General features: G+C 42.1%; 3 protein-coding genes and 1 long non-coding RNA gene across 5 annotated transcripts in view; 2 read left to right on the top strand and 2 right to left on the bottom strand.

Annotated features, from left to right (window-relative positions):
• Nucleotides 1-6,675, bottom strand: part of cux1b (cut-like homeobox 1b) — a 25,737-nt gene extending 19,062 nt beyond the window's left edge. For both annotated transcript variants that reach the window (XM_082178947.1, XM_082178948.1), the window contains exons 1-5: nucleotides 6,517-6,675; nucleotides 3,873-3,983; nucleotides 1,518-1,565; nucleotides 1,365-1,443; nucleotides 771-908 (exon numbers count right to left, since the gene is read on the bottom strand). In XM_082178947.1, the coding sequence (XP_082035073.1) occupies nucleotides 771-908; nucleotides 1,365-1,443; nucleotides 1,518-1,565; nucleotides 3,873-3,983; nucleotides 6,517-6,585 (445 nt within the window). In that variant the 5' untranslated portion in view covers nucleotides 6,586-6,675. The remainder of the gene's footprint in view (nucleotides 1-770; nucleotides 909-1,364; nucleotides 1,444-1,517; nucleotides 1,566-3,872; nucleotides 3,984-6,516) is intronic.
• Nucleotides 2,712-3,611, top strand: LOC309505583. The gene is made up of 2 exons (XR_014208497.1): nucleotides 2,712-2,754; nucleotides 2,785-3,611. It is a non-coding gene; the product is annotated as an uncharacterized lncRNA (long non-coding RNA).
• A 909-nt stretch (nucleotides 6,676-7,584) lies between the features above and the next one.
• On the top strand, nucleotides 7,585-16,241 carry srprb (SRP receptor subunit beta). Its single transcript, XM_082178988.1, has 7 exons — nucleotides 7,585-7,787; nucleotides 10,199-10,293; nucleotides 10,597-10,674; nucleotides 10,796-10,878; nucleotides 12,840-12,976; nucleotides 13,115-13,169; nucleotides 15,723-16,241. The coding sequence occupies exons 1-7, from the start codon at nucleotides 7,646-7,648 to the stop codon at nucleotides 15,934-15,936; spliced, it is 804 nt and encodes a 267-aa protein (XP_082035114.1). The 5' UTR covers nucleotides 7,585-7,645; the 3' UTR covers nucleotides 15,937-16,241.
• Nucleotides 16,242-39,330: 23,089 nt separating this feature from the next.
• LOC309505449 (zinc finger MYM-type protein 1-like) lies at nucleotides 39,331-43,249 on the bottom strand. The gene is made up of 2 exons (XM_082178830.1): nucleotides 41,849-43,249; nucleotides 39,331-41,806 (listed from the first exon to the last, which is right to left on the bottom strand). Exons 1-2 carry the CDS (start codon nucleotides 41,954-41,956, stop codon nucleotides 39,449-39,451), a joined length of 2,466 nt encoding a protein of 821 aa, XP_082034956.1. The 5' UTR covers nucleotides 41,957-43,249; the 3' UTR covers nucleotides 39,331-39,448.
• Nucleotides 43,250-61,581: the final 18,332 nt, after the last annotated feature.

The raw sequence follows: 61,581 nt of genomic DNA, 5'->3' as shown, positions 1-61,581 counted from the left end.
TTATCGCTGCACATCATTGTTGTGTTGAGTTCATGTTGCTGGTGGTGATGTTGAACAGAGTCAGCGATGAGGGAACAGTTCCTTTAGCAGAAACTGAGTTTGTGTAAGTGTGTTTGTTTCTGTGGCGAATGGAGCTCGCCTGTTTTCAGAAAGAACCGGTACAGCGTATCTGTCTTTTATAAATCTGATAAAACTAAAGACTCTTCGGAGATATGAAGGGTGCAATACTACTCTATAGGTACTCAAGATTAACATGAGATCACCAGAAACTGTGTGTGTGTGTGTGTGTGTTATGTGCCCTTTAATCATTTAGGGAAGCACTCGTTATACAGAAATCAAGTAACAGTTAAAGGGACAGTTCACCCAACAATGAAGATCATTCACTCACTCTCATGTTGTGCCAAACCTGTGTGAGTTACTGAACACATAGGAAGATATTTTGAAGAATGTCAGAAATCAAACAGTTGATGGGGCACTGTGACTTCCATAGTATGAAAAATATCTTCCTATGTGTTCAGAAACTCACACAGGTTTGGCACAACATGAGAGTGAGTGAATGATCTTCATGTTTGGGTGAACTGTCCCTCCTCTCATGTTTTTACACTGTAATGAGTGCAGAATCAGGCCTGAGAGCGATACTCAGCCGAACACGAGCCGTCAGTGGCAGAACCGACGACAGGCCGTCTCCAGTGGTGTGTGTGTGTCCGATGAGCCCTCAGGTCCTGAACCCTGTGTGTGTGTGTGTGTGTGTGTGTGTGTGTGTGTCTCACCCTGGTTCTTGACCTCAGCGAACTCTTTGTTGTATTCCTCGAGTGTCTCACGCAGCTTCTGGTTCTCCGTGTCGATGTCATGCATCCTCTGAACCTTCAGATGCAGCTGCTGAGACAGCTCCAACACCGGCACCGGGTCTACACACACGGACACAGAGAGACACAGACACACACAGAGAGACACAGACACACACACAGAGAGAGACACAGACACACACACAGAGAGAGACACAGACACACGCACAAAGAGAGAGCGAGAGACACAGACACACACACACGCAGTTTTTAGTTTTTTCCTCACACTATAGGGCGGCCCAGAGAGAAAAGAGTTTGTGTTGAATAACATGTCAGACACAGTTTATTGTGTCACTAAAACACTTTTATGATGACCAGAAAAGAAGGATTTAATCCATAATGTGGGCCTTTAATCTTCTGCTCATGAAGCAGCCTGAAACGCACTGGGACTCTTATTCTGAAATGTCTTTGCTTTCCTGTTGCTAAACAGCAACTACTGTGCTACTACTAAAAGTACTTTAACTGTGACTGCATTATGAAGGGGGATATCTGAGATTGTGGTGTTTTGATCAGACGTACCCGGCACATCGATCAGCCGTTTGTAGACGTTCAGGAAGGCCGTCTCCGACTCTTTACTCCTCTTACTCAGCGCATCGATCTAGAGGAGACAGAGAGAGTCTAACACACACCGACTGCATCGCACACACACACTCATGACGTGACGACGCTCACCTCGGCCTGGAAGCTCTTCAGCAGCGGAGACACCAGCTTCCTCAGATCCTGCAGCACACACACACACACACACACACACACACACACACACAAAGAAGAAGAAGATTCAGTACCAAACACTTCAACAAGAGCTAGGCCTGCATTTCACACTAAACACTCACGTTTGCTTTTACACCACACAAATAGCCCAAGATGTCCATATTCCTGTAGAGCGAACACTAGGCCTAGGTGTGTGTGTGTGTGTGTGTGTGTGTGTCCTCAATCCCTCTGCTGACCTCTATATTGCCCACTGCATTTACAGATGAGCGCTAGTTGAACTACTGTAGTAGTAACTAGAGGTGCACGATATGATCAACAGACGGCGCTCTAGGCTAGTTTTTAACAGCAGTTATTACATGGCTTGGTTGAATCCCAATGTAGAATGCGGTGTGTTATTTCTTGATAAGAGACGCTGCGCGAACTATAACACACCGTTGCCATGAAAAACAGAGCGTTGCTATGGACGCAGAACGGACTATTTTCTTTAGCGGAAGCAATACAATCGTTTTTAAATCAATAAACTCCTTTTTAAATCAATAATTTGTGTCAAATTATTTATTTATTTTGTAGGTAGCCATGTAATAAGCGGGATAATGTAGAGCGAGGCGGTTGTTATAGCGAATAACGTTACAACCCCTTCAGGCTGATTCAAGACCCCTCCGTTCAGTCCCGTTCAGCCTGTCGGGGCTGTTATTCGCTATAACAACCGCCTCGCAATACATTATCCCTTACATAGCGCTCTAGGCTAGTTTTTAACCGCAGATGGCGCTCTAGGCTAGTTTTTAACCGCAGATGGCGCTCTAGGCTAGTTTTTAACCGCAGATGGCGCTCTAGGCTAGTTTTTAACAGTAGATGGCGCTCTAGGCTAGTTTTTAACAGTAGATGGCGCTCTAGGCTAGTTTTTAACAGTAGATGGCGCTCTAGGCTAGTTTTTAACCGCAGATGGCGCTCTAGGCTAGTTTTTAACCGCAGATGGCGCTCTAGGCTAGTTTTTAACAGTAGATGGCGCTCTAGGCTAGTTTTTAACCGCAGATGGCGCTCTAGGCTAGTTTTTAACAGTAGATGGCGCTCTAGGCTAGTTTTTAACCGCAGATGGCGCTCTAGGCTAGTTTTTAACCGCAGATGGCGCTCTAGGCTAGTTTTTAACCGCAGATGGCGCTCTAGGCTAGTTTTTAACAGTAGATGGCGCTCTAGGCTAGTTTTAACCGCAGATGGCGCTCTAGGCTAGTTTTTAACCGCAGATGGCGCTCTAGGCTAGTTTTTAACAGTAGATGGCGCTCTAGGCTAGTTTTAACCGCAGATGGCGCTCTAGGCTAGTTTTTAACAGTAGATGGCGCTCTAGGCTAGTTTTAACCGCAGATGGCGCTCTAGGCTAGTTTTAACCGCAGATGGCGCTCTAGGCTAGTTTTTAACAGTAGATGGCGCTCTAGGCTAGTTTTTAACAGTAGATGGCGCTCTAGGCTAGTTTTTAACCGCAAACTCAAATGCTCACGAAGAAGAGCGCTTGTGCATTCGGCTGAGTCTGAGAATGTACTCGCACCTCAGAATGGTTTTATGACGCAAGATTAATGTAAACAGCCCACGGCAAACACCTTTGAAATTCACTTCAACCTTTTCGAACTTTATGAATGATTATTTTACAGAAGATTTGAGTGGTGTGTGTTTCTAAAGCACGCAGTGCCATCCGCTGTTAAAAAATAAGCTCAGAATCATCATTCGGCAAATCTCAGAATCGATACAGAATCATTTCTCGATTTATTGTCCCAGCCCTATTTTTAATATGCTTTAAGTCAAACCATGTGTAAATTCATAAGTCGACAGCATTGCTGAGTATTTTCTCCTTAAAACTGCAGTGAACCAAAGACAGTCTCAAACACACGCTTTGAAATCGCTGGTGTTTCTGACGTCACAAACTACCTTGTAACCAATCAGATCAACATGTGATCGTCAACCAGTGGATCTCTGAGCTGAGTGAGTGAGTGGAGGCGGGGCTCATTTGCATATTCATAGAACCGCGCATACTAAATGAGGCAAGGGTGTCGAGTTACATTCAAGATATTTACAGATCCCGGGTCCTCGGGTCTCGGGTCCTCCATGTAGACGTCTAGCATGAAGACATTTTTTTCCAAGGAAAAAAGTTTAAATGTGTAGTTTTGATGATCAAAGATGAGCTTTAAGGGATACAATGATTGACTACAGGGGGTTAGTCAGCAGTTGGCGCGGACCCTAGTGTTTGGCTAAACATGACGTGGTCTGTGAATAATCCTTTAATCTCGTCTGACGACAGACAGCTGAATGACTGCGTCACATGCACACCTCAGGCGTGTTCTTCTTGAACTCGCGGCTCTGCTCGATGAGCTTCTTCCTGGACTGCTCGCTGTCATCCTGTCGGCTGGCCAGGAGTGTGGCGCTGCCGTCCAGCTCTCGCTGAAACACAGCAAAACACACGTGATTACAGTCACATCCGCTGATAACACTGCTCTCACACTCACTGATCTATAAAACACACGTCTCTTATGCTGGCTCTAGTATTGTCAAGTCAAGTCAAGTGCATGTTTATTGTCATTCCTCTATATAACATGTACATTGGAATGAATGAGATGGTGTTTCTTCAACATGGAACATTACGCAAGACTACATAGTGCAAATACACAATAACAAAACACAAAACAAAAAAACAAGTAAATTACAGTAAATTACATGAGTGTTCTCATTTCCAAATGCACTAAAAACATACCATTTGACATACAGTAGATAAAAGTACACAAATCTCACTGACTAACAGGTGTAGGCTGAGTAACTGTTGCGTTACTTAGTTGCTTTTTATGGAATGTAAAAAAAATTGGTAAAAAACCTGTTATGTTTTTTTAAAGGGTAACTAAACCCTAAACCAACTTTTTTTAGTTAATGATCTGTATGAATGGGGCTTTATTAGTGCTGTTCATTGATTCAAGTAGTTTTTTTGACATTTGTGTTTAAAGTGTTTTAATTTTACAAAATATGGTGTAAAAACATCTGAGTGTTGCCCTCTTCAGGTTGAACAGTGGCTACTGCAGTTTAATTTTTCTATTGGAAGTTGTGGTACCCTCTGACGTCAGAGAGTACCAGTTAACCACGCCCTTGCATACAGAGAGATACATCACAGATGCACGCCCCCTCTCCACTGGGCTCTGCCTACTTTTCCAGCATTTTTCAAATATTGCCAGTGGGTGGAGTCAGGCTCTGACCAGGGGTTTAGTTACCCTTTAATAACAAAAACAAAAGTTCTATTTCTGGCAAATGTAAAGGCCCTTTCACAGCAAAAGTGAATGAAATGAAGCATCAGGCTGAAGGAAACGCAGATTCCCTCCTGTACAGTAGAGGGCGCCACTCAAACAAACCTTTCTGGATCACAGAAGAACAGCACGCAGGAGAAGGAACTTCAACACTCTTATCTCAGCAATAAAAACCAAAAATGAAATGCAAATGTGATGTTTAACTAAAGTCATTTTTGCTTATTTAGTATGGTTGAGCTGGATCATTCAAGGTCAGCAGCAAAGCCATTGTTTAATAAAGTGAGATTAAATACATAAAGTCATACATATGTATTTAAGATATTTAATAGAACATTATGATTAATTGTTAAAAGATCACGATCTTGATTCGAACACACATGCGATCTAATTCCGACATGACAGCGGTTTAGCCATGTCTATTAGGCTTTTGAGTTTGACAAATATCACGTATAAGTACTGAAATAAACATTTATAGTTCGGATATAAACACTGATAGACCAAAATAGAGCAAATCATATTTTGAAAGTAACTTGGCGCTTCAAATAACGATTGTATTGATGACATAGTTACACAAGTGACTGTTAAAAAATGTTTTGCCATTGAATCGTTTATTCAAGAGATTTGTTCAAAAATGCTGATTCATCCAGAAATTAAATAAGTGAAGTCTTTAAGCGCGAGTCATTGAATCATTCATTCAAACCGATTTTTTCTAAAATAATTCATTATTAATTTTTGGATTTATTAAACATTTTAAATAATCTGAAGCAATTCCCATTTGTCAGAACCTCTAGTAAATAACATGTTAACATCATGATCTCTATTTGAAACAAAAGAATTGTGATTCTCAATTTATCCAGAATCATGCAGCTCTAATATTTAGGATAATTATTGCAGGTTTGCTGTTGAAAACATGTTTTTATTTGTATTGAGTAATACTGAATCTGTTTAAGAGCAAGTGAGATAAGTAAATGCCTTATCACATTTATTCTAGAACTACAATAACTATCATGTATTTATCTCAAGATATCCCTCAACATGGAGACAGAAGAGCTGTCAGTCACAACATAGGAAAACAAAGTAGCCTCCGTTACTTGATTTTTGTTGTACATTTAAAAGTAATGTATTACTTTACTAGTTACCTGGAAAAGTAATCTGATTACATGACTCACGTTACTTGTAATGTGTAACGTTACTGCCAACACTGCAGCTTCAAAACACACAACACACTTGCCTATGATTTGATTTTCATACCATATCTAATCCAATCACAATTTGAATAAAAGTTTTATTTTTGATCATTCTAAGTGGACCGACTACACGTACACACATATACTGCAAGTGTGTTAGGAGTGAAACAGAATTTAAATATGACTAAATTATAGTTCCGTGTGTGACTGACTTTCAGCTCAGTCGGAAGAACTATTGGTTATTGATCTGGCCTGGTAAAATACTGAGATGTGACAACAGAACAGACAGCATCTTTAGACCAAATGAGTCACACTGTTAAAAAACTAAAGTCCAGCATTAAAGGACCGTTGATATCTGTTCATGTTTCTATAAGTGAGTACTACTTTTGAGGATGTTGTTTACATCCCAGCCGCTGATCGATGAATGATGATCGATAACAGATCAGCAGCCGATCACACATGAAGATGAACGTGTAACAGGGCTCGAGATCCACTGACCTGCAGCTGCTGCAAGTCGAAGCGCTTCCAGAACTGACACATCGACGATGCTGCGCTGCTGGCCGCCATCTTGGCCTCTTCACCACATCACAACACATCACAACATGATGACACGCGGCACGCACAAGTGGCACGCGCACGCACGGCTGTTTCTGCGGGACGCGCGCCGCGGCTCAAACAACTGTGATTGGCTCATCCTGCTAAACGCTGAGAAAAGTAACATTTGTCATGAATCACGATCTTCTACCTAAATAATACTACTAATAAAATACTTGTATAATACTAATACTAATATATATTCAATTAAAAGTACACAATTAGGTGATCATTTATCTACTTTGTAATTGACAAATTTATTAAGACACATTTCACGCTACTCCAACAGCTGGTGAACGAATGCTACTATGGTAAAGGACCAGCTCATTAATATTAATTAGACAATCCGGGCAGATTAGACAATCACGGCAGCGTATGCTTATTTATTATTATTATTATTTTTAAACTGTTTACATTTTTAAACTTTATTATTCATTTTAAAGCATTACAAACATAACCTAAAATCGAACAAGAGAACAACACAGAAAAAAAAAAAATGTATATATATATATATATATATAGCCTATATATTTATTTATTTATTATGGCTCACCACTCCAGTAAATCAATCTGAAAAAAAGGTGAAAGAAAGGTAAAAAAATTTAATTATTGTACAAACAATATGACTTCCATACACTTGAATATACCATACAAACCTCATTAAACAAACCCTCTAAGAATAGAGGATATATTTAAACCCATATCAAGACTGGATCCCACCTCCTGTGAAACATGACATCTTTGATAAGAAGCGGGTTAAGTAATCTAAAGATACATATTTAAGTATAACATTGTGCCATCGAAGAGGCTTTATCCAATAACCAGTTCAGAAGAATACATTTTCTTGCGCAGAATGTTAGAAACTTGCAAAGTGTCTTTTTGTTTGTTTTTTGTATAGCGTATACTTATTAATATTCATGAGGAAAGCCGTCGCCATAGTAGTTATTTCTCAGCAGCTGAGCTCGCTGAAGTTAGTACACGTGTCATTCACTTCCGCTGTCTTCTGTTCGCTTCCCATGTGTGCACAAACATCATGGACGAGAAGATTCATCAGGATTTAGAGGATTTCTCCGCGGAGCCGCTTCTGGAGAGCTTCATCAAGGAGATCCAGAAGGAAGAGGTGGTTTTCCTCATCGGGATCTGTGTGGCTTTAGCGCTCGTGATCCTCACTGTCGGTAAGAAGCAGGAGAGCCAAGTCAGACATTATTATTAATATTCTTTATTATGACTTCAGCACCCTTGTGTCTTTTTGCACAAGCACATTAGATGTTTCACAGATGTATTGGATTTAGGACAGTTCAAATAACCATAAACCAGTGAGATTTTGTATGAGTATGGAGTCTTCCAGATGGTTTGATCATGTTCAGTCAGTGTGGGATTACATGAGAAGCTTAAATCACACCAGAACAGCATGATGAAACTACACACCTGCAGAAAGCAGTGTGTTCCTGGAAACACACCAACACACAGGCACTTGATGCGTTAACATGAGGATCCTGTGGAAGGTGATGCTGATGATGATGATGGTGCTGATGATGCTCTCAGTGGGCGGGGCTTTCTTTTAAATGCCAGTCACATTACTAACAGTGGGCCTCATTCACCAATATCTTCCTAAGAATTTTCTTAACTTTGTACTTAATAAACATCCTAAGAAAAGTCTACGTCGGATTCATGACATGCTCTTAAACAACAGAATTGTTCGCACCTTTGTTCTTAGGATTGATGAATCCCACGTCTTCGTAATTGAAAGCGCGTGCCAGTTGTTCCTAATTAGCATAAGAACATGTCCCATATAAGGACATGACACTTCAGGGCCGTGTGCAAGAGAAGTTTGAGGATGTCCAGAAGACGCACAGTGGTGGTCAACCGATCACCAAACCAAAGAACACCTTCAGTAACTCTGAAATAGAAATTCTACTGCAACAGGTAAATGCCAAACGAGGCATAATATTTGATTTAATCAGCTTAATTGCTGATGTAAATTGCAGTGTTAGTGTTTCTTTGCATACTATGATAGTTATTTATTTATTTTTCAACAAATGATCAGAAATACATTACAGTAAAATACTATCATTGTAAACGACTGTAGAATTAAATAAAATGCAGTAACCAATTATTTGGTGCAAACTGTCATCACTCAAATGTGCGTAAGACTAAGGGCGTTTTTCCACTGGGTTCGTTTGCTGCGGTCCGAACCCGAGTGCGCTAGTTCCCGGCGCCCCCCGCAGCGTTGGTCTGGTTTCACACTCAATTAGTTGTATCGTACCCAGGTGCGTTTGCAGTGATCTTACGTCATCGCAAACGCAATCAAACAATGATATCGACAGTGATACGCATGCGCGGGATACTATACTTCCTGAACAAGCGCGCACCCGAGTCCGTGTTGCTTGCACATTAACGCGAACCGCACCACGGTTCGGGAGCAACCGAGCTCAGACCACCTCCTCCTGCTAGTCTCGGGTTCGGTACTCTAGTGCGCACCCGGGTCCGATGACAGCGTTCACATTAACGATTTTTCATGCGAACCGTGCCCCGGTCCGCACTAAACTGCCAGTGTGAAAGCGCCCTAAGAGTGCTCATGAGTGTGCGCAGATTCTTAGCTAAGAACAAATCCAAGATAAGAAAACATGGATAAGAATTGCATAAGTGGGGTTTAAGAACAGATTTCTTCGTAAGAACGGTTGGTGAATGAGGCCCAATGAACATCACAATATGTTGGAAGCTTGTTTCTGCCATAGAATAAAACTTAAAAAAGGTAATTGTGACTTTATCTCACAATTGCGAGTTTACATCTCGCAATTCTGACTTTTCATTCTGCAATTCGGAATTGCGTGATAAAGTCACAATTGTGAGATATTAAGTCAGAACTGTGTGTTATAAAGTCAGAATTGCGAGTTATAAAGTCAGAATTTTGAGATATTAAGTCACAATTGCGTGATATAAAGTCACAATTGCGTGATATAAAGTCACAATTGCGTGATATTAAGTCACAATTGTGAGATATAAAGTCAGAATTGCGTGATATAAAGTCACAATTGCGTGATATTAAGTCAGAACTGTGTGTTATAAAGTCAGAATTTTGAGATATTTAGTCACAATTGCGTGATATAAAGTCACAATTGCGTGATATTAAGTCACAATTGTGAGATATAAAGTCAGAATTGCGTGATATTAAGTCAGAATTGTGAGATATAAAGTCAGAATTTTGAGATATAAACTCGCAGTTGTGAGAAATAAACACTCAATTCTGACTTTTTCTCAGAATTGCATGTTTATATCTCGCAACTCTGACTTTATAACACACAATTGTGTAAAGCCTGAAGTCAGAATTGCGAGATATAAAGTCAGAATTTAACTATACATGCAATTACGACTTTATATCACGCAATTCTGACTATATCTTGCAATTCAGAGAAATAAACTCAGAATTGTGAGATAAAAAGTCGCAATTCTCTTTTTAAATGTTTTATTCTGTGGCAGAAACGAGCTTCCATACAATAGTCATTTCCAGCAGGTAGTGTAAAACATGTTGAACTGTCAAACTGATCCAGTGTAGGCTTGAGCTGATGGGTATTCATCATTTCAGTTTTCTTTGGGAATTTTTGGGGCTCCAGTAAAGCGAGGAACGCCGTGCTGCTGCTGGGACTGTGTGACTCCGGGAAAACTCTTCTGTTCACTCGAGTGAGTAACACTCAGAACATCATACATCCGTCCACAACACAAACATCATACATCCGTCCACAACATCATACATCCGTCCACAACATCATACATCCGTCCACAACACAAACATCACACATCCACTCCACAACACAAACATCATACATCCACTCCACAACACAAACATCATACATCCGTCCACAACACAAACATCATACATCCGTCCACAACGCAAACATCACACATCCACTCCACAACACAAACATCATACATCCGTCCACAACACAAACATCAGCTTGGAAATGATTCGCCGTGTTTTTCCAGTTGCTACTAGGGAAGTTTGCAAGAACTCAGACGTCCATCACAGAGAGCAGTGCCACATACAAGAGCAAGAATGACCGAGTAAGTTATGATCTAATATATAAAACTTTACACGCATGCTGTGTGCATGGGATGTCATACTCATAGGACACTACAGATGAGATGAGTACAATATATTTTAACCGTGTTTTTGATATTGCAGGGCAGCAGTTGGACTCTTATAGATGTTCCTGGTCATGAAAGTTTAAGAGTCTCTATTTTGGAGAAGTACAAGGCCGTGGCTCGGTGAGTGATGAAGATGAAGATGAGCATTATGGCCTGTTATTACACGGCTCTGTGGAATACTTGATTCTGATTGGTCAATCGCTCCATCCAGCGGTACATTATTCCCAGATAACAACCTCTGAAAATAGAAACACCGGCTCATCCTGGTCACTGGAGTCAGCAGCGCTATACACTCGCTAGGAACGGGTTTTCTTCCTGGAAGTTTTGAGGTAGAGCGAGGCGGTTGTTATAGCGAATACAACCCCAACAGGTTTGCGGAGGGGTCTTGAATCAGCCTGAAGGCCTGAAAACTTTCACAGTTTTTGCTCAAATAGGCTTTTAAACCAACAAATATTAAGGATTGGCATATCAAGTAAAATAATATTCAATGATTGTTTGAAAATCGTCTCCCCCACATGCTCACCGATAAGACGGCGTTCGCTCAAATCCCGCTCCAACATTACATTTCTCTGTAGGCTACTGCAGGCTATAGGCTTAAGTGTTGTAGCCAATCATTAAAGAAAACGATTTAGTTTCATATTTATGTTTAAATAAAATATTTATATATTTTTTCATCTATGTTGATTATATGAAAAGTGAAAACCTTGAGTAAGATCATAAGATGTGCAGTAAATCGGGAGACGAGAGGGCAGACATGATTTTGACCACTTCATTTAGTTTGTATTTGTAGAAAACCTTTCTTTAAAGTGAATTTCGTTTTGTATTAATTGTATCTTCATTTTAATCAATGTTTCATCAACCAATTTCCTGCATTTAATAAATAAGAAAAAAAATATAGCAGGCAATATAATCAGGACACGGAGGCGCCGGCGCGTGAACTGGAGCTTGTCACTTAAATGAACCGAAACTCAGCGTATAAGCTTCTTGCCTCACAGAACTGAGACATATATCTATAGAAAGCATAAAATGTGTAATTTTAAACAGAACAATTCAAAACAAAAGAAAACAGACTTCTCTCTGCTTATGTAATCCGTATGAAATGTGCATTTCTCTCTGGCGCGTTCACTACTGCGAAGATGGTGAGTCTGCATCGTCAACTTCATCTTTGACACAGAAAACACTTGATTAATAAACAATTGAAATGTCTCCTTGATATATTTGACATTCATAATCATTACTTTTGCCAGTTCTTTGTGACAGCTTTTAGGTGCGCTTTAGGTCCCTCACATGTTACATGAACGCGTCACCACCACCGCTCAATAGTTAATATTGTTCTTTGGTGTTCAGTTTTATACAGCTTTTTCAAATTTTATTTAATAAAAATATATTTTTTCTCTCTCAAAATATCCCTCCCCCCCCCAAAAAAAAAGCGGTTTGTATCGAATCATGGGTCAAAAATCGTGTTGCGAACCGAATCGTGGGTTTCGGTGTATCGTTACAGCCCTAGCTCATATACATTGAGCGTGTGTTGCTTAGGTGTTGCTTTTTGTCCCTTAAAACTATGCATTTACAAGGACTCGTTGTAAAGTGTACACAGTTAACTCTAACCCTTAAAAGTTAGAAATGTTATTAATTTTGCTGAACACCTTTTCGTTACTTTATTGAATCAGTAATGGTTTATTGAATCCTGCTGACTGATCCTCTCGCCCACTGGCTGTTTGTGCTGTTAAAAATGCGATCAAAATGGAAAAGAGGTCTTAAGTTGAAGTTCTTTACATGGCTTTATAAAAAATGCAGCGCAAGAATTTGAAAAAGCAGAAGAGGTGCAACGGTTTATCAACAGAGTTTGATATTAAATAGTGCTCCGGTATGATCACCTCCCCTCATAGGCACATTAAAACACACACACATGACTGTCCTGTCCATGTGCGGTTCATTCAGTCCCACACCACTGTGTGAAAGGGTCTTTCAAGGCTCTCGATCTCTCGATCGGCGTGAATGGTTGTTCAATGGTGTGTGTGATCATCTACTGTAGCTGTGCTTCATCCCAGTGTCTGAAGGCTCTTTGATGGATGTTTTAGAGCCGTGGTATTTGTGGTGGACAGCAGCGTCTTCCAGAAGGACGTCAGAGATGTGGCCGAGTTCCTCTACTCCATCCTCACCGACGGCACCGTGGCCAAAAACAGCCCCGCGCTCGTGGTGGCCTGCAACAAACAAGGTCACTGGTGAAGTCAACAACCATTATGTGGAAGGAAAATAATGCCTATTGTATTTTTATAATGAAAATGTGTTAAATGTATGAATGGATTTCAGAAGTGTGGAATACATGATTGTTTTCTTTCTTTTTTTTCTGCAGATATCTCTATGGCGAAATCAGCCAAATTAATCCAGCAGCAGCTGGAGAAGGAGCTGTGAGTATCTGCTTATTTCTGGCTCTGTTATGATAGTGTGAAATGTTAGGGTCCGTAAGATGAAAATAAATGTGAAGTATCCTGTAAAGTACATGTCCAATGTGGCGCTTCAGACGCTAATGTGTGTGTGTAATCTATGGTTGATTTTAATACATGATTACAGTCAGAAAGAGGCCAGCTTTATTTTCAATTAAAGTGCCCCATTATGCCTGATCAGATATGATCCTTCGTGCAGTGTGTAATAGGGCTGGCGATTTGGCAAAACAAATTTATTTTAGTTTTTTCAGAATGATCAACCGATTCACAATTTTGATGTGTTGTTTGATTGTTTAACTAGTCAACTTAAAAAGTTAACTACAATATCATTCAAGTAACATACTCTTTAAAAAAAGTTATATTCCAAGTGCAGCTGAAGTGATCAACATGGTGTAAATGTGAAACAAATGACTTATTTCTTAAAGTCCGCCTGTAGTCAATCATTTCAACCCTTAAAGCTCATCTTTGATCATCAAAATGACATATTTAAACGGTTATCCTTGGAAAAAAAACGTCTTCATACCTTAAAATATCTTGTATTTTTTACTCGACACCCTTGCCTCATTTAGTATGCGTGGCTCGATGAATATGCAAATGGGCCCCGCCTCCACTCACTCACTCAGCTCAGAGATCCACTCGTTGATGATCACACGTTGATCTGATTGGTTACAAGGTAGTTTGTGACGTCAGAAACACCAGCGATTTCAAAGCGTGTGTTTGAGACTGTCTTTGGTTCACTGCAGTTTTAAGGAGAAAATACTCAGCAAATTTACACATGGTTTGTCTTAAAGCACATTAAAAACACCACATAGACACATAAACAACATTAAAAGCTGGATTTTCACCACAGGGGGACTTTAAGAAACCTTTTAGGAACCTTTAAAGGGGCATAATAGGGACACTTTACAGATAAATAGACTTTAAATCCGAGTGAAATGTATGTAATATGTAAACAATATGATTTACACACTAAATCTAGCACAATCAGTTGTCAAATGTTGAAACGCTCATGAGATGCTTTGTGTGTCGCCAGGTGTTTTTTCACTTGACATTTCCATTAACTTTTAGACTTGGATCCCAATTAATCCCACAATCCCCTTCAAGAGTATGTCGCTCAGCTCTCATAGAGATGAACAGAAAACACGTGCTCAGCTCCACTCACTCCACACACTAGTTTCACACTATTTTCACTATTTCAACGTCTTGAGTTATTTTTTTGTTTTGTTATTTTTTTTATGGGTATCTGTCCCTAAAACCAGACAGGTCGTGACAAGGGGGCGTTGTCCCACTGGAGACCAATCAATCTTTCAACATGCGTCAAACTCAGGACTGCTTCATAGTAGAACCCGTCCAGTCCGGGAAAACCTGGAGCGGCTGATCAAGGAACCTTTAAATCCTGGAGTGGAAATCCAGTCATCCAGACCAGGGCCCTCGTTTATAACCGCTGCGTTGCACAAAACAGGCCCTGAAAGAGGCGTACGCAACTTCCGACACATAAGTTGTGATTTATAAAATCAATCTTGATGGAACATTTGCGAGCTGTACACAAACACGAACAGTCAGGTGACAGAGCAGTTCGGCGACACCGATGGTGAGCTGAGGGACTGATGAAGGAAAACCACTTTAAATCCTCATTATGAGTCATAATCATAAATACAGTGCATGTTCACAATAACAGGTTAAACAAAATAATGATTTAAACTATGTTTTACATCTGATACACATTTCGATTAAATATGCCATTCTCATTAATGGGAGTTAAGCACTTAAACTACATGAAATCATTACCGAGATGTTACAAAAAAAATTATATTGTAATAAATAGAAATATTTTTAGTGGAAGCAATGCTTTTGAACACTTTTCCTGTGGCAGGCTGTGTTTTAGCTACAGCGAGGATTGCTTAGCGCATGATAATAGCAGAACTCATGGTCTGAGGAAATATTATAATACTATTTGGCCAGTGGAAAAGATTGAGAGAAACTTCTCTGAAATGTATTTTAAACTATTTTGATTGGTTTATTCAAAAACAACCAACAAATTTTAGAAACGCAATGTGACGACACATCCGTATCTCATATTTTCCAATTGTCTTGTACCGTTAAACATGGTATCATGTGGATGAATATGCAAATGATATGCAAATGAGCATATGCATAGTAAAACGAGGCGTTGTAAGCTCCATATATGGTTATATTACGCATGTGTGCACAATCTTCCGCTGACTGGGATTTGTAAAGGGAATTTCGCGCAGGTTCTGGTGAAGCACGCTTTTATAAATCTGAATATTGTTTGGGCGTACGCCATTTTTGGCTTTCGGCACACGTACGCTTTTAGTAAGGAACCTACGCAGTGCCCTGTTTTCAGTCAGTGTTGATTAGTGACACACAAGCGCTTGAGGAATGAATCATTATAGCCGGTGGAGGGAAAACTCCATGAGCTAACAGATTTAGTCTGTGTTCAGGGTTGACGGGGTCAGATGTGGTGTTGTTGGAGGCCTGATTGTGTGTCCTCCACAGGAACACGCTGAGGTTGACGCGATCCGCTGCGCTCTCCTCTCAGGACGGGTCGGTCGGGGGCTCTGTGTATCTGGGCAAGAGAGGCAAAGACTTCGAGTTCTCTCAGCTGCCGGGCCGCGTGGAGTTCATCGAGTGCAGTGCTCGAGGGAGCAAAGCGGAAGACGGAGACATCGCTGGCATCGACACGCTGGAGAAGAGCCTGGCCAGACTCTGAACATCTCAAACTCCTCCTCTGAAATCATGAACTTACTGTGTCTGTTATTGCTGTGCTAATCCAGCGGCGTACATCATGTCTAAACTGATGCGGCACATCGTGTGATCGAGCAGAATCAGTGTGTAATGCATGAATGCAAACACTGGCACGTCCATATGCTTTTCCTTGTGTTCAGTTTTCACTCCAGGGCTCTTCTAACACTGGGGTCAGGTCCAGATTCAACTCCTTTTTTCAGATCTATTGTATTATGTTCTGCTAGAGGCAAGTGAATGATAATAAAGATGGCTTATGCCTACTTGTTTTCATGCTGCTTCTCCGAAGGCTTCAGTTTAATAAGTGGCTAAACGGTTTAAATGTTTAGGCAATACTCTATTTTAAGGGAGCAATCCAGGTGCAAAATAAGTTCAGCTCTGTTAACAGCATAAAGGGATTAGACAAGTCCTTGTAGTCAGTGCTAAAACAGGACTGATTCAGTGTTTTAGCTGGAGTCCAGCCTCCGGTGGATATCCCAGAATGCAGGTCAAGCAAGTTTCCCGGGTCAATGTACTCAAACCTCAACTTTTATTTCCTATAACCGAATTTTCATTTTATTACTTGGCAAACAATATAATTATTGTCACTAAAACCATCAAATTGGTGACAATGACAACATGGTGAATGTAGTCCAGATTACATTTATACCTTATAGAACGTACTCAAATGTAGTAGCAGTAGCGTGGGAAGGTGGGCCCCTCGTCATAGCATCTGCACCCCCAAGTGGGGGGCTGTGGACTAACATAATATTGTACTTTAAAAACGTGAAATAAAAATAAATAAATGGACAGCGTTAACTGACTCTCTTATGCCTAATGTAGTGAGTGTTCAAGCTACGGAGAAAATGAAATAAAGTTTGAATTTGTCATGCTTTGTTCCGATCAGAGCTCGTGAGTGGAGAGCGCATTTCTGAATATTCCGCTCCCTCGCTCATTACGCAGGGTCGCTCACTCAACCCAGAATGGCCTGCTGGTTCCAAAATATGAGGAATAAGGGCTGCCTCCGACTAAAGTTTTTTTTCTAGTCGACTAGTAGTTGTTCATTTAAGCCATTAGTGGACAAATCGCTCCTTTATATTAATTGTATTACTTAAATAGGCTATATACAGGCTATACAGATTCCCCCCTTCTATGTAAAGCGCTTTGAGTGCTGAGAAAAGCGCTATATAAATGTAATGAATTATTATTATTATTATATACAGGATAATGAGCGTGTACATAATATAGCCGCACTCAAGCGCACGGTCGCTCGCATAAAGCTTGCCACAAAGAACCGGTAAAAGTATTAATGTGTCAAAAATAGCAAGGAGACATTAAATTGTTTATTAATAAACTGGTGTTTTCTGTGTCGCTGCAACGATGAAGTTGGCGATGCTGACTCACCATGAACGCCAGAGAGAAATGCACATTTCATATGGATTTCATATAATCAGAGAGTAGCCTATTTCTTTTCGTTTTGAATAGTTTCGTTTAAAAGTAGACATTTCAAGCTTTCTATAATAGATAGCCTATACTTCTCAAATCTGTGATGCACAAGCTGAGTTTCGGCGCCCTCCAGTTCACGTGCAATGCAAGTGATCGTGCCGGCGCCTTATTACATTGTCTGCTATATATTTGCTTCTTATTTATTAAATACAGGCAATTGGTTGATAAAACATGGATCAAAATTAAGATACAATTTATACAAAACGAAAATCTTTTAAAAAGAGTCTTTCTACAAAACAAAACTCAATGAAGTGTTCAAAATCATGTCTTACCCACTCCATGTCTCCAGTCATATTTCGCATCTCATGATGTATGTTTATCTTTCTCATGCTGCATATGCTCACTTTCATAATCAACATTGATTACATTAAAAAATAACATTAGCCTATAATATTTAAACATAAATATGAACCTAAATGTTTTCTTTAATGGCTACAACACATATACAGTACAGAGAAATTGTATGTCTTCTTGTCAGCCACAACATAATGACGTCACATATTTTCCAACCCAGCCCCAGCCCCCCTCGCATGAAACAGCTTCCAGCGCGCCTGTGTAGCGTCTGTGACAGTATGTGATTTCGGACACAGCGATGGGATAGTAAAGAGTCCATCACATGCACACTTCAGAATCTGGCCGGAAGATGTAGGTCATCCGGGGACATTTCGACTACTGGTTTATGAATACTATGATTTTGGACATACTGTTGTTTTCGCCCACTATAGAGAAGCATGCATATTCAGGTGCAGTCTAAAGTCTTATTTCGGGAAGATACAACAAAAAAACAAAACAAAAAAAAACTGCATTTGTTCACATTCCACACACATAAGAAACAATCAATAATATATAAAAATATGAAGAAATGAAGAAAAAAAATGATTAAAATAAAATAAAAATGATATATCTCCAGGGCCCAGTTGTTCAAAGGTAAACTGATCGGATTTTGGTTATCGGATTGGATTAAATCTTGAAAATGGGATGTTCAAAAGGGAAAGAAGGAATCTGAAATCAGATTAGATCACGGAATCCAATCCTAGTTTTAATCTGGATCAAACCTTCAGTTTGTGTTGTTCAAAACTTGTCAGTAGGATTTGGAATACTTTGATCCAAAAAAAAAGGATGATCCTGATCCCAACAGGGGGTAGGATTTCATGGTGGATTCCAGGAAGAAAATGTAGTAAAACTTAAAAATTGGTCAAAAAAACAACATTTGTATCATGTAATATACACACACACACACTCATATTTTTATTTTGTTTTTGATTAGCTTAACTGTTAAAGTAATACATTAGAAGTAGACATTAGGCTACATATTAAGCCTTTCGGTAGCCTACTGTAAAGTAAAAAAGAGATTTTGGCGCCATTAAATAATCCCCAAACAGGGGATTTTGGTGAATGCTATACAAAACTTTGAGAGAACGCAAAAGCATTGAAATATTTTTTTTTTCCCTATCTCATATTTTTTACACGACCATGTCCCTTTGGGGGTTCCGTAGAACACCAGTAATCCAGATTTGGTAATTGGAAAAAGTTTACATCCAGATCAGGGTGATCCAATCCAATTTTGCTTTGAAAAACTGGCATAAAAGTAAAATGGAATTACCTGATCCTGGATAGCAAGACATTGGATTTACAAATCCAGATCATTCTGATCCAGATTCAACTTTTTGAACAACTGGCCCCAGATGGCAGTAGTGCAAACAGATCATGAAAGGGGTCAGTACTATCCTTAATGATGGTACAGGCTCTTCTGTGACAGTGATTCCTGTAAATGTCCTCAAGGGGGGGCAATAAGTTGATGATCTCTGCAGTGCAGCTCTTTCAACCCTTGAACAGTTTCCATACCAGACTGTAATGCAATATGTGCTTTCTACCATGCAGTCTGGCAGAGAGATGGGCCTTCCTCAGTTCTGGGGAAGTAAAGTCTCTGTTGGACCTTTTTTAACCAGGGCAGCAGTGTTAACTTTTCTTTCTTTATTGTATTTCTTTATTGTATTTATATATAACAATTTATTGCAACCACCGTTGCCCAAATGTGCTGTACAGAGATAATAAATGTAATATCAAAATACAAAGACAACACAAAATGGCATGAAACAACAACAGAAAAATTTACATTTATTCATTTAGCAGATGCTTTCATTCAAAGCGTCCAAAGCGACTTACAAAGGAGAACAATAGAAGCAGTTAAACTAACAACAGGACAACAATGCAAGTGTTATGACCCTTCCCAGTTTAATCTAATGCAGTACATGTACTTTTTATATTTTTCATAAATAGATATCTATTTGAAACCAAGATGACGCCAGTGTTTGTGGCCGGCCGTCTGGTGCTGAGCAAATTGTTCGTGATTTTACTGCTTGTGTCACTGTTTATGCAATGTATTGACTCTCTGCTGGTTTACGATCGTCAAACGCTGATCGATTTCCGTCTCGCGTTGGAAAAGTCGCCTAAGTGTGACTGGGATGGTCAGAAAACTTTTCTCCCTCCCCTCTTGCTAAACATACCTGCTCATCTTGTACGCAATCCGGCTTCCCTTGTCCGGAGAGGACGCTCGAGACGCCGTGGGAAGCGCAGCGGCCAGCTGGTGAGGTTGAAAGCTTACCTAGCGGACTATTCTGCCTGTGGAGCCCGGCGTCATTTTGGTTCGCCTTTGGTTCACTATGTATCCTGGCGTGCTATGGATCCTGCCGGGACCTGGTTGATACCGATTGTCGGCTCAGATATGGAGTATTCTCGCCAACACTCACCTCGCCCTAGGAAAGGCGGTGTTAACCATGGAAACCTTCGGTCTTTGAGTTATGTAACTCGTATGGCCAGTTCCCCTGCTCCTGTCAGAGCTGCCCTGGTCAACGCTAGATCGCTGGTGAATAAGACCTTCATTTTAAAGGAGCTTTTTTCCCAGCATAACTTGGATTTTCTATTTGTGACTGAAACTTGGTTAAATGTTGGTGAGTCGAGCCCTTTATCTGAACTTCTACCACTGGATTGCACATATTTTAACTCCCCGAGGACTACTGGTCGAGGAGGAGGACTTGCCGTTATTTTTAAGGATAAATACAATTGCAGGCAGTTGTCAATGATAACATTTTTGAGTTTTGAGTTAACAATGTTTGAATTGGGCAAATTTCAGCCCGTTTTGTGTGCTCTTATCTATCGACCTCCTAAATAACAAGCATTTTATCAGAGACTTTACTGAATTATTGTCTGAAATTATGCCAAAATATGATCGGATCTTAATTTTAGGAGATATGAATATTCATGTATGTTGTCCCACAAATCTGTTGGCTAAAGATTTTTTAGAACTAATTGATTCATTTAACCTTATACAGTTTGTAAGTGGTCCAACACAGATTCATGGCCACACATTAGATCTTGTCTTGTCATGCAGTTTGCCTATTTTAAATATTGAGATACAAAAGGCTGTTTTTTCTGATCATGCACCAATTTTATTTGATGTTTCCCTTCCAAACAATACTGTTAAGCAATGTGCTCCACCTCGTATCCGTAGGATGATTAAACCTGCCACTGCTGCACAATTTTCCGAAGCATTTAGTAATGTTGTAGACACTATAGAGCCGTCTGCTTTCCTATGTACAGATGAGCTTGTTTCCTGTTTTTCATCCACCTGTATAAATATTCTAGATAAAATCGCACCACTAAAGCCCAGGCGCTCCAAACCTAATTTTGAACCGTGGATTAATGATTTAACTCGAGCGGCTAGGCAAAAGTGTAGGAAAGCTGAACGCCAATGGAAAAAACATAAATTGCAGGTTTTTTATGATATCCTAAAGGATTGTTGGCATAATTATCAGAGAATTGTTAAAACTGAAAAGGCTAAATACCTCTCTGATGTTATTGATAAAAATGGCCATAAACCTCATGTTCTTTTTAGAACAATTAATTCTGTTCTTCATAACCCCCAATCTATAATGCAGGAAGAATCTACTGCGGCCTGTGAAAAATTCCTCCACTTCTTTGTGGAAAAGATTACCACTATTAGAGCTAGCATTTCACCTTCAGCCTTTGATCCTTCCATTTCCATAGAGTGTGCTGCAGTCCTCATTGAGTTTGAGCCTGTTTCCATCTTGGCCCTTAATGATATTGTTACACATTTAAAACCTTCAATCTGTCCCACTGATATCATCCCACCACGTATTTTTAAAGAGGTATGGAAAACTATTGGACCAAACATTCAAGCTATCATAAACAGTAGTCTGACTTCTGGTTATGTGCCACTTTGTTTTAAAGAGGCTGTGGTGCAGCCCCTTATCAAAAAACAAAATCTGGACACTTCAGTTCTTTCAAATTATCGTCCGATTTCTAAACTTCCTTTTGTGTCCAAGATTTTAGAGAAGGCAGTCCTAGTGCAGTTACAAGCTTATTTAGATCTGCATGGTATTCTTGAGGTGTTCCAGTCTGGTTTTAAAGCATTTCATAGCACAGAGACTGCACTTATAAAAGTTTTTAACGATCTTTTGATTTCAACAGATTCTGGAGATACTACAATCTTGATGCTTTTAGATCTTACAGCAGCATTTGATACGGTTGACCACAGTGTTCTTATCTCGCGTCTCGAGCACAACGTGGGGATTAAAGGCACTGTATTAAAATGGTTTAGATCATATCTCTCAGCGAGAGTGTTTAAAGTTGGGTATGGGGGCTCTACTTCACCAGCAGCACCAGTGACATGTGGAGTACCGCAGGGCTCTATTTTGGGACCGATTCTCTTCTCCCTTTACTTGCTTCCTTTAGGTTCCATCTTAAAGAAGCATAACATTAGTTTCCATCTGTACGCAGATGATTTACAAATCTACCTGCCTATAAAAAGTAAGGGTGAGGATTCGATAAAAAGGCTGTTAGATTGTGTTTATGACATTAAAGCATGGATGGCTTTAAACGTTTTACATTTTAATGAAAGTAAAACTGAAATTATGATTTTTAGACCTAGCAGTTTTACTAGTACCTCCAAATTGGACCTGGGACCCCTGACGCCCTACGTCAAGTCTATAGTAACGAACCTTGGGGTAAAGATGGATAGTGATCTTCACCTAGAGAAACAGATAAATTCTGTTGTAAAAGCTAGTTTCTTTCAACTTAGGCTACTTACCAAATTGAAGCCATTTTTATCTTTCAAAGATTTGGAGAGGGTTATACATGCTTTTATCACCACTCGCCTGGATTATTGTAATGCTTTATATATAGGAGTTAACCAGGCCTCTCTCTCTAGATTGCAAATAGTTCAGAATGCTGCCGCTCGACTCCTTACAGGAACCCGTAAACGAGAGCACATTATGCCTGTTCTTGCCTCTCTTCATTGGCTACCAGTTTGTTTTAGAATACAGTTTAAGATTTTATTGTTTGTTTTTAAATCTCTTCATGGTCAAGCCCCAGCTTACATAGATGATCTACTGAAGATGCATGCTCCTCTGAGGTCATTGAGGTCCGCTGACCAACTACTTTTATCTGTTCCCAGAACAAGACTTAAAAATAGGGGAGATCGAGCATTTTCAGTCGTGGCCCCTAGGCTGTGGAATGATCTGCCTATGCGTGTCAGAGTGGCTCCCAGCCTTGACAGTTTTAAATCAAGACTTAAAACTCACTTTTATTCATTGGCCTTTAAACCAGCCTGAGAGTTTATTTCTGCATTTTATTCTTTTAGTTTGTCACTTGATTAACTGTGTTTTGTGCTAATGTTATGTGTTTATAATTTGTCTGAAATTATGTCAGTGTCCAGCACTTTGGCTAACTTCGGTTGTTTTAAATGTGCTTTACAAATAAAATTGTATTGTATTGTATTGTATATCTAACTCTATAGAGGTAGAGTTGTGTGTCACCAGCGTAGCAGTGAATAGGAAAAGCCATGTTTCTGAATCACAGATCCTAGTGATGTCATGAAGATGGAGAAGAGAAGTGGTCCAAGCACTGAGCCCTGAGGCACTCCAGTAACTAGATGTTGGGTCTTAGACACCACACCCCTCCACGATACCCTAAAGGACCTACCTGAGAGGTAAGACTTGAACCATTGGAGTCCGGTTCCCGAGATGCCCTTCATCTTTAGGATTGACAGGAGGATCTGGTGGTTAACTGTGTCAAAGGCAGCAGACAGATCCAGCAGGATAAGAACTGAGGATTTGGAGGCTGCTCTTGCCAGTCTCAGAGCTTCAATTAACGAGAACAGGGCAGTCTCAAAAATATGACTCAACACCCAGAGGAATTAAAATCTTGAGTTAATAGATGAGTTTTTATCAATAATTTAAAACTCGAAATAGTCGGAGCCATCTGTGAACGGGTGACAAATTGCACAGTTTTAGGCCAGCGATCGAGAAGGCGCGGTCAACCTCTAATGCCGAGTTCACACTGAACGATTATAGGCCCGATTTTCGTTCGTTGACAGTATTTATGAGATCGCTGACAAATGCCCAAAATCATAGGCAAATCGGTGCTCGTTCACGTGAGTGATAATCAAGCAGTGTGAATTATCGAAGACTCGATCTGAGAAAATATCCATGAGATATTTAGCAGCTAAATATCTGGAGCTGTCGGCGATTCAAAATCCTGCTGTGTGAATGTGTTCTGACTGAAACCCCAACTGTCTTTGCAGAACACACAATCTTTGCTCCCCTCGTCTCCCCAACCATTTCCTCCTGCATAAGCTGATTTTGTTTCTCCTTTTCGCTGCAAATCAGTGCACAGACAAAAATCACAAATTTTCTTGCTGGCTATCATTTTTAATAACAGAACGGAAACGAATTGGCAACCATTACAGCGAAGACAAAATCGGTGTAATGTTCTCACGCTTTCGTGTACCTGTCGATAGCCTAGCGGCCGCATTTTGGACTGCCTGCAGACGCGCCAACGCTGTCTGGCTAACTCCTGTGTTTTCAATAATCGAGTAGTGAAAAAATAAATGTGTGAATAACTTTCTCAAGGTCATTAAAAGAAAGAAAGGTCTTTGCCTTGGCTATAAGGTTCAGATTAAAAAAGGAGGATTTGAACAACATTATTTGTTTGCTTATCAAATTTTTAGTTCTTTGTCATATAATACGCCTTAGTTCTTCACAGATGATTTATTGTACACAGCCAGGGGACCAAGATTAGAACTGAGAGAAACAGAATTTTTAATTGGTACAAATAACGGTCCACTTGAGGTCCTCACTGACATGGACACCCAGGAACTTAAAGCTGGGCACTTTCTCTACCACTTATCTCTGAAGCTCCTTCATCTTCTTGATGTTGAGAGACAAGTTATCTGCACACCACTCAACCAATCTACATACCTCATCTCTATAGCCGCCCCACCACTGCTGTATCATCAGTGAATGTGATTATTGTGTTAGTGGGGTAAACTGATGTACAGTCATGTGTGTAGAGGGAGTAGAGGAGGGTCAGGGTTGAGGAGACTTGTGTGCCTAGTCTGTGAGCGGTCCCTGAGAAAGTCCTTGATCCACAAACACAGTTGGTTTAACCACATGTTGGTTTACGCACCTTAAGTTGTATTAATTTAATTCTAAAGAGGTGTTATTAGGTCACACAGGTTGGACTCTCTTTTCATAAATGGTAGGCAGGAAACATGGGTAAAGTATAACAAATAAAAAGTATAAAAATGCAAAGATTTTATCGGTACAAAAGTTCATTTAAAAAGGAGGAAGAAATCACTTTAAAAAGTGTCCTCGGTGATACTGTATAGCATCTCTCACAGATTTAGGCATGGGCGGCATCTTGAAGGGGCATCTCCCCAGAAAAAAAAGAAAAGGAATGCGCGATCGGGGTTTTACCACTTATTTGCACATCACGTCAATGATATCATTTCACCGTGTGTCAATTAACCTGGATGGGACTTGGATTGTGCAACTGGAGAAGTACTCTCACCTGAGCAGGGTTTGGTTTATCGGTTCCGGGCTTCCACTGGGGAGACCTGAGGTGACTTCTGTAGTTCTAAATCAACAAAAACTAAAATTATGGCTAAGAAAAAGGTCTAACAATGTGTCTACACCCGACACGAGCGGCGCAACAAAAGACAATAGAACCAGTTATAATCAGTGATGTTGTCTACACTGGATGTGCGACGCGAGCGACAAATCTCTGACAAGAAATTGACCTCGTTTTATTGATGACGTACTGACATGAAGGACAAAATGCTTTGCAACGGGCGCTTTGGTGCGTCCAGTGTAGACAGCTTTTAGCTGTTGAGACGCGAGCGACAACGGTCCGGTGTAGACACGGTGTTAGCATCAGGAGCCTTCTTAAAATGAACGGTGTAAGCATCAGGAGCCGTGCAAGATGGGAAACGTGCAATAAATAAAGGTATGTAGCCTATGAAGCTATCACTCATCTTGTTATGAGTATAATATTATGCATATAATAAAATAGGCTAATATCACTTACCTTATACTATATGTTGGTTGCTATTACACATATTACACAACAAAATTCCTTTTTCTGTCTAACTAGCTAATGTAACCAGACAGAATGTTTTGCAGCATAATAATGTATTTAAAACAAAAAAAAATGTAATATGACTCACTTTAATGTTTTTAGTGAACATTTGTGCCGTTTTGGGGGATTTATGGCAGGCTTTATTTTTATTTGCCTCAATTTATAATAGTTTAAATATACAGCATACATTTACATAAAATAGCATTTTTTGTTGTTGAAAAATTCACTTTAAAGAAGACATTTTTCAATTTCATTCATGGTGATAGAAGAATGTGCCATGATTTAGTGGGAGATTGCTGCCATCTACTGGAAAACAAACGCATGAATTAAAAAAAAAATTTAATATACAAAATTAAAATAACATGAGCCACTACATGAGCAACTACAGCCACTAGATGGCAGCGGAGGATTACTCAATGGCTCATTTACCATTCCCATGATTTTCATTTAGATTTGTATATACATTATAAAATAATGATCATAACAATAATTTACCTTTTTGACTATTTTTTTATTTTTTTATTGAAGTATCTTTTTTTTGCAATTATGTCAAACATGAACATGGGGTGTTATGCATTTTGTGTGTGTGTGTGTGTGTGTGTGTGTGTGTGTGTTGGTTTTGGTGGATTACAAGGTCTTTCCACCATTTTACATACCAGCATTATAAGGACATTTGGGATTATAAGGACAAAGGGCATGTCCTTGTAATTCAAACAACGTCAAATCATCAGTTTGAGCCTGAGGAACAACCTCTGCTTTTTTATTAGATGTCCCTTTAAGTGTGTATACCAGTGTTCTGGTGTGTGGGTGTGTATCGCGAGACTGCCGCCCTATCGGCGGATCAGACGCCGCTTAAAGGGATAGTTCACTTTGAAATTAATTTTTGGTATGTTTTAGCTTACCTCAAGGGCATCCAAGATGTAGGTGTCTTTTTTTCCAGACTGGTGCATAGACATATATACACTAGATGTCGCCTTAAAGACATTCGTTCCAATGAACTGCATAGACAAGGCGACATCTAGTGTATATATATCTATGCACCAGTCTGCGTACACGTCAGATCAGATCACTCGGACATGTCTGCGTATAAGAGGTAAAAACGATATAAATACTGTTCGTTTTCTCACACAAACCGCTCGTTTCGTGTCTTAGGCCATCAATGTGTACTTACGATGGGGAATTGTTTAATTTGGACGACGGGGAATTGTTTTAATTTGGACTCTGTGCTTGTGTTTTGAGACCGTGACCATAGACCTGCATTATATGACTGACAGACAAGAACGGTTTGACCTAAAAATATCAAAATTGAAACTACTGCGGAAAAAAAGACACCTACATCTTGGATGCCCTTGAGGTAAGCTAAAACATACCAAAAATTAATTTCAAAGTGAACTATCCCTTTAACACACATTAATGTTAATTCATTAATTAACATTAATGTGCGTGGCCGAGTTGAAATGGCAGGCGATTGTCTGATTGGTTATTGACGCGCACGCGCAGTGAGAGAGATCTATCTGCAGGCTGAAGCGTGCTCACTCCGGCTATGTGACAGCAGCCTAGTTGGTAAGTACATTAAATATTATTACATTTTATTTATTGATTCATAGAAATTACTCATCTATGTTTATATTTAAATTAGTCATATCTTAGTTTTCTGTTGGCAGTCTTTAAAATATTCACGCAGTCGAGCACGAGGCTCGTCATGGCACCCTGGAAGCTGAATAATGCATTTATTGTTAATGAAAAGTTAGAATAATTAAGAATAAGTACGAACAACTACGAGTTTCAGAAGAATGTTCACATCATTGAGGAAATCTGCTTTTTATAAAGCCTCAATTTGCCTTAAATGTGCATTGTGACAGGATTAAATGAAAGTGTCTGAACTCGTTCTTTGAAAAGTGCAATGAAATCTATGGCGTCAATAAAAAGTCAAAGATCGACACTTTATCATAGAATGCATTACCTTTTTGCTAAAAAAAGCAAAACAAACAATAGTTAATCCAATGAGGTACATTCGACGACTTCGTGGTGAATAATGTTAAGTTTACAGGCCCTTTTCACGATTCAAATGCATTAAAAGTGCGACGAGAAGTTTCGACAGGAATATATCTCAGCAGGGAAAGGGTTCAAAGTTTCTGCAAATGTTAATTTGACATCTTTTGATGAAATTGACAGTGTATAATTATTGTAATGCATATTCTCTAAAACAATCTTTGGGCAGTATACAATTAAACGTGTTTAATAATAAAAAAATAAAAAAAAGTTATTACTTAAGGTCAGCCTTACTATAAAATACAGTGCTCCTAAAGAGTGCAATGTCAATACAGCCTGTTACCTTAATTTACATTTCTCATAAGCTTAACTGAATTGGCCTAGAGATAAAAAATTTAGGACATTTTTTGTCTAAAGACTACATATAAATAGCTACCAAAATTAATGTCGGTAACTGCAGTTTGACTAAAAGTAGACAAAAAACGCAATGACTTTTCGTAAACTAAAACTAGACTAAAACTATGAAAGACAAAATGACTAAAATGTGACTAAGACCAATAAGTATTTTCGTCTCAAGATGAAAACTAAGACTAAATCAAAAATGGCTGCCAAAATGAACACTGGTTCAACTGTAGTGTTTGTGCTTATGTGAGTATTTTAATATCCAGGTGTTCATTTTACATTATGACCATACACAAAATAGTATAGAAACAGTAAAGTTTTGTATTGAAGGCAAAGGTGTTCAAGGCGTAGTTTCAGTTTGTTGCCACAACCAGACTTAAACATCTACATTTGGTATTGGTTTTATCCTGCAGCTTCTTTAGCTCCAGCAAATGTCTACAACTAGAGGTCGACCGATATGGGTTTTTTCAGGCCGATGCCGATGCCGATCTTTTGAAATCCGGGTCGGCCGATGGCCGATTAATGCTGCCGATTTATTTTGGCCGATTATGTGCTTGTTTTTAACCTCTATTTGAAAGATAAAATATAACACAAATAATTACTTAAGATAGACAAGATTTCTCAACAAAAACATTTATTGAACACTTGACCAATCTGCACTTGTTGTGACCTTGAGATATGTTTGGTAATTGTACCTGAATTAATTGAAAATGTATTTGCTACATTTCAGATTAATATATTTGTTTTCCTTAAAATTGTAATTAACAGTAACTTAAACACTTTGCAGTTTGAATGATGTCTTGTAAACAAAATGACGGAGTATGTTTTTATGTTTCCACCTTTTCGATCGCATCCGCGCCTCACACACACACACACACACACACACACACACACACACACACACACACACACACACACACACACGTAAACACTTTGCGACTTTAAACACACGCGACTTTTCGATCGCGCCCGCGCCCCTCTCTCCCTCTCCCGAGTCTCCCTCTCCCTCTCTCTCTCTGTAATGATGCAGTCCGGTGTGGAGTGCCCTCTGGTGGCTCTCAAGGGCACTCCAGCTGGTGACCGTTACATAGCCCCTCCCCAAAGAGCGGCTTCCAGACGCTCAAAAACTGTCCAGGTGGGAGGTGGCCCGGAGGCGGATCCGGGGGCGGGATGGAGGGGCCAGGTCCGTGGAGCGGAAGAGGACCTTGAGACTGCGGTAATACGGAAAGCCAGAGCGGAGCAGGCTGTGCAGGCGACCAGGGCGGAGCAGGCTGTGCAGGCGACCAGGGCGGAGCAGGCTGTGCAGGCGACCAGGGCGGAGCAGGCTGTGCAGGCGACCAGGGCGGAGCAGGCTGTGCAGGCGACCAGGGCGGAGCAGGCTGTGCAGGCGACCAGGGCGAAGACCCTTCGGGCAGCCACGGCGGTGAAGACCCCTCGGGCGGCCAGGGTGGAGACGACCACTTGGGAGGCGACGACCCTTCAGGAGGCGACGACCCCTCGGGAGGCCAGGGAGGTGACCATGGCACAGGAACAGACATTGGTTCAGGAACAGGAACAGACACCGGCTCAGCGGCGGCCATCTTGTCCGAAGACACTGGCTCGGCGGAGACCATCTTGTCCTGAGACACTGGCTCGTTGGAGACCATCTTGTCCTGAGACATTGGCTCGGTGGAGACCATCTTGTCCTGAGACACTGGCTCGGTGGTGGCCATCTTGTCCGGAGACACAGGCTCGGTGGTGGCCATCTTGTCCGAAGACACAGGCTCGGTGGTGGCCATCTTGTCCGAAGACACAGGCTCGGTGGTGGCCATCTTGTCCGAAGACACAGGCTCGGTGGTGGCCATCTTGTCCGAAGACACAGGCGTGGAGTCGGCCATCTTGTCCGAAGACACAGGCGTGGAGTCGGCCATCTTGTCCGAAGACACAGGCGTGAAAAGAGGAAGAGGAACAGATTCAGGCTCAGGGTCAGTATCAGGCTCAGGAACAGATTCAGTCTCGGCGGGACGAGACTCTGGACGGGCGGACGTGACGTGAAGCTCTGGCTCGGCAGGACTGACGTGAAGCTCTGGCTCTGGCTCGGCAGGACTGACGTGAAGCTCTGGCTCTGGCTCGGCAGGACTGACGTGAAGCTCTGGCTCTGGCTCGGCAGGACTGACGTGAAGCTCTGGCTCGGCAGAAGTGACGTGAAGCTCAGTCTCTGGATCGGCAGAAGTGACGTGAACAGTCTCTGGCTCGGCAGAAGTGACGTGAACAGTCTCTGGATCAGGATCAGCGTGCTCTGAGCTTGACGGGACCAGCAGCGGCGAGGGCTTTGAGCTGGGTAGGACCAGCGGCGAAGAGGGCTCTGAACTCGACGGAACCAGCAGCGAAGAGGGCTCTGAGCTGGGCAGGACCAGCGGCGAAGAGGGCTCTGAGCTGGACGGAACCAGCGATGAAGAGGGCTCTGTGCTGGATGGAACCAGCGGTGAAGACTCTAGCTTGGCGGGCATGTCGCTTGCTGTCTCAGGCGCGGCGGGCATGATGCTCTCAGTCTCAGGGGCGGCGGGCATGACGCATACTGCCTTGGCTTCGGCAGATCTGGCGTGAAGTGCAGGCTCGGCAGGAAGATACTCAGGCAGGAAGGTCTCGGTGAAACATGATTTATGCAGGATAGTCTCAGCGGGACGAGACTCCTGCACGATGGCCCTTATGGCAACACGTACTGACCTCAGCGGGGAATCGGCCACACTGGATACCAGTCCTGGACGATAATAGACCGATCCGGTGACTAGCTTGATGGCTGGCGTGACGGGGACGGTCTCTGGAAACACCCCCTCAACAGTAGAGGGCTCGGGGAATTCTGCTAAGACGTAACGAGGCTCTGGACGGTCTGCTGAGACGTGACGGGGCTCTGGACGATCTGCTGAGACGTGACGGGGCTCTGGACGATCTGCTGAGACGTGACGGGGCTCTGGACGATCTGCTGAGACGTGATGGGGCTCTGGACGATCTGCTGAGACGTGACAGGGCTCTGGACGATCTGCTGAGACGTGACGGGGCTCTGGACGATCTGCGGAGAAGTGACGGGGCTCTGGACGATCTGCTGAGAAGTGACAGGGCTCTGGAAGATCTGCTGAGAAGTGACAGGGCTCTGGAAGATCTGCTGAGAAGTGACAGGGCTCTGGAAGATCTGCTAAGAAGTGAGAGGGCTCTGGAAGATCTGTTGAGACGTGACAAGACTCTGGTGCGGCTGCCATTATAGGCACAGAAGTAATGGTGCATTCCTCGGCGCCCCCCACGGTGAACGCTGAACCAATAGTCAACAAGGCATAGTCCATAAACTGACTGAGCGATGAACGGGGACCCTCACGGATTAAACGTGATCTAAGCGGCTGATTAATGCCGTCACAAAAGAAATCTATGAGCACACAGTCCGGCATATCAGAACAGTAGGCGAGATCTAAATACTCTTGGATATAATCCTCAAGCGATCGAGAGCCCTGCTTAAGGGTTAATAACATTAGTGAATTGTCCAAACCTGGCCGATATTCACAGGGAAAGCCGCTGGATCCTTGTAGTGGCGAAGTATTCTGTAATGATGCAGCACACGAGGAGGGATCCATTTGCAGCTTTATTTAGAGTGGTCAGACAGGCAGGGTAAAACAACAGCAGACAGAACAACGGAGAGAACACAGAGCAGATCGGGGTCACAGGTAGTGATGTGACATTTGAACCGAGGCGTCGGAGCTTGTGTCGAGAAAAAATGGGCGTGCCAGATGAAGCCGCGATTCGAGGCTTGTGTTGTTAACGTGAAAATCACGTGACTGATGACAAACGAGGCCTCGGTTTGTGTGGATACGTCATCGGTTCGGTCTGAGTGTCGCTTCTGGATAAAAGGCGGTTCGAAACTCGCGCCACCTTGTGGGTGTTGTCAGCAGTAGTAAAAAGCAGATGTAGTAGTGTTAAAGAGTCATAGAGAGTTAAATAACTATCATTGTCATTGTCGTTGTCGTTATTGTGTCATATGTGTTAGGGCTGTATATTATTACATTATCAGGTTAGAATAGTTATAGTATATTGTTATTATTAATTATAGTAGGCTTAGCTATATTATAGTCTTGTGATATTAATTAGATACGATTATTTGGATTGCTCTGGATTTTTTTATTTGGATTGTCCTTTTGGATTTGTTTGCTTTTTGTGACTCTTCCTTTTTCCTGGTAATGGAGCCAGCAAGAAAGAGGGAATCCTGCCCTGTCTGGGCTCAACAGAAGCATCAGTGTCCTCATTTATACCAGCTGGCACTGGCATTTTTTAAATAAGTGTGTTACCCCAACACACTTGAAATTATTCTGTTTCTCAATAAAAATCGATTGTAATCCTTCCTTCCAGACTATTCTGTTGCAGTTTACTTTATTACACTCCCTCCAACATAAGCACTGCACTCAACACAGTGTCACTGTTGTTGTTCATACTGTCACTATCCAAACAATTAATGCATATTTAATTAACTGTGTGTGTGACTCTGCACAAGTAAATTCAGACAGAGAAAGATACATATTTTATATTATACACAGTAATGGACAAATGTCTGCTCATGTCTTTTTATTATTGCAAATGAAAGGTTACATACAATACATCTACAGCGAGTACAAAATAAATAAATACATATTTTTATTCATACAAATATTTTTCTAAAAAGGGGGGGGGGGGACACACTGGTTCAGAATGAATGAATTTGTCTGCTATTTCTTTGCACAGTAGCTAGGTGTCACTAGTGAGCAATGCTGAATGAAGCTTCGAGTAATGAACCTTTGGCTGAAGCAATGGCCTGCGAGGTATCAGTGGTTCAGGAAGCCTCATTTTGCCATCACTAGTCACAGGCAGAAGTCAGGGCAGGCAGCAAAAGGCAAAGTCCAATTAACAATCCGGGTAAAGGCAGGCAGAGAACAATCAGGAGTCGAGATACACAGTCCAAGGTCAGTAAATGAGAACAGCAAACACAGGAATAACCGCTCGGAATTGAAAGCCAGGGCAATGCAATACTTCGCAGAGAAGTGGAGTGTGGAAGTGGCTTTTATGTGTGTGTGAATGAGGTGCAGGTGTGTGTAATCAGTGCAGTGCAGGTGTATGAAGTAATCAGTCCAGGTAGATGCAGGATGGGAATTGTAGTCTGAGTAAATATGATAGTCCGGTGTGGAGTGCCCTCTGGTGGCTCTCAAGGGCACTCCAGCTGGTGACCGTTACACTCTCTCCCACACACACACACCATATTCCAGCATTGCAATCTTTACATCGCAGCCTGCTTCAGAGCTAAGGCGGAGCTACAGATTAGCTGTCCCCAAAGAAGCCGCGTATCTAACAGTAGTTCCGCATTACATGAATTAATTTGCACGTGAGTTTTATTTATTTTTATACCATGTATTCTCCGTGTAAATTTATACACCGAACCGTGACGCCCATACCGTTTCGGTTCAATACGAATACATGTTCCACCCCTAGTCTACAGTGAAATAGTCACACATTACACTGTTTGGCCAGCATTTTAACCGTGTTTAATCCAGCTACTAGCTAACAGTATGCTAAAGTTAAAGAGAACTTGGTAACTTTTTTAACTTAATAAAACTGTCTAGAAATCATTTGGATGGTTAAACAACCTGTTCTGGTGATATTGGTGACTTTCCCCGCTCCCCCCAGCGTTCCCAGGCGGAAAACCAACCTTGCAACTTGCAACACTACCGTCCCGGCAAGTTAGAAATTGGAAGTCTCGTGAGAAGCGAGAACTAGAACGAGAACGAGCGCGAAACACAAATTGCTTTACGGCAATTCGACATAAACACACACGCATGTATGATGTATTACCAGATTACCCACCTCGGTAGACATAGCTCCACGCGATACAGTTGGCTTGCTCCGATCAAAACAAACGCACATGAGCAGCGGTAGCGAGGGGGAGGAGGCCGCCGCAAATGAGTTTTTTACGACTGTGTTGTGAAATATACGCCCCCCCCACAGCTGTAGGGGGAGCTCGTGGGGAAAACATGCGACAACAAAAGGGAAAATCAGCGAAGAAGTGACTAGAGTTCGCTAGAGTTACCGAGTTCTCCTTTAACTGCTGACTAGCGTCACGTTTCTAACGTCCGTTTTCAGAGCATCCAAGAGAAGCACAGGCATAACAGTAGCACCGAAATGAAGCACAGAAATCCGCATTGATATTCGGTCCGGTAAATAACGGTCGTTAAGGCACCAGTGCCGTATTAGCACCGGGTCTGTCTGTAGCTACCCAACCCTAGCGACGACGCTAGCAAAGCAAAGCCAGTCCTTCACTAACCTATGGCCACTTTTTTATTACTTATTTCTCTGCATTGAGTGACAACCCTCTCAAATATAAGACACACAAAACATAACAAATAAAAGTATCAGATTCTCTATCTGTAATTGCAAAATTCTTGCTTACTTATTGTGACATGATAGCAACCCTTCTGCTGTGCTAATGCAACCTCAACTACGCTATCAATATCCAAAGTAGCCGAACGTCATGTCGCCTATTCATATTTTTTCTCGAAGTTGGCAGTAACATATCAAAAGGTTTTAATTAAATATAAAGGAGTTTTCTCCAAGGAACTTAGCTCCTTCCTTAGGCACTGGATGAGGTCTGCTTACTCTGCTGGAGAATGACTCTAGGCGCAGCGTGCGTCGAACACGTGTTCCACAACAACAACACTAGGCTGCCCACAGATGCGCCCGCCTAATAATCGGCTTGATATACTGGATATTGGCCGATGCCGATTATGTTAAAAAATGCAAAAAATCAGCCGATTAATCGTCCGACCGATTAATCGGTCGACCCCTATCTACAACGGTATTTATTTTCATTCTCTCCTTTACAGATGAATACAGACGTAGCAGACAAAACACCCTGTTTGGCAGAAGCAAGTGCAGAACAGGTATTGTGTAGTTTTGTAAGAGACATTAACATTTATTCCAGGTGGATTTTTTATATTAAAGTATGTTCATTATTAGGGGTGTGAACCGACACTGGTCTCACGGTTCGGATCGATTACGATTATCATGTCATCGATTCAGTTCAATTCGATATCACGATGCACCGCATCTTCAATTTTAAAATTTACTTCAAAAGTGATGTGTGTGTGTGCGTGTGCTCGCCTGTTCGGGAAGTCAGGTTAAGGTTCAATGGAGTAAAGCTTGTTTATGCCATTAAGAAAAGGAAAATCTGTCAAATAAATTTTGTTTGAAAGAAATGTTCATTTAAAAGCATCGCTCATTAATCAGTGTATTATGTTTCCATTAAAGATGCGCGCATCAACCGTCGCCGAGTCCGCTGTTGAAGGTGACGATCATCCATTTATAATCACGCGTAACACAGAATAATTGTAATTTGACCATCGGGTGCGGATACTTAAATCAGAGAGAGTTATTGGGGCGGGCGGATGATTTAGTTTTGGCTGCAGATTCAGGTGACGTTGGAGCTCATCCGCGCGTCTCTAAAGCCCCGTTTACACTGCCAGCGACACGCAGCGACAAAGCGACATGATCCCATTCATTTCAATGGAGCGCTGGCGACTTCCGGCGACACGAGCGACAGTGACCGTTGGCGACAGAATGTGGGCGTGTCAAGCGACACGAGACGCGCAACAAAAGTTCAGAAATTTCAACTTTATGCAAATGAGAAGCGATTTTCGCGAGCGACAACCAATAGGAAAGAAGACTTTCAGAGGAGCTCAGCTCACGTCACCATCTCGAGTGCAGGCAAGACAGAAGAGTTCGAGGGCGATTTCACTGTTTTATATGATTTGACCACATACATGGATATAATAAAATGATGCATGGAAAAGAAACTGTCGACAGTCTCAGTGAGTTTAATTCACACATTTAGTTCGAGTGTTGTAATTATGATGCAAGTTTAGCACTGCTGCAGATCATTTTACAGTTTCCCCTGCATTATGTTGACTATTAGGGACAAGAAAATTGATTATTTGTCAAATTCGAATGACGTTTTAGTAATTTATGACAGTATGAGTTAATCTGTTGATTGATCGATCGTTAATCCAGTAGGCTAAATGATTTAATCCACTGAACACTGCTGTGGTAATATAAAAACACTCAGTGCCGATCCTGACCTCCCTGGGGCCCTAAGAAAAATTCTGCTAAGGGGCCCTCTAACTGACCCGTGACGCCGTGAGCTATGTAAACCATTTGCCATTGCCACACAGTCACACCTGACACTTCAGTGATCCCAATACAATCCTCCCTCCTTTAAACAAAACAGTCGCAATACAGAATGAGGTTCAAACAAACAATATTTATTGAATAGAGTATTTCCTATAGAATATTAAGATAACAAGTGAATATTATTAAGTAAGTGAATATTAACGTAAACATAAATAAGAAGAAAATAATAAATTATAACTCTGAGCTTTGGCTTTTGGGATTAACTTAGGTTCTCTCTACAGCCTGGGCATTTTCGGCATCAGTATGGGCAACACCAGTCTATTTGGACTGTCTAGAACAGTGATCTCAAACTCAAATTGGCTGGGGGCCACTGGTGTGAACGAAAGCTCATAGGAGGGCCATTTTAACATTCAAGCACAACAAGAAAGCGCAATATTTTTCAGGAAATTTACTTCACTTGCTGAAATATTAGCTCTCATTTACTTCAGATTATGTAAACAACATATTTGTGTCATACTTAACAAAAAAATTTAAACATCAGTATATTAAACATATATTTAACAATATATAATATAATTTTAACAGTTAGTGCAACCTTTTTTCCCTTACTTTACTTTAACTTAAATAACTTGTCAAAACATTGCACTGAACTAACAACATTGCAGTGAACTCATGCAATCCCTATTTGCACACTATTCTATTTCTTGCCAGACACCTGGCAGCGCTTCTGCTCACACAACTGAGCCACGTTTGCCCTGATGGAGGTCACAGTTTAAACCCTGAGTACAGCTTCAAGATGGGCATCACTAAGCCTGGACCTGTACTTGCATTTATTGAAGTTCATAGTTGAGAACAATTTCTCACACAGATATGTGCTTCCAAAAAGGCACATTACCCGACTGAACACTTTGGACAGCTCTGGGTAGCATGGAGGTAACTCTCTCAAAAACTGTCCAGTCTTGTCTGCTTTTCCCTGTGCCTCTCTGAATTTAGTTTTTAGCTCACTGTTGCACTGCAAGTCAATAAGCTCCATTTGCAACACACTTGGGACACTCTCCACGTCAGTTGAGAAGGGATCTGCGAACAGCTGGAAAGTGTCACGGTGTGACTTGAAGTCAGCAAAACGCTGATCAAATTCCTCCAGTAGGTTGTCAATAGCAGAAGCATATTCATCACCACTGAATGCTGTGCCCTCCTCCACAAGAGATCTGCATGTAGTGAAATGACTGAGGTTTTTTGCAGAAAGCTGAGTTTTCCACAATCTCAACTTTGTGGAGAAAGCTTTCACACTTTCATATGCTGCTGTGATGAGCTGACCAGGACCCTGGAGCTTCAAGTTAAGGATGTTCAGCTCCTGTGTTATGTCCACTAAGAATGCAAGGTCCATGACCCATTTAGGATCATCAAATTCAGGAACATCCATTCTGCCATCTTCCATGAATCTCTTCACCTCTGCTCTTAAGTCAAAAAATCTCTTCAGGACATTCCCCCTGCTGAGCCAGCGCACCTCAGTAAAGTAAATTACATCGCCATATGTTGACTCAATTTCTTCTAAAAAGGCCCGAAACTGGCGGTGCTGTAAACTTCTCGACCTGATGTAATTGACACATTTCAGGACAACAGACATGACATGTTCATATTTCAGGCATTTGCTGCACAGAGCCTGTTGGTGTATAATGCAGTGCAGAACAACTGCTGGATCTGCATTTTCCTCTTCTAACTTTCTTTGTACCAGCGCTACCAGTCCGTTTTTTTTGCCTGTCATAGATGGGGCGCCATCAGTGGTAATGCCCACCAGTCTGTTCCACGGCAAACCAGCGCGCTCAATCGCGTCGCACAGCTGCTGAAATATATCGTTGGCTGTAGTACCATGCATTGGACACAAACTTAACAACTCCTCCGTCACTTCAAATTGTTCATTAATACCCCTGATGAAAATGGCTAGCTGCGCAATGTCTGTTTTGTCTGTGCTTTCGTCGAGCGCCAAAGAGTACGCAGTGAAAACTCTAGCTTTGCTGCGCAATTGATCATAAATGTCACTCGACAACTCGCTAATCCGCTCGGCCACTGTGTTTGCAGAAAGAGAGAGATTGTTGAACAAGCCCTTCTTTTCTGGACATAGAATCTCAGCGACTTTTAACATACAATCCTTCATAAACTGCCCTTCAGTGAATGGCTTTCCTGCTTTAGCGATCAACTCACTCACCACATAACTTGCTTCAACTGCAGCATCAGCATCCTTTTTGGCTTTGTGGAAAAGGCTTTGCTGGGAAGTTAGCTCTCTCTTCAACTTCATGGCTGTTTTTTCTCTCTCGTCTGCCTGGTACTTCTCATATTGTTCTCCATGTTTAGTTGTGTAATGACGCTTGAGATTATACTCCTTTAGGACTGCGACTTTTTCTTTGCATATCAGACAGGTAGCATTTCCATTAAACTCCACAAAAAAATACTGCAATGTCCATCTTTCTTGAAACTGTCTGTGTTCATCATCCACTTTCCTTTTCGGTTTGGAAAGAGACATATTTTCAATTTCTTTAGCAGCCACACAAATAAACTCCTAGGACCAAAATCAGCTCTCTTATCAAATATGCCGGGTTTGCGCGGGTTTTTTTTATTTTTTTATTTTTTTATTACGCATTCACGTTTTTTTTTTTAATTATTTATTTTATTTTATAGAATCGTGTTCTTGTTTCAAATTAATATGAAGTGGTATTTTAAATTGGCATGAACCCCCCAAAAAATTATAATAAAAAAAAAATTGTTTTGCGGGCCGGATTATGTTATATTTTTTTACATCAGTTGCGGGCCGGAGGGAGGGGGAGGGGGGGCCGTAAATGGCCCGCGGGCCGGCAGTTTGAGACCCCTGGTCTAGAAGAAACTGAGAAGAATATCACATAGTTAGTTAAACAGTCATTTACACAATCTTACATGTTACTCGTTACATGTTACAAATGCGTAAACATTTGAATGTTTGAATTAAAATCTTACCATCAAAATATTCCTTTTCTGCACTTTCTTGAGGCAAAATCATCAATGATGTCATCATAGGACAGGTGTTTCCCCACATCATGATTTATGCTCATGATGGCCAATCCACTCAAACGTTCCTGTGACATTGAAGACCTCAGGTAGCTTTTGATGAGCTTTAATTTTGAAAAGCTCCTCTCTGACGATGCTACTGTTACAGGCAGGGTGACTGCAATTCTTAGGGCTATCCAAAGATTAGGATAGAGTTCCTCCAGGTTTTTCTCACAGAGAAATGAAAGCAACTCAAATGCAGTCATCTTATCTGATGGCAGATCAGGTAAATTCTGAATCTCGTGTGCCAGATCCATTCCACTGATGTCATAGTCATCTCTGAAGGTTAGAGTATTTTGAACTTCCATGCAGTGAGCCTTTAAAGATTCACTAGATATCTGTGAGGCAGTGCTGAAGTTTAGCAACACTCCATATTTGGATTTCACCTGGTTGAGTGTTTCAAATCTCTCATCCATGGATGTCACAGCAGAGTCGACCACAATGTTAAAGAAGTTGACTTCAAGGTTTTTCAGTGCATCAGTCATTGGTTCATCAGGAGCTTCATAGCTGAAATGCCTCTTGCTGTTTCTCAGTCTCTTCTCTTTCAGAACAGCCTCCACATTCATTACTTCGCAAATGCTTGTGGCTGTTGTCTGTGCCTCAGAGAATCCAGTGTCCCGGTATGTAGTGAGGGAAGCCTTTGCATTCGAGATTAAATTAACTGCTATATCCAACTGCATTGAGGCGGATTGGAGGAGCTTGTTCACTATGTTTGTAATAGTCAGTATCTCACACCATACGACACAGAAAATCAAGAAGCGGTAGGACCCAACTTCCTCTGCAAGTGCTTGTGCCTCCACTTTGGCCACAGGATCATTGATTGTCTGTCTGGCTTCCAGTAATGCCTCCCGAACCTCAGATGCCTGGTGCCTTATTGCATGAACACTTTTGAGCCTACTCTCCCATCTTGTGTCACTCCATGACTTCATGGTTATCTTCACGTGTTTCTTTAAAACACTCCATCTTTGTGTGCCAGCTGAAAAGAAGGTGAAGAGCTTTTGCACATGTCCAAAGAACCCGACTGCATCTTTTGAAGATTTGGCAGCATCTGCAATTACAAGGTTTAGAGTATGTGCTCCACATGGGACAAACACGGCTCTGGGATTTCTTCTGAGCAGTCTGGCTTGTACTCCTTGGTTCTTGCCTTTCATGTTGGCCCCATTATCAAAAGCTTGCCCTCTGCAATCTTCAAATGAAATCTTCAGCTCATTCAGCTTATTTAAGATGACAGTGGACAGATTTAAACCTGTTGTAGCCTCAATATTTACAAAGCCGAGGAAGTGCTCCTTGATCTCTGGCTTTCCCCTTAAAGCCACGCTTCTCAGAATAATGGACATTTGCTCTTGGTGACTAATGTCAGGTGTACAGTCCAAGATAATGGAGAAGTACTTTGAGTCTCTTATTTGAGTCACTATTGCTTCCAGAATTTTGCCACTCACAATCTGTATTAGCTCATTCTGTGTGTGCTGCCCAAGGTAATGAGCATGTGTCTGTCCATCTTTAATTTTGCTGAGATGGTTTTCCATAATGGGATCAAATTTTGCCAGTAATTCAACCTCTTTTAGGAAGTTTCCATTATCTGGCTGGAAGAGTTTTTCTGACGAACCCCTGAATGCTAGGTTTCGTTCAGCCAGAGACTGGGTGATACTTATTAAACGTGTAAGGACATCACGCCATCTCTTTCTTTCAGCCTCATAAATGGTCATTTGTATCTGGTCAAGAGTCTGACCCTGACTTAGGCGCAGATCAAGTTCTCTCCACTTAATCATATTTTGTGTGTGTTCAGGACTACTCTCATGGTGTTTCAGAATGGCATTGATATTTGACCAGTCATTCACACCTTCCTTTATAATTTTGTTGTCTTTTGTAGAAAAGAGCTTACAGCAAAAACAATAAACAGCATTGTTTTTGATTGAGTATGTAAGCCAGCTCCTGTGAATCTTTTCCCCATTTGACAGTTTTCTCTGTAATAAGCCTGAATGGAAAGCTCTTCTAGACTTGTCTTTAGGGAAAGAAAAATCCAGTCCTGGTTTGAATGGACCTCTGCGCACTAACTCAGTCCTCATAAAGTCTGTTAAGACGGGGGGCCAATCTGCTGGGTCATTTGGTGGAGCGGCAACTGTTCTATTTGGGTCTGAGCTGCTTGTATCTGCTGCTGGCTGTACACCTCTGGTTGTGCTAGTACTGACTGAGGCTGCCTGTACTTCACCTGGGTCTGTCACTGTGTTCGTACTTTCTGAAGACGGCTGTACTGTATTTGCTGAAGCTGGCTGTATTGGGTTTGTGCTAGAACTGGCTGAGACTGCCTGTACTTCACCTGGGTCTGTGTTTGTACTTGCTGAGGCTGGATGTGTATCAACTGAGTCTGTGCTTGTACTGGCTGATGGTCCAGCATCTCCTCTACTGACAAACTTAAGCATAGCACCTGCAAATTATGGATAACTCGTTTTATAAGCTGCATCAGACCCATTCAAACTGGCTCCCAATTTTCTTTTATACATTTTCAAATATAAAATACTATTTATACTATGGCTTGGCTCTTGTAATATTTAACTAGTGAACTAGTTATGCAGATATCAATAATCCCTGTGAGTGATGACATCATTGATATCAAGAATGAACTTTTGTACAAGTTAACATGTAATTCCTGATATCAAAAATAGACATTGGTAGATAAAAATTTAACTAAGTATTACTATTAGCTATTAGTATTAATATTATTAGTATTAGCTATTATTGACTAACTATTAGTAAAAATAATCAAGAATTCACATTGCAAATAGTAAAAAAATGTAATGCTTGATATCAAAAATGCATAAACTGTGAATGAATAAAAGCTAAAATGGCTTGCCATAGCATGTTAAAGTTTTTTTTTTTTTTTTTTAATATATATGGTGAAGCAATTCTTGATTTATGGTTATTATTAACTGAGGGATGTGCATCCACACATTGACCAGTATGTCCAGCTAATCAACATTTTAAATTCAATATAGCCTATAAATCAAGTCAATCACTGTCAAATTATCAATACATTGCTTTCCATCTTGCATAATTAGTGCAGTGCAGTTGTATAGAGTTTTTAACTACACATTGACTGAGACTAGATAATCAGTGTCTTGTTTTAAAAGTATGTATGTATAATGTGCACTTTTGATGAGGAGTGCCATCATTCACGCCCATATATTGTACAGTCTGTCTGGTCTCCACATATATTTCTGCTTGAAAAATGCGCATTTAATTTCGTGCATATGAATGAACGCATGATAACACACGCGACGCGGTTATCTTTTCCGAGCTGCAGTAAACAAACACCGTTGCACTTTGTCGTTTATCAAAAACAAACGTAATAAATAATTGTATTTTACTCTCACTTTTGTCAGGCACAAAGTGATGCAAGAGATGCACTGCCTGCCTGCCCAGCTAGGTTAGCAAGACCGAAAAAACACAACAGAAATGCACATAAACTTTACTTTGCTGACCTCAAACTTAGAGAGAAGACAAGTTTACCTGATTGTTGTTCCCGCAGTTCACTTTCATGGTTTTTTTTCCCCCTCTTTTCGTGACCAGAAGGATAGTTTCGCTTCATTTTGTCATGGATGTTGTAAACATTAATTGACGGTGACGTGACGCGCTATGACACGAGGAGGAGGCGGGGCCTTGAGTAATTTGCGGGGCCCTACGCAGCTTGCGTAGTGAGCGTATAGGGCTGATCGGCTCTGAAAACACTCTCCCAACAGCATACTGTTTCTTTTGAGCCTAAATCCTAGTCAAATTAAAATGATATAGTTGTATATATCACTTGTGATGGTATTTTGTATAGATATGGCCAGACGTGCAGTCTACCAGTCACATTAGAGCGACAGCACTATGAACGCCCACAAGCGACTTCACAGTACAGAGACTAGCGACATACAGCGACAAAATCGCTGGCAGTGTGAACGAGGCTTAAAGCAGTCAGACTCCGCCAGGCGCTAACAGCTCGCGGTGAACACGGCTAACGTGGTTTATCAAGTTAGTGTTATTACCTCCTGCATATTCTATGTGTGCGTGACATGAGCGCACACAGCGCGTGTCTTCTGCAGGTCGTGCTCACCAGGTTGTTCATAGCCGAAATGTGCCCAGGCTTTTAAAGTAGTTGGAGTTTTTAATCCCTTGCACTCGCGTCTCTCCTCGCTCTGCTATTGGATGCTACCGCGACAAAGCACGTACGCGACAAATGACGTCAGAAAAGCGCCAGTACATTATAATCGGTTATGGTCTATCCGATTGTTAAGTCTGACGTCACACGTGACGTTTAGCCTTTTCCGGGTCCAAGCGCTCCGCTCGTCCAGAAAATAACAATGGCGGAGCCTGTAAATTTATTTACGATCACGTCCTTCTTTAGTGAGGCACCCTTGGCGGTCAAAAAGGGTTTAAATTATTTTAACTCCAACAGAGTGGTTAGTGTAGCTCATCACTCAGGTGGTATAATTAAGGGTAGAGTCCAGGCATCAATGAAAAAGAAGATTTACGAGGTTGAGGTGAGTTAGCTGTAAGCTAGCTAGCTAGTTGACATAATTTGATATTCCATGTTCTGGATGCGGTATTTCAAAAGAAAACGTGTTCAGGACTGCTTTAACTGTGGATGTAAACGAAGATGAAATGGCAAAATATGTGACTGCCAGGTTTTAGAGGGTTAAGTTAGTGAACTTAGGCAAGTCAATTTAGTAACATTAGTATGATCTGACAGCCCCGGGATGGCTACAGAAGTATAAGGATAAACATAGTGCTGGCGGCAATGTGTTTTAGAAGTGTTAGGGTGAGGGTTAAATTGTTTTCAATACAGGTTCACGTTGAGGGCCAAGCAGTCAAGTACAGCACATGCGAGTGCCCAATCGGCAGAGACAAGTGCCATCATATGGCAGCTTTGTTGATTTGGGTTGAGAAAAATGTGTCCCGCACCGACGTGGAATGTGTGTGGAAGAAGGCCAACACTCCGAAGGGGGACGAAATTGCATCCAAGAGAGTGTCTGAGATGAGACCAACCACAACACGAGGTTTGTAATAAGTTTGTTGATGTTGCCTGGTTTGAATTATTGTCTTAAATACGTAATGTGGTTTAAAGCTATTGCTAATAAGATTAATCATATTTATGAAACTCTTCTAACATACACTCACAGTGTGTTGTAATTCAGCTAAAAATCATGACCGTGAGCTTTATCACCACATTGAAATATAGTTGCAAGACAGTGAGGCTGAGATATACACTGTGATTTTTTTTTGTGTGTGTGTTTTTTTTTTAAAGCTTAGATTTTGTGCTATAAATGAATGATCATAATAAAAGGCTGTTAAATTGAGAAATCATCATCACTTGAAACGATCTTAAATACTACTATTCATTTTTATAACCAGTTTTATACCATTATTTCAGCTGGCATCAAAAGACCTGTCACCCAGGAGGACAAAGAATGGGCTCGGGTGTCCTTATTGCAACTTGGGCGTTTTACAGGGATGGGGTGGATTTTGAGTCCAGAGACGCCTCAGGTATTTTTTTTTTTTTTACTTTTGTACTTTCATGTTCCCTTAAAATTAGTAGAAACATTACAATAACACTACATTAAATCAATGACAATTCAGCTAGGATTTTGTCATCCAACACATAATTTTGTACAATGTTATGTTTAATCATTTCTTGATTCAAACTGTTTATTATAGTTAAAAACTAACATTACATAATTTAGGCTCATGAAAAATGTGGTAAACTACACACATGTATGTATGTATGTATGTATGTAAACCATTGCTTTCATTTCAAATGTATTTTGTAAACACGATGTGGCTAAGTATGTGGACACCTCACTGACTTCACAACTTGTGCCTAACTTTAAATCTAGACTCTCCCAATCAAGACATTTGATGGGCTGGTGACCAGCCCAGGTTTTGTCCAAGCTGAGGACAAGGCTCTATATGTGCTGTCAATGCTTGCTGTCAATGATCAGGAGAAGCAGCAGATTGAGGAAGCAACAGTTGGCCAGGCTAGGAACGCATCGTGGTAAGAAAGCTTATTAACAAAAACAAAATTCTGGTGGTTCTGAGAGCAAAAGACTCTGAAACTTTAACACATGGAAAAAGACAACACAAGCATAAATAAGTTAGCCCTGATGACATTCTGCTGTCATTACTCTAAGACAATCCTGAACACCTTGATTAGCTGGATCAGGTGTGTTTTATTAGTGTTGAAACTTAACTCTGAAGGGCTGTGGCACACCAGGAACTGAGTTTGACACCCCTGCTCTAAAAGAACGTTAGTTGCTTTTGAAAAATGTACTTACTGAAAGTTGATATGGATAAGTGTCTGCTAAAGGCTGTAAATTTGCTCAGAATTTAGAAAATGCACTGCAAAAGGTCATATGTTTTTTTACATGAAACTGTAATGCCAATTGTTGCGCAACAATGGTCTCTCTTGTGGCTGGTTTCTTTTAACAGGTTTGCATATCGCAAGAAAAGGATAACCGCAAGTAATTTTGGTTTGGTCTTGGCAGCAGTCAAGCGGAAGTCTTACAACCCTGCTTGGCCAGTACAACCTCAAAGAAGGATCTAAAGTAAGTTGTAGTATAGTGAATATTTAAAATGAAGGCATCTGTGTCTATGAATACACTTATTAAGACTAAGTGGTATTTGTCCCCTCCCCCCAAGGCATGTGATTGGGGAATCCTCCATGAGCCAAGGGCGAAGCAGGAATACACTAGCCGCGTTTCCACTGTCGGGCCAGGGCCGGGCCAGGGCTTTAAACGGGCCGTGCCGGGCTGATAGCCTCGGGCTAATAGCACCGGGCCTGCGTTTCCACTGTCGGGCCAGAAGCTCCACAGCGCTTCACTAAAACACGCCCGTAACACGCCTCTCTGGAACAACGTCACACTAACCCATTCACCAACAAATGGAAGTTTTATCAGAAAACTAATCAGAAATCACTGGAAACAGCGTTGAAAACAAACATGATAAAAGCGGCCGTTTGCTGGCATTTTTGTTGTTTACTTGAATATTTAAAACCCAAGCATCGATGTTTTACCACAGGTTTACAATAAAAAGTGATACATTGATCAAAATGAATTAATTTATGTCAAAATTGCACATTAGTCACATTTAGAAATAAATTACCGGTAGGTCTATTTCACAAAAGAAAGAGGACACACTTACTTCTTCAGTCGCGTTACTGTTTATCTGGTAGTTACAGGACATATTTACATCACATTTAGAAAGAATGATAATTTCTACAAATATATGCCACCAAAAATACGACCTGAGGAGCTTTAGCACTCTCTCGACTCCCATACAGATATTTTCAGTCAGAGAAACAGAGGAAGCTCCCGAAAAAAAAGTTGCTTTATTTTATGATAGTCCGGTATAAAGAGACGAGACGTAGACTACTGACAGATAAAATAAAAACATGACTGTGATAGCCTTTATGATTGGTCTGATTTCTTCAAGCGTTCACTATTTTTTTACACTATGCGTATCTTCAAGCGTTTACTATGTTTACTATGGTAATGGTTAGCGCGCATAGTCTTTTGCATCACAAACACAAGGCATTCAAACATGAACGCGAGTTAAATTATTTTAAAAGTCTTTAATGCTGACAGAATCATCCGGCGCTGCCGTCTCCCGACTCAGGTGAACTCCGCCTCTGTTCTAAACCACACCTCTAGCCCGAGCTGGCCCACTCTGGCCCAATGTATTCGACGGGCCAGAAATCCTGGCCGTTGGCCCCGAGTAAGCCCCGATCAAGCCCCGGAAGTGACAGTGGAAACGCGACTGGCCCTGGCACACACTAGCACGGCCCGGCCCTGGCCCGACAGTGGAAACGCGGCTACTGAGCGCACTGGTGGTGTTATACAAGAGAGGGGACTGTTCCTATCTGATACCGGCCTGCTTGGTGGATCTCCGGATGGGACGGTGTCCGGAAACTGCGTGATTGAAGTCAAGTGTCCGTGGTCGGCCAGAACTAAGACTATCCTGCAGGCTGCAGAGAATAGGGACTTTTTCCTGGAGTTTGATGAAGCAGTTGGTTCCCTGACACTAAAACAAACTCACAACTACTGGCATCAGATCCAGGGAAACCTGCACCTGACCGGAGCTAACAGCGGTCACCTGCTTGTGTGGACTCCTCTTGACCTTGTCCTTCTGCCAGTGCTCAAAGACCCAACATGGACTGTTAACATTAACATTCTGGAAATATTTTATAAAGATGTTTTCCTACCATACATTCTCTCACAGTTGTAAGTACTGTTCAATTTGAAAATAAATGAGAATTTAGCATTTCACACAAGCAATGCATTTATTTATTATACACGTTTGTAGGACCTTCATGCTACACACAGAACTTTTAAATGTAACATTTTATTTTACAGTGTCCTTTTTACATGTACTTACCATAGCAATAACAGTACATTATACATGCAACTAACCCTCATCCAATCCTTCCCTAATAGTACTCAGTACTTCAATATATAATTATACTGTAACATTGACACCTTAAAATATAGAGTAACCAAATAAAACTATATATACAGTTATTTACATACAGACATATGTATTACACCCATTAACCTGTATTTTGAATTTTTTTATCTGATATCTGCAAGCAAATATGCAGAAACGAATGCATGTACAATAGTTAAAGGGTTAGTTCACTCAAAAATAAAAATTAGCCCATGATTTACTCTCCCTCAAGTCATCCTAGGTGTATATGACATTCTTCTTTCAGATAATTGGAGTTATATTAAAAAATGTCCTGGCTCTTCTAAGCTTTATAAGCTTATGCTAAAAGAGTAACCCTTGAACTTGACGCACAACGTAATGACGATGGCTTCAGGGTGAGTAAATCATGGGCTAATTTTTATTTTTGGGTGCACTATCCCTTTAAGCTCAATACCTTTAACTCATCCATTTTCACGGAGAATGGGTGTTTGTAAATTTGTAAGACACACACACACTTTAAGAATTTTGTTAATATTTTGTTTGAACTGGTACGAAATGTGGTCCAAAATATGAAACAATTTCAGTCGCTGAATTGAACGCTCCACATGTATCCTAGCTTTTGAGATGAGTCTGTTATTGTTCACTTCCTCCTGTGTAAACTGTCCATTGACGAGAAAAAACGGGATGTTCAGGGAAACTCCTTCTGGTAAAATGTCCCGAATTGTGAAGCCCTTGTCTGCCATTACCATATCACCAGGATTTAAATGTTGGAGAAGTCCACAGTCAGCTGTTATTGCCTTGTCTGAGGCACTCCCACCATACAGGTCACTGGCAAAAGTAATAACTCTGTTAGGCGCAACACCGATTAAAGCTTTAAGAGTGGTTTGTCCTTTGTACTGGCTGTACAAATGACACTGTGCATCAAGTCTCTCTGTGTTAGAGACGGCAACCTCTGTGCAGTCGAGCACGATCCTACAGTTGGGGAAGGGCTGGAAGCAGTATGGCAGTGATGTTTGATTCTTGGCTGTGGAGGGGATGTTGTTCTCAAGCAAACCGACATATAAAACATCATACAGGGCACTAATGATGGTGGTGAAGATGTTGGTTACTGTGGCTGTGCTACAATTAAACCTTGTTGCAAGATCTACGTGGCCGCAATTTAATCTAAGCTTCATTAAGGTCAGGAGCAATTGATCAACTAGGGGCATAATTTGGACAGTCCAATCAGAATGATATTGTAACTCAAATTTAGAGAGAAGTGCTTCCAAAAACAGGACAGTGGCAGCATCAGGCAATCCAGTAAAATATTGAACTCTGTCAGGGCTGGAAGAAATTTGACTAAAGGAAAAAGTTTGCTTCTGTTTCTCCAATTGGTCATTCTCTTTCCTCAGCATGTCATTCTCCACCTCAAGTGCCACAAGACTTTTTGAAGTACATGGGTCTCTGCAGTTACCATGTCAGCATCCGTTCCCTCATCCTCACCACTGCTTGGGACCATTTGTTTCTTCCGTTTAGGGAGATGGCTGAGGTGCTCAGGGAATTGGAAAGTCTTCCCCCTCATTCCAAGCAAATCGCGATGGCCCAGAAGCTTTTCCATTGGGGAAATGCCAGCTGCACACCCTAGAGTTGCAGTTTGGGGTGAAGTTTTCACGTCTGTAAAAATTATAAACAAAATAAATTTTAATATTACTTTAATTATTTGTCATGTGAACACACTACAATAACATTAAAGCAGTCATTGGCAATAATTGCTGTCTACAAATGTTTTGTTTCAAGTGTGTGCATGTGTGTAGTGTACACTGTAGTTTGTGTCCGTTTTTATTTAGCTTGTTGTCCTGTTAGTTTATGCTTGTTCTGTGTATGTATACTGAGAGCAAAGATCAGAGTCAAATATGTAAACATACCTGGCCATTAATCATGATTCTGATCTTATATCTCAGACTCCCACAATACTCAATTATTATAGCAAGAAAAAACATTAAACCAGTTAAAGTATGATCATATGCTAACATTTCTCATTAACGTTACACCCATTTACCTGTTTTTTACTTTTAAATCTGATTTCTTCAAGCAAATTTGCAGAAACGAATGTATGTACAATAACTTACAGTTAAAGGAATAATAGTTCACTAAAAAATAAATAAAATTTACCCCATGATTTACTTACTCTGAAGCCATCCTAAGTGTACATGACATTCTTCTTTCAGACGAATACAATCGGAGTTATATTAATAATGTCCTAGATGTATTATAGAAATTAGAAACGTTAGCAGATTATCATACTTAAACTGGTCTAATGGTTTTTTCTTGCTACGTACACACATCGTGCTTCAGCTTATCTTTGACTATTGCCAAAGCTAATCCCAGCTAGCTAGTTGCATCTTAACTAGGCAGCACAGAACAATGCCTGACAACCCTAACATGATGCAAGATTTGGGTTTATAACAACAAACAACACATAAAACCCATAGACTACATAAGCCTTTTTCTCAAAGCACTGGTTTTGCTTTGGCGCCAGTGGATGCTAACGTTAGCACCCACTGGCGCCAAAATTTCTTCATTCGTTTAAGATTTGTAACTTACCTTATCAACTGCAGCCATTTCCTCTTCTCTTTGTCGTCACAGGGAAATCGGTAAAATGACAACTGAATGTCACTTGTTTTGTTTTTTTACTCAGATCAGTTCAAACAACACGGGACACAGCACTGAGGCATTGTAAAAACACTAGCGAACGCGGTAGGTAGGTAGAGAGGACGCGGACTTTGGACCCGGAAACAGTATTATCGGAGAGTGGTTGCGTCACGACTTAACAACCGGATACTGGACCTCTAGGTTGAAAAATCGACAATGCAAGAGGGGTTATGCGCAACATACTTCCGGGTTCTACAAAACAGATATAACTACTTCCGGTCGTCAGCTACTGAGGTAAAAACAGCGTAGGAATGGCGACCTTTTATAGCCGGTGTTTACAGGAGCTACCCATTCTATCCATTTCAGATGTACATCGTATTGCTAAACGGACTTCCAGAGCCCCGAGTACTCCGTTAGATAAAGGATTTAAGTTTTACGCCTCCTCATTTATTCATGATTATGAAGGTATGTAAGTTAGTATGTAGCTTTTGCTAATGGCACCTGATGTAGAGTTAGCTAACTATCAGTAAGTTAGTTTAGACTTGTATGCTATCATAGTAGTTTAACCTTTTATATTTGCTTGCAGACGATTAAAACAATCAAATGAAGACTGCATTTTATTTTTTATAAATTTTTTTTTTCTGATACTTAAGCATTCGTGACATTTTAATTAAAACAGAAATAAGATTTGTTTTCTAAAAAAGCGAAAAATAAGTTACCTCAGAGATCACCTACTGCTGCAGATGCGTACGGTAGTGCAAACCGGAAATGCTTATACCCGTTTTCCGGTTCGAACGTTGGGCGTTCCGCATAACCCCTAGTGAATGTGAGAAAATAATAATTTTCTGGTCCCGTTTGAATTGTGCCATGAATGTGAACATATGTTGTCTGTGAATTTTTTATATAATTTTTCATGTTACGAGTTTGACAGTATATTGTATGATTCTTTGGCTAGCAGTTGTGGAAAAGACATAACGAGAAAGACTACATGTGGCCTATGTGACGTCACCCCATAACACATTTTACCTCCACTTATCAAATCACGGTCCTAATGCTGCGATAATCTATGGAGACGGATCGAGATGCCTGTGTGTTTTGTACCCAAATGTCACCATTCAAACCAAATGGGCTGTTCTTTCTTCAGATTAGATATCAAACGCGTCGAAAGCAGCGAAGAGTTGTAATCCACAAAGTGCTCTCACACAAAGTCTAACCGTATCAAACTTCTACCCGCTAAATTGTAGCATTCTTCACACGAAAAATTATATAAAAAATTCACAGACAACATATGTTCACATTCATGGCAAAATTCAAACGGGACCAGAAAACAATTATTTTCTCACATTCACTTGCATTGACGATTTTTCAACCAAGAGGTCCAGTGGGGTTAGCGGAAGGGGCGGGACTTATCAGCTCTATTACTGAACCGATACCGAATCGTCCTCGTCTGCATCGCAGAAACGATACATTTTGACACCCCTAGTATTGTTATATTTCAGTGATTCACCATCTATCAAGTTAACTGAATGTTACGTGCCACATGCACAAACATCGAGAGCGGCACCCGTTAAAATGGATGACGCCCGGAGTTCAATCTCCTGCTCCCATAAACACAACGGCACACAGCCAAGATATCAAGAAAAGTGATTTATTTGTTTACAAAAGGGTCTTTGCTGTTCTTTAAAAAAAAGTATGTCACTGAGAGGTTTTTCAGTCGGCCAAAAAAACAAACAAAAAGGGAGTCTCTAACTAAGTTTTAAACCCTCTTACCTGGAATAAAAACTATAAGTAAAATACATTGTTCTTACCTCCCTTACTGACCAATAAACAGGAGAAAATAATGTTAAAGAAAAAGGGCCTCTTGTCTCTCTCAGGAATTTGTTTTACAAAGATAAGAGGAGTAAGCTAGATACAATTACCGGCCTATACCGCTACAACAGTTAAAGCTCCTCTATAGGAAAGTTCACATGAGCTGGTGAACGGACAGCACGAATCTCACTCTAGATTTACAACTCGTTTTGGGCAGCAGTCGTACACACACGCTCTACCATGGAAGCAGGAGGGTGAACTCGACGAAGAGACGGTTCACTCTGCTTTTACACACACGCTGACACGCTGAGTGGCTTCAACCGCACCCACTTAGCAGCTGCACCTGTTGCACTCAAATGAGCGGGGAGAGAGAGAAGAACACAACAAGAAACATGCATACACTCACATGTGGTACAAAAATCATTAAACGACATTTACGTTCTGACACGTAACACTGAACAATATGAAGAAAGTAACTGTTTAATTAGTGCTTTTTTACAGTTATACATAGTGTAATAAAGACAATTTGACCCCCTGTTCTAAAGTGAAAGTTATATCCTCATTAATTATGGCACATATTGATTATTATCTATGGCTAAACAAATTGTCTTTATTAGTACTGTATTAGTAGTAGTTAAGCCATAATTATTGTCTATATTCTAATTAAACAGTTACTAGCTTCATATTGTTCAGTTAAATTAATAGATGGTGAATCACTGAAATATAACATTACAACACAAAAATTATATATGGTTTGCTAAGTTGTAAATGGCTAAAATGTGTTATCTGTACATTCAGTTTATCATTAATTACTAGCTTATTTATTGCATGAATGTGGATCCTCCAATGTCTAATATGTCCTTTACAATGTTAAGTTAAACATTAGTTACTAGCGTTCTCGTGCTTTATAGATTAATTAACGTGGTTATTATAAAGGTGATTTAATTGACAAAACACATTCTCACATGTATTTGAGAGAATATTAGATTGTGGCGAACTTCATGTAATGAACTCTTCTCTCAGTGTTTTGCTCAGTTGACTGCTGCCACCTTTTTTCTGACATGTTTTTTTACAGACCTTTAGAAAATCTATTTCTGACATTTGTGAATTGATAGAATCGTGATTCATATGTGAAATGATTTTTGGCATCACAATCGATCTGTTACAGCTACAAAAGTGATTTTCTCTTTGTCTTTTGTTTGATCAACATTAATGACGTAGATGGATGCATTTATTTTCTTTTTCATTTTTTACATTCACTTAAGACATAAGCAACTGTTTACGAGGATACTCGCTGAGTGTATCTGTCTGTTCAAGCACAAAAACGACAAGAAAGAACTGAATTTTGTATGCCAGGGCTCCAGACTAACTTTTTTTTACTAGGAGCGCTGTAGACCCTGACTTAAAATTTTAGGAGCGCAAGCAGAAAATTTAGGGGCACACCTTAAAGGGTTAGTTCACCCAAAAATGAAAATTCTGTCAGTAATTACTCACCCTCATGTTGTTCCAACCGCGTAAGACCTTCGTTCATCTTCGGAACACAAATTAAGATATTTTTGATGAAATCTGAGAGCTGTCTCACTCCTCCATAGGCTTCTAAGGGACTGAAACTTATTAAAGAGATCGTTAATATAGTCCAAGTGACTCCAGTGGCTCAATCTTAAGTTTATAAAGCGACGAGAATACTTTTTGTGCGAAAAAACAAACAAAAATAACGACTTTATTCCACTATTCATTGTTTTTGCGCAGCGCGTCAGTGTTGTACGTGACAGGCATTACACACATGACCAGCGTCGGCCAATAGTGAGCCTACGTGGTGACGTGTAACACAGACGAGCTGCGCAAAAACACTACGTGAACCAACTCGAGGCCCAGAGAGAAGGAAATGAATAGTGGAATAAAGTCGTTATTTTTGTGTTTTTTTGCGCACAAAAAGTATTCTCGTCGCTTGATATACTTAAGATTGAGCCACTGGCATAGACGTTGGAACAGGGGGGGCGGGGGGGGTCGGCCGCCCCCCCCCACCACCACCCCTTTTCCCCACCCCTCTAGGGGTCAGCCAGCTGTTTTTTTCGTTGTTTTTGGTTTCCATTTTATATATACAGAATCTGAATTAAATGTGTTTGATTTAAGCCTAGGCCTACATTTCAACATTTTGTGTCATAAAATTTCTTGTTTTTAAGCCTTTCGCACGTACGGTCACACCGTTGTGATCAGTCTAGGCTGGTCCCTGGAGCGTTTCACACCGGTGTGATCAGAACGGTCAGTGCATCACATGATCAAGTGCTAAATTCAAATGTTGAATTTAGCCAGAGACAGGCGCGCTCAGAGCTGTCATATATCACAACTTTTCAGTGTTTTCAACCACATACTGTTTATTTTAGGTTTCAGACATATAAATTCACATAGCCTAAGTAGGCTACTAAAAAAACAATACATTTAGAATTTGTAAAATACACACTGATGTCTATAGACATCAGTGTGTAGGCCTATTTTACAAATTCTAAATGTATTGTTTTCGGAGGTAATAATAATCCTTTCCATTATAATTCGACACGTTTTATTCATATCAGATACACATTGTGTAAGTAACTTTAATGTTTACTCTATTCTTCTCCCAGTTCACCAGCCACTTACTTTTATGTATTTCGGGAGAAGTGGATGAATGTGAAATTTACACGTGTTGTAAATCCAACAGATCCGATTCTCTGAACTGCGTCTGCGGCACAAATTAACACGGCGGCGCCCATCGCGCATACAGCTCAACTAACGCGATCGTTATAAAGGTGTTTAAACAACAATACACTTCCACTTGCATATATTTGACAATCGGAATATCAGATATTTCATGCCATAGCTAACACATTTGTGAATATTCTGAATAAAAAAGGAAAAATGACATAAAAGCAGATCATCATTCATTCAGCGCTGTTGACTTTAGAGCGCTCCGTGGATAGACTGAAGGAGTGGTCCGTGGAGCTCGCTGAACTCCAGACACACATGGCCACGTTTTCTGCGCGTTTATGACCCTGCTCTGCGTAAATGCATTGCCTCTTTTGACGCGTTTTGACATAGATTTCATTGAAGGTAAATTGGAGCGGCCACACTGAGCTGTGCGTAACGCCCACAGACTTGAAGAGAACGAGACAGAGGCTGTCCGGTAGCCTACTGTCTGAAATGGTTAACTCTGTGGGGATGCATGTGCAAAACAGGTTTAACTAATCATAAAGTCAATCAGGATACATAACACAGGCTACTAGGCCTACACTAAACCCCCCCCCCCCTCAAGAATCCCGCCCCCCCTCTCACAATATAGTTCCCACGTCCCTGGCCACTGGAGTCACTTGGACTATATTAACGATCTCTTTAATAACTTTTCTGGGCCAGCAAGTTTCAGTCCCTTAGAAGCCTATGGAGAAGTGAGACAGCTCTCAGATTTCATCAAAAATATCTTAATTTGTGTTCCGAAGATGAACGAAGGTCTTACGCGGTTGGAACAACATGAGGGTGAGTAATTACTGACAGAATTTTCATTTTTGGGTGAACTAACCCTTTAAATCAGCTTGCAATGCAATTATTTACATTTTCCCCCAAAATAACTGTATTACTGACAAATGCTTTGATAATAAATATTCTTAACGTACAGAAATTACAATGTGCAGGGCTCCAGACTAACATTTGAGGGCAGCAGCACTAAGTTCTACAGGAAGTATTTGGTAGCACTGTGGGATGACATAGCACTGAGCTTAATTTGAGGTGTATAGCCTAGATAGTTAACTTTAGTTATTATCATTCATAATGTCTTAATATTAATTCAAAAGCAAAATGAGTGACAAAATAGATATTAAGGAGTGAAAATAGCAAATAAGCTTCCTCTGCAGCTATGTCTACAACAATAATTTAATCTTTTTTTTTATTTAAATAAGTTAAAATAAGTGTGAACATTACATTCGTTTAACTGCTCAATTTGAGTCTGTGCAGTACGGTCAGCTATCAGGAAGAGAGAGCTTCTAATTGACTTCACTTTTCTCCGTTGAAGTCTATGGGGTCGCTGTTACTGTCTATGGCATATCGTCACTTAAAAAACGTTAAACTTTCAGACTTGGCTCTGTTGAGGCAAAAACAATTCATGTTGATTCTAGTCTATTTTTGTTCATAAAATGTCATAGAAATGCATGTATTATCAAAGTTAACTAAATTGTAAATGTTTGTATCTTGTAACTGATTTTTTAATATTAAACATTTCACATTGCAATGTTCTCTTACGAGAGGTCTCTCGTACTGCGTAAGATATCTTACGCTAGGGGAAAATCCTTTTCCGCGAGATATTGAAGCCAAAAATTATCCTTAATTTTGTAATAATGCAAAACGCGTTGCAGCAGCAATGCAGACATAGGCGAGACAGCTCGCGCGCCTATTGGCTGCTCTGCGGCAACTGCAGCAGCCTATCGAGCGAGGCCTGGCGTGACGTCAGACCCAATCAGGGCACTTCGCGCCCGCTGCGTCACGTCCCGCCGAAATGGGCGTGGTCTAGGCCTATAAATATCGCTCGCAGGCAGCTATTATCTGATTTTTCATCCTTCAAGCGAAGCACACGCATCGCTGGAGCTGGATTAGAAGCCGCGCCGTCGAGAGAGAGCACCTTCAGCGGGACGAGTCACTGAAGTCGCTGGCCGCGCCGCCTTCCTGCCTTCCTGCTGCGCTTTCCGGCGCTTATATCCTTCTCTTTTATTACACTGTATTTCTGTGTGTGTGTGTCGCCGCCGCGACACACATTCTAAAAGAGCTAGCGTCTTTTTAAAGATGCCTTCCTGCGGCTCGTGCAGAGCCACACTCAGCGACGGGGACCGCCACGTGATCTGCGTTTCCTGCCTGGGTGAGGAACATGCAGCTCTCGCGCTCGCTGACGGCGGATGCCCTCACTGCGAGCTGATGGCAATGGCGACTCTGAGGACTCGCCTAGCCGTCTTCACCGAGACTGCTCCCCCGCCCGCCGCGGCGTCGCGCCGTAAAAAGCGCCGTGCCCAGCGGGCCCCGGAACCCTCCCTCAGCCGCCAAAGCTCGCCGGTTCGCCCGCTTGCTTCCCCGGCTTCTTCTGTTTCGCTTCCTGACGGACAGCGGCCGCCGTCTGCCGCCGCTTCCGTTGATATCGCGGATGAGGAAGCCCTGCTGGGAGAGGATGATTCCTGCTCTATCCTGGCGTCAGGCAGTGAGGATTGGGCGGGCTCTGAGGACCCCGCACCCCCTGCCCGCACGTCGTCAGGCAAGAGAGCTTCCATTGAGACGGAACTCATGCGAGTACTCGCACAGGCCGCGGTGAGCCTCGGCCTCGAGTGGTCTTCGCCTGAGCAGCCCGCTCACAACCGGCTGGATGGATTTTTCCTGCCTGGGGAGCGCGCTTTGCCTGCGTCCAGACCGGCGCCTTTTCTTCCTGAGTTACACGAAGAAGTCGCCAAGTCCTGGAGCGCCCCCTACTCTGCTAGAGTGCGTCCTGCTGTTTCTTTGGCATTCTCCGCCGTTGACGATGCCAAGAACAGAGGATACCTCTCGCTGCCGCCGGTTGAAGAGGCGATAGTGGCCCACTTATGCCCGCCCTCCGCTGGACGGCGCGCTAAGCCGGCCCTGCCCTCTAAAGCTTGCCGCACGACGTCAAGCCTGCTCCGCCGCGCTTTCTCCGCCGCCGGGCAAGCTGCGTCAGCGCTGCACACCATGGCAACGCTCCAGATCTTCCAGGCCGATCTCCTCCGTAAGCTGGATGAGGGAGGACCTGACGCGATCTGCGTGCCGGACTTAAGGAGTGCCACGGACCTCGCTCTTCGTGCTACTAAGTCCGCAGCACAAGCCATTGGACGGACTATGGCTTCTCTCACCGTGTCTGAGAGACATCTTTGGCTGACGCTCTCGGAAATGGCCGAGTCTGAACGCACCGCGTTCCTCGACGCCCCGCTTTCCGCCACAGGCCTCTTTGGATCCTCCGTCAAGGACTTCGCGGAGAGATTCGCAGAGGTACAGAAAGCGTCTCAGGCTATGATGCACTTCCTCCCGAAGCGCTCCAGCTCTGCAGCAGGCCGTGCGAAACCGTCTGCTCAGAGCTCACAGCCACAGCCACCGTCCACTGCCTCCACTTCACAGCGCCGCCAGGCCAGAAGCGCGAGACCGCGCTCCCGCTCATCCGGTCGCCGCCCCGCAGGACGTGGCTCGCGACCTAGGATCACGGTGAAGCCCGAGGCCCCGAAGTTGTCCTAGCACAGCTAGGAAAACGACGGTGTTCCAGTCCCGCTGCGGCCGGACTCACACCAAAGCTATTCGCTCGTCCAGTTCCAGAAAATGTGACTGTTCCAGTGTTTTCTGCAGCCAACAAGTCGGTTCTGTCACCCGCTTGCCTGCACACAAATGCCGTTTTCACGGCTACCCAGATAAATCCCCAAAAGAGTGTATTTTCTGGTGTCCCGGCCACGGCCGATGGTGTTTCATGTGTAGTAAGAATGCCCACTGCCCAGTGCCCATCCCTACACACAAGGACAGCCTGTCACACAGGGCTCGCGCACATAAAACCGACTCAGATCGGTTGCGCTTCAAACATGGTGAACGTGCCCACTACCCAGTGCCCACTAACACCACGTTATGCATGTCTCACGGTTTCTGTAAAAACGAAACCAACGTGCACTCGCTTCACACAAGCGAACGATGCTTTCGGTGTGATAAATGTGCCCGCTGTCCCGCGCCCACATCCACACATAGACATGACAGTTCCCACGGGAACCGCCCAGCCCTCCCCCTCGCGGTTAACCACCGCAGAGGAGTCGAGCGCGGGCAATCTGCCCGCTGTCATCAGCGCGCCCCATGCCTCAAATGTCACGAGCGCCACGCTTGTGTTACAGCACATCGAAGCTTCTCCATCGCTGAGCGAGCGGAGCGCGCTTCGTATTCAACCCCTAGCTATCCATGCAGACGCATGGGCAAAGCTACCCGGGGTTTCGAAGTGGGTGCTGAACATTATAGAAAGAGGCTATTCGCTGCAGTTTCGCCGACGCCCTCGCCGCTATGTGGCGCGCGTCGAGACCACGGTAAAAACAGAAGTAGCACATCTACTTCGAGCCGAAGTGACGAAACTATTGAGCAAAGGGGCCATAGAGCCTCTCTCTCAAGATCAGAGCGAAGGAGGGCTATACAGCAGATACTTCCTGGTACCGAAAAAAGACGGGGGTCTCAGACCCATACTAGATCTAAGGCAACTGAACAAAGTGCTTGTGAAGCGACAGTTCAGGATGCTCACGACCAGGCAAATCCTTGTGCAGATTCGCCAAGGAGATTGGTTTGTGTCAATAGATCTGAAAGACGCGTATTTTCAAATACAGATAGCGTCACGTCACAGGCGATATTTGAGATTCGCCTTCGAGGGCCAGGCATATCAGTACACAGTCCTGCCGTTCGGTTTGTCCCTAGCACCCCGTACATTTACGAAGTGCATGGATGCGGCGCTCGCACCCCTCAGAATGAGAGGCATGCGAGTGCTGAACTATTTGGACGATTGGCTGATTCTAGCGCAATCTCGCGCAGTGCTCATAGAACACACGACCATTTTACTCGATCACCTCGAGGATTTGGGTCTGAGTGTCAACTGGGCGAAGAGCTCCCTGTCACCCAGTCAGAAAATATCTTTCCTGGGCACAGAACTGGACTCACTATCCATGATAGCGCGACTATCACAACAGCGCGCGGTAGACATTCGACGCACAGCGAACTCTTTTCGCTGCGGCGCGTCTGTCCCGCTCAAGAGATTTCAGAAGATGCTAGGTCTCATGGCCTCAGCATCGTCAGTGCTCCAGCTGGGTCTGCTCCCCATGCGCCCGCTGCAGTTTTGGCTGAAAGCGCGAGTCCCACGCGAAGCGTGGGCACCCGGTTTGCTTCGCCTCAGGGTCAATCAGAAATGCGTTACAGCCCTGAAACCCTGGAAAGCGAACGACTGGTACCAATCAGGTGTAAGCCTGGGGACTTCCTCGAGGGTGAAAGTGGTGTCCACGGACGCGTCCACCTCGGGATGGGGAGCGCTGCTCGAGGGCAGACCGTTCTTCGGCCAGTGGTCAGAACGGGAGAAGCTCCTGCACATAAACTGCCTCGAAATGCTGGCAGTAGACAACGCGCTGACGCGTTTTTGTCCCCAAATAAAAGGTCACCACGTCTTGGTCCGTTCGGACAACATGTCTGTGGTGTCCTACATAAATCGCCAGGGCGGCATCAGATCCGAGAAACTGTACAGGCTGGCAGAACGCCTCCTGGTATGGGCTCAGTGCAACCTGCGCTCGCTCAGAGCAGCGCACGTGCCAGGGATCTTGAATATAGGACCGGACAGGCTGTCCAGGAACAATGTTCCGGCAGGCGAGTGGTCTCTACACCCACAGACAGTCCATCTGCTGTGGAAGAAATTCGGCAGAGCGGAAGTGGACCTGTTTGCGTCTCAAGAAAACGCTCACTGTCAAGAATTTTTCTCCAAGAGCAGGAGCGCGCTGGCCCATGTGTGGCCCCGCCGCCCGCTCTATGCTTTTCCCCCCGTCTCTCTCCTGCCTCAGGTGATAGAACGGATCAGGGAAGAAGGATGCTCAGTACTGCTGGTAGCACCGTTCTGGAAAAACCAACCTTGGTTCCCAGCCGTCATGCAGTTAGCAAGTACTGCCCCGTGGCCAGTACCAATGAGGAGAGATCTCCTCTCACAGGCCCGCGGCTCGATCTGGCATCCTCACCCGGAACTATGGTCCCTTCATGTCTGGGCCATCAACGGGTACATGTTGGACTCCCTAAAGGAGTATTAAACACGATCACGCAGGCTAGAGCTCCGTCTACAAGACGACTCTATTCTTCGAAATGGTCGGTGTTTTCGGGCTGGTGCACAGCCCGTGGTGTATCACCCACAAACTGTGGTGTGACGGAGGTGCTTTCCTTCCTACAAGAGCTGTTGGATGGGGGCAGGGCCCCCTCCACGCTCAAAGTTTATGTGGCGGCTATAGCAGCGTTCTCAGAAACAACGCTTGGTCAGTCAATAGGAAGGAACGATTTAGTCATCCGCTTCCTTAGAGGGGCTAAGAGACTGAATCCTCCCAGACCTCCCTCAGTCCCCGTATGGGACCTTTCTACGGTTCTGGAAGCCATG

The sequence above is a fragment of the Leuciscus leuciscus genome, assembly GCF_965113295.1.
Source record: "Leuciscus leuciscus genome assembly, chromosome: 9".
Classification (NCBI taxonomy): domain Eukaryota; kingdom Metazoa; phylum Chordata; class Actinopteri; order Cypriniformes; family Leuciscidae; genus Leuciscus; species Leuciscus leuciscus.
The sequence above is the reverse complement of the archived record's forward strand: the minus strand, read 5'-3'. Positions and strand labels throughout refer to the sequence as shown.

Bases quoted from the DNA above. Each gene is read 5' to 3' on its own strand.
- srprb (XM_082178988.1), top strand. From the start codon at position 7,646: ATGGACGAGAAGATTCATCAGGATTTAGAGGATTTCTCCGCGGAGCCG. The intron at 10,294-10,596 runs GTGAGTAACACT...GTGTTTTTCCAG, and splicing joins AAACTCTTCTGTTCACTCGA to TTGCTACTAGGGAAGTTTGC. The intron at 13,170-15,722 runs GTGAGTATCTGC...TGTCCTCCACAG, and splicing joins CAGCAGCTGGAGAAGGAGCT to GAACACGCTGAGGTTGACGC.
- LOC309505449 (XM_082178830.1), bottom strand. From the start codon at position 41,956: ATGCTTAAGTTTGTCAGTAGAGGAGATGCTGGACCATCAGCCAGTACA. The intron at 41,807-41,848 runs GTACAGGCAGTC...AACCCAATACAG, and splicing joins CAAACACAGACCCAGGTGAA to CCAGCTTCAGCAAATACAGT.